At 37.5% G+C, this 72,089-nt stretch overlaps 1 protein-coding gene across 1 annotated transcript; it reads right to left on the bottom strand.

Annotated features, from left to right (window-relative positions):
• Positions 1-42,593: 42,593 nt before the first annotated feature.
• LOC127079245 (uncharacterized) lies at positions 42,594-43,596 on the bottom strand. The gene is made up of 2 exons (XM_051019653.1): positions 42,960-43,596; positions 42,594-42,817 (listed from the first exon to the last, which is right to left on the bottom strand). The coding sequence occupies exons 1-2, from the start codon at positions 43,594-43,596 to the stop codon at positions 42,594-42,596; spliced, it is 861 nt and encodes a 286-aa protein (XP_050875610.1).
• Between the last annotated feature and the right edge of the window lie 28,493 nt (positions 43,597-72,089).

Raw genomic sequence — 72,089 nt, 5'->3', positions numbered from 1 at the left:
GTAAGTCAACTTCACCTTTTGCCAAATCTCTACTCCTTTTTAGCCCCTGCACATTGGTACAAATGTGAGAACCGTATCCAATATCTAATACCCATGATGCAGAAGTAGATAAATTAATTTCAATAACAAAAATACTTGAGGTTGAAGTCTCTACTCCATTCTTCTTATCTTCCAGGTACTTTGGGCAGTTTCTCTTCCAGTGCCCGGTCTTACCGCAATGGAAGCAGGTTCCATCCTTTGCTATGCCTTTTCTAGGATTCAAAGCAGGAGCAGTGGGTTTGGATTTGGCAACTTCCTTGCCTTTCCCTTTAACACCCTGCTTGGTGGGCCTTTTGTTCTGTTTCTTTCCATTTCCAATCATTATAATGGACTTCCCTTTTGACTTCAGATTCTGCTCAACATTTCTTAACATGCCTAGCAATTCAAGAAGAGTTTTTTCCATATCATTCATGTTGAAATTAAGGACAAATTGACTGAATCTCTCTGGAAACGATTGCAAGATCAAATCAGTCGCAAGCTCCTTTCCGTGGGGAAAACCCAACCTCTCAAGGTTCTCCACATACCCAATCATCTTGAGCACATGGGTACCTACATAGGCTCCCTCATATAACTTGCCTTGAAAAAGGGCTTTTGAAACTTCAAACCTTTCATGCCTTGCATGCTTTTTATAGAGCATCTTCAGGTGTCCGGTCATATCGAACGCTGTCATGTTCTCATGTTGCTTTTGCAACTCCGAGTTCATGCTAGCTAGCATGAGGTAAGCAACTTCATTGGCATCATCGACATGCTTCTTATAAGCATATATTTCTGCCTTAGGTGCAGAACAAGGAGGTTGCTCTTTAGGAACATGTTCCTCCAAGACATACATCATTTTATCATGCTTGAGGACAATCCTCAAATTTCGATGTCAATCCAGAAAATTTGTCCCAAACAATTTTTCTTTATCAAGGATTGCCCGCAAAATGTTGTTAGAGGTGTTTGTTGTCATGGTAATCTACATGAAAAATATGAAAATATAAGTATCATTAAAATAACATATTTAATTAGGCCTTTAATTAAATATGCTCCCACTATTTTACTCAAAACAAATGACCTTCACCATTTGATTCGGAAAATCCCGTTGGAAGATTTTCTAATGGATCGATATCCACTATTCACTTTGTTTTAAGTCAGCATAGGCGGATTACACAAAACTAGGTTACTTAGGTAGGAACTCCTTCCAATTGTATCTAATACAACTCTCGAATATTTTAGTTGGGTGAATAACTCCTTATTCCGATCCATCATATGGATCATTTCCAACTCTTGCTTCTAAACGTATATAATCTTATTATAATTTGTTTAGTTAAGTTTGACCCATTGTTTTAGCAATTGTATATTACAATTATCCCATCACACCTTACTAATATAGAACATGCACCTCGCGTAGGTGAAACCTACATTATTCGATACTAGTCTTGATGAGTGTTAAAACTTGGAAAGCATAAGCTTAATATTTAATTTGAGGGAATTTGCAGTTATTTTGATCTCACCGGCTTATTTATCATATAAATCGTCTCTCACATGCATCAACATACATAGAAAAAGAAACAGTTATGGCCCCTAGCGCAATTGTTCTCCCAAGCCAATGAGAGAACCTAAGCTAACCTAATAATGATCTAAGCTTCTCCAAGTAAGATCTTCAAGGTTGTCCTCCTTTTTATATTGTATTATTCTATTTCTTCATAACATTAGATTACATAAAAGAAACTTGTTTTACATACGAGGGAGTGAGATGAGAAAAGAAGTTACATTAAGAGATTAAAAGAGAGGCACGACACGCAAACCGTATTTTAAAATCCCAAAAACAAAATAAAGAGAAACTAAGGCCATAAATGATCACCGCAAGACAATAATAATAAAAACATTATTATTACTTATTTAAATTTTTTTAATTAAATAAACCAAATTAAATTTCGGCGATTGATCACACTACGCAGAGTTAGCCGGAGGTACCACTGCCCGGTCAGCGGACGGTGGTTCCAAGCATAACACTTTCACCAGATTCATATCAAGATAAAGGAATCCTACACCTCCTTCCATACAAAGCCTCATAAAGTGATATTTTGATACTAGAGTGATAACTTTTAATATAGGTGAACTCGATCAATCGCAAGTAGTTATCCCGATTACCCCCTTGTTCCAAAACACAAGCTCTCAACAAGTCTTCCGAATATAGGATGGATTTCTTCCTGACTGTCCATCTGCGGATGGTAGGAAGAACTCAACCTAAAATTGATTCCCATTACCTCCCACAAACTCTTCAGAAACCTCGATGTGAACCTCAGATCTATTTGAAACAATACTCGAAGGAATACCATGAAGCTTCACAATCTCACTAATGTAAACCTATCTAAGCTTATGCAATAAATAACTGATCTTTATCTAAATAAAATGACCTAACTTAGTCAGTTTATCCACCACAACCCAAATCGAATCACTTCCCTTCAATATCTTTGGCAAATCCACCATAAATCAATAGAGATGTTATCCCACTTCCACTTAGGAGTACTCAATATTTGCATCAACCTAGACGGTTTCTGATGCTCGATCTTCGACTTCTGACAAGTCAAACAAGAATAACAAACTCAACATCATCATTCTTCATACATGGCCACCAAACATCTTCTTAAGATCTTGATACATCTTTGTAGCACTCAGATGAATACTCAACCCACTTCTGTGACCTTCCTCAAGAGTTCTCTTCTTAAGCTCTGGAAATTGTGGCACACATACTTTATCTCAGAATCTCATTACTCCATTCTCATCAACTATGAAATCCACTTCTTTACCTCGATTTAATAACAATGACCGGTCAATCAATCCCAAATCCGATTTTTGACCTTCTTTGATCTCTTTTAGAACACTGCTAGTCTATTTCAGGATATCCAACATCACACTCTGAGGATCCTAAATTTTCTGTGGATTATCTGAAAAGGCCATGCAGATAATGGTTTTATAAAAATATCAGCAAATTTATTTTATGCTTCCACATATTCAAAAATTAAATCACCCTTTTCAACATGATCCTTAAGGAATCATTCCTAATCTCAATAATCTTAGTGTCTCAATGTATAATTAGATTATTAATTAGACTTATAGCGCTAGTGTTATCAGACTTAATTGAAATGCAAATGCATTTTAAATCATCATCTAGTAGTTGTTACTTTATCCACAAGAATTATACACAACAATTACCAATAGCTGCATATTCGGCTTAGGAGGTAGAAAGAGAAATTCTATGTTGTTTCTAATTATGAAGAAGCCAAACAGTTTTCAAAGATGTGATGAGTATCACTAGTAGTTTTCTTATCTGATCAAAATACAAGCTATGAGGCCAATTGTTGGATAGGAATATGGGATAGACTAGATAAACGGTCTAGTTGGAATTAATAGGCCCTTTTAAAGTTTTAACCTATTTTTAAATTGAAATATCAGAGTTTTTCAAGTGCAGAAGTCTTAATCCGAAAATAGAGACCTTATGCTTTAATTGGAATTCAATCACGAATACAAATACACAATTCACAAATACATATTGGATTGATCAGATATTATCTCATAAGAGTTGCAAACTATGATTAATTGAGACTTTGTGATTCACCTGAGGTGTGTTCCTTACAAAATGACAATTGCTACAAGATTCTAACACCATCAGTCCGCATATTTTAATCAGCTCTAAAACACAAATAGGTTCCGACTCTAACAAAACCTACACTTACGTAATAAAGTGTTACTGACAGGAATTAATGATAAACTACACTAAGAAAAAAAAACATAAAGATGCAATAGCCTATGAAAATTAAATAAGAGAGAGAGAGAGAGGGGGAGAAAGAGAGAGGGAGAGAGAGAGAGAGTATAATGGGATGTATAGTGGTATGACTCTATCATACTTGCATGAGCCTACTCCACTCTCTAATGGTTATCCAATAAAAAAAATCTTCCACTATATTTTGACAAATATTACACGAGTTTGTGAAGGAAAATTGTGATCCAAAACACAACGGAAATTAAAAATTTTCCTTTAGGGATCCTTACGAATGGGCATGATCAGTGATAGAAACAGTTACCTCTTGTGGTGATTGAAACCTTTGATGCAGATCTAAGGAGTGATCACGAGCGTTGAATGGTGACAACGCCTGTACTCAATCCACAGGAATGGATTCCTTCAGTCTTAGAGTCAGCTGCTACGAATGAAGGCTTTGAGAGAGAGAGAGAGAGAGAAACGAAATTTCATCAAGGGAAATGTTTTTTCACAAGGGTTCTATTTATAGAACCACTTATGTGGGCTACAAGATAAAAATTCCACTTAATTGTGTGTAGCCCATATCTTATGGTATACCGAAAATCACCTAAGCGCGTGGTACCTTACCATATTTCGTATTCTACTTAAGTGCACCATACCTTACGATGTTCTACAATTCACTTAAGTGCACCGTACCTTACGGTGTTCCTTATTTACTCTGTCTCTCATCAATCCGTCCTTTTGTGTGTGACCCTGTAGGTGTCCGCGATATTAACAATTATATTAAATCATGTATTTAACATAATAAACAGTGAGTGATAACTAGCAACACATCACTGCTACCCAAGACACGAAAATGTCACGTGATTTGACAAATCCCTTTTTGTGATAATACTTGTGTGTACAATTACCTTTTTTCCCTTATGTCTATATTGAACACAAGGCATAGACCGTGCCATCCTTGTCCAATTCAATATTGGGCCCTTAGACATTTATCCTGTTACGCAGGATGGATAAATTCCATTCAGGTCACTCATGTCCCTTAGCATGTTACGTGGAGTACCCATCAATTATTTTTATGGTCATCTAGTTACGGACACCATTTGATCATCAATAAAGCACTCGACTATACATCTAGGGTCCATAGTGGTTTCAGGTCGAAGGGGGGTATACACCACTATCACCATGAGCATAACTTATGACACTTTGTATAACACTCTATGTAGTATTTTCATAGCGGGTTAATCTAGTATAAATATTACTCCTAATATTCATACTATGTTTAAGACTTGATAACTCCTTATCCATGATCCATGAGATGTGATCATCAGTCTATATACATAATAATCTTAATGCTTTAATGTTATTCCATTTCTCAACAAAGCTCGACTACAGATACTTTAAGAATAATGTCCTTATGTTTAATGGGATCTCATGATCAAGTCACACTTGATACATTAAACGGACTAGCTATTCTAGGGACTTTATTAAACAAACATAATAAAGAAAAAGCATTTGATAAATAATTCGATACAAGTACCAAAAGTATTGGCCTCTAGGGATTACACCAATAGTTTGTATAATCACTAATCCATAATAATGCTAAGTCTTTGTGTGTGTCAATCACTCCTGATTCCACCGATTTCTTGAGCGATGAACTATCTAAAGATTAGGAAGAACTCACACCCTGTGTAGGCTCCCAAACAACACTACCAAGGTCAGCCTGAAGAGAATAATCTCCTTCTTTTCACCGGAATTTGTCACTACCAGTCAAAATAACCACAGCCTTGCAAGCTTCCTGAAAATATTTACCAAACCGTCAAGAAATGTTAGTTTCAAGACATGTTTCCCTCAACAAAACTTCATGACCAAGATATGAATTAAAACTATAGGTTGAAGATGAAAGAAATTCAGTTTGCAAGAAATTTTAAGTTTTCAAAATGAGAGGTTGTGGATTTCAAAAAATCATAATGTTGATTATAAGATTTCTTTTTATGTTAAATGTGATGACAAAAAGAATTTATATGTGTTGGAGATTATGTACAAAAATAGGTGAAAATGGTTGTTAGATTCGGGTCAAGAGAATTTGTTGGTTTGAGTTAAATGAGCAACTATAGTGGAAAAAGATCAACAAAAAGAAAGTGACCCACTTCTTGTGATTCGAGTTAGGTTAAATTTGTTATTTGAGTCATGAAGATTCATCATTTGAGTCATGTGTAAACCTTAATTCGAATCAAATTGGTCAGAATCAAACAGGAAATGTGAAACAACTTATGGTTTGAGTCATATAGGATGTGTGATTTGAATCAAATGAGTCAGTCTCTAACACGAGGTGTCTTATTTGAATCATGTGCAACTTGTGATTCAAGTCACATTGTTGCATGATTTGAATCATGTGTAAAATATGATTCGAGTCACATACACCAAAAACATCATGGTTTCCTCTATTTGATTTGATTCGAGTCATGGATTATGAGTGACTCAAGTCATACACAACAAATCTCAATTTTTCAAGTTTTTCAAAAGAGTTTGAGATTTAAATTCCAACATAACTTGAACCAACATCAAATATGGTTCTTGTTCCATTAGTTCAACCAATTGACTTAAACATAATGATCATGCTCAACTATAAAAAAATTAATTATGCATGCTAAAAGAGTGGACTCAAAACTTAATCCAAAGATACACAAATTTGAAGGAGACTCAATAAACAATAATAAACAAAACTAAAACTTAAGAGACAAGCAAACAAATTGTATTGGGGTACTCCCCTTAAATATATCAGAGACATGCAACTTTTATAGTATTTCAAAAACAAACACATTTCTTCTTCTTTAGAAAAGTCTTCATCAATAGTCCCATCATCTTCATCTACATTGGTCTTAAAAGTGGAGGCCTTCAAAGAGTTGTTCCTCTTATCTTATCTAACTTTATCTTTCATTTTTTCATTAACTTAGCTTGCTTCAAGTCTCTTTAACTTGTGTTCATGTTCAGTAAGCTTTTTAAATATTGTAGATACATCCAAAGTTTTCTAGTCATGTGATTATTTTATGGTTATTTTTTTGGTTGTGATTAGGGCCAAATTGTGGTGAATATTTTCATGAAATAGTGGCATTTATTAACTTGATTCATTAGATTCATAAGTCAAAACCTCAACATTTGTGTAAATACTAGCTTTAGTAGTTTATCTTGTAAATATTGTGTAGTTTAATCAATTGCAACTCATTTTGTAGGTATGTTTGCATAAGAGGAGCATTGGTCATCAAAAGACAAAGAAATGGATTCAACATGTATTTTTGGATCATAAAATACCTGCAAGATGGGGTTGAGTATGGTTGAAGCGCTATCAGAAGCAGAAATCCAGAGGATTTTGCTCTGAGCGCCATTTAGGGCGGTTTAAGTTATTTGTCTGGTAGCTAAGCTCAGCGCATCAGAATGGGGCTGAGCCTGAGTGAATTTTTCAAAATTGTATAAATACTTTTCCACTTTAAATTTTTAGGCTTACACACTATTTTGGAGAGACAAACACACCAACAAAGAGACAAAAACTCATAATCAAGGAAATCGAAGCTGAATAAGCAACTATTATCGACTAAACATTAATGCATATTCATCTCTTCTCTTTTCCTTTGAATCAAGCTACCATGATGATGTGTAGCTAAATCTCTTGTATCAGGATTAAATGTAATTAATCTTATTCGTGTGTATTTCTTCTGATCATTGTTATGTGAACTATGTTGGTGTAAGCCCTAGAAGCTAATACTTTTTGTACTTATATCGAATTATTTATTAATAATAAAAGGCTTTTTCTTTATTATGTTTGTTTAATAAAGTACCTAGAATAGCTAGTTCGTTTAATGTATCAAGTGTGACTTAATCATGAGATCCCATTAAACATAATGACATTATTCTTAAAGTATCCGTAGTCGAGCTTTGTTATGAAGTGGGATAACATTAAAGCATTAAGACTATTATGTATATAGACTGATGATCACATCTCATGGATCATGGATAAGGAGTTATCAAGTCTTAAACATAAGTATGAATATTGAGAGTAATATTTATACTGGATTGACCCGCTATGAGAATACTATATAGAATGTTATGCTAAGTGTCATAAGTTATTCCCATGGTGATAACGGTGTATACCACCCTTTGATCTGAAACCACTATGTACCCTAGATGTAGAGTCGAGTACCTTATTGCTGATCAAACATTGTCCGTAACTGGATGACCATAAAGATAGTTGATGGGTACTCCACAAAGCATGTTGAGGGACATGAGTGACCTAGATGGAATTTGCCCATCCTGCGTAACTGGATAAATGTCTACGAGCCTAATATTGAACTGGACAAGGATGACACGGTCTATGCATTGTGTTCAATATATACATAAGGGTAAAAGGGTGATTGTACACATAAGTATTATCACAAAAGGATTTTTCAGATCACATGACATTTTCGTGTCTTGGGTAGCAGTGATGTGTTGCTAGATACCACTCACAGTTTATTATGTTAAATACGTGATTTAATATAATTGCCAATGCCGCGAAAACCTATAGGGTCACACACAAAAGGACGGATTGATGAGAGATAGAGTAACTAAGGAACACCGTAAGATACGGTGCACTTAAGTGAATTGTAGAACATCATAAGGTACGGTGTACTTAAGTAGAATACGAAATATGGTAAGGTACCACGTGCTTAGGTGATTTTGGCATATTATAAGATATGGGCCACATACACTTAAGTGGGCCTTTTAGCTTGCAACCCACAAAAATGGTTCTATAAATAGAACCCTTGTGCAAAAGCATTTGTGCAGTTGCAATTTCGTTTCTCTCTCTCTCTCTCTCTCTCTCTCTCTCACACACACACACACACACACACACACACACACACACACATACACACACACACACACACACACACTCTCACACACACACATACACACTCAAAGCCTTCATTCGTAACAACTAGCACTGAGATTGAAGGAATTCGTTCGTATGGAATGAGTAGAGGTGTTGTCACCATTCAACGTTCATGATCGCTCCGTAGATTTGCATCAAAGGTTTCAATCGCCACAAGAGGTAACGATTCTATCACTGATCATGCCCATTCGTAAGGATCACTAAAGGATAATTTTTTTTTTAATTCCGCTGCGTTTTGGATCGCTCTTCTCCTTTAGTGGTTTCAGAGCCACTTACGAAACCATGCATCTGATAATTGTTTATTTTCTGTATTAATACGATTAAAAGACAGAATGAATCAAAGAATAAATGAGTAATTAAATTTGGCATCATATGTGTACGATTTGGATGATTGATGTTGACTAGGCTTCAGAATCCGAGGTTAGTATATTGAAGCAGCGATACATCGATCATCCATAGGTTACGCAATTGAGATCGATCAAGTCATATATACGATATAAGTAATCCTAATGTAAAATATGGTATATATGATATACTATTTCTCTTTCGTTCATTCAAACACTTAATGGTTGTTTTCCTTTGAGCGATCAAGGGTCATTTGCTTCTTGATCCGACATTAGTATGGTGAAGGAATGACGTGTTGATCAATCATACTGAATTAACAATCGAGGTGTGTTTGACGGTCTGAAATTGGTGCATTAGGGTTCATGACGGCACAAGGGTTATACTATCAAAGAGTTATGTGATTAGGGTTGTGACTACATAATAGTTGTGCTTTAAAGTATCAAGTGTTGATGCGAAAAATGACGTCAATTTCAAATGAATTATTCACAACCCCGCAGGGGGAGCTTCCCCCTTGACCCCCGTTCGCTGATCGGTCAACGGAACCACCGTCCGCTGACCGGGTAGAGGAACCCCCGGCTAACTCTGCGTAGTGTGATTGGTCGTCGAAATTTAATTTGGTTTTAATTAATTAACAGAATTTAAATTAATAATAATAATGTGCTTATTATTATTGTCTTGTGATGATCGGTTATGGCCTTAGTTTTCCTTTATTTTGTTTTGGGATTTTAAAATATGACTTGCGTGTCGTGCCTCTCTTTTAATCTCTTAATATAACTTCTTTTCTCATCTCACTCCCTCGTATGTAAAACGAGTTTCTTTTATGTAATATAATGTTATGAAGAAAGAGAAGAATACAATATCAAAGGAGGACAACCTTGAAGATCTTGCTTGGAGAAGCTTAGATTGTTATTAGGTTAGCTTAGGTTCTCTCATTGGCTTGGGAGAACAATTGCGCTAGGGGCCATAATTGTTTCATTATGTATGTTGATGCATGTGAGAGACGATTTATATGATAAATAAGCCAGTGAGATCAGAATAATTGCAAATTCCCTCAAATTAAATATTAAGTTTATGCTTTCCAAGTATTAACACTCATCAAGACTAGTATCGAATAATGTAGATTTCGCCTACGCGAGGTGCATATTCTATATTAGTAAGGTGCGATGGGATAATTGTAATATCCAATTGCTAAAACAATGGGTCAAACTTAACTAAACAAATTATAATAAAATTATATAGGTTTAGAAGCAAGAGTTGGAATGATCCATGTGATGGATTGGAATAAGGAGTTATTCATCCAACTAAAATATTCGAGAGTTGTATTAGATACAATTGGAAGGAGTTCATACCTAAATAACCTAGTTTTATGTAATCTGCCTACGCGAACTTAAAACAAAGTGAAATGTGGATCTCGACCCACTAGAAAATCTTCCAACGGGATTTTCTGAATCAAATGGTGAGGGTCATTTGTTTTGAGTAAAATAGTGGGAGCATATTTAATTAAAGGCCTAATTAAATATGTTATTGATAATTATATTTTCATTATTTTTATATAGATTACCATGACAAGAAACACCTCTAATAACATTTTGCGATCAATCCTTAATAAGGAAAAATTGTCTGGGACAAATTTTCTGGATTGGCACCGAAATCTGAGGATTATCCTCAAACATGATAGAAAGTTGTATGTCTTGGAGAAATCTGTTCCTGAAGAGAAACCTCCTAGTTCCGCACCTAAGGCAGAAAGAGATGCTTATAAGAAGCACGTCGGTGATGTCAATGAAACTGCTTGCCTCATGCTAGCTACTATGAACTCAGAGTTGCAAAAGCAACATGAGAACATGGAAGCTGTAACACCCCTTTTTCTACCCCAAAATACTTAACATATCATCAGAGTAAATAAGCACGCATATAAACAAAAGGGCGTCAGATCGAAGTTTTCAAAAACTAAAAGCTTTCAAAAACCAAACATCATTCATCATCAATATACAATACACCTGGTCATTTAAAATAACACATTTCAATTATCATGAATATTCAAGAATATGCGTTCGCAGCGGAAAATAATGAATATCCATGCATTTCATAAAATGATCCATGTCCCATACCATGATCATCTCTCAATAATCTCCTTAAGATAAAATAAAACCATAATCAGAATATTTGGCACTATGGCCTCTCAACAGCAATTGCAAATAAGCATGTTCACAAGTAATAACATAATACTTATCCAAATAGGATACGAGTTCAATACTACTAATCTACCCCGTGTTACATGACCAGGGCATTGACTCATTACCTAGTCTTCAAACTATAATACGGAAAATCTCCGGCTAATCTCGAGTGAGCTACTGTCCACTTACTTCAGCAATACTACTCTGGAGTATCTGCACGATGCCATGTAAAGCATCATTCCAACAGAAGGGTGAGAATTCAAATCATTATGAAAAAGTATAGTAAAGCACAATGATTAAATCAACAATTAAAGGAATTCATCACACTTCATATAACCATGTAAATAATATTAACCAAACATTTATTTCACATGTTTCAAACATCCATCAAAATCAAGGAGTATAATATTAAAATCCAATACTATATTCCCAAATATACACATAACTACAATTATCACGTAATCACATATTTTGCCAAGTTATGTATCCAAACATCACCAAATTCAATTACCATATCTCATACACACCTCACAATCACATCAATACATACATTCAATTATCACATAACTCTAATGTGACTCGATGCAAGACATGTGACTCTATGCATGTGGTACCGCAATGTGAACCCAACATCTCACCGCTTTCCAATTCAATATCTAGAATCCAAGCCACTACGTCTATTTCCAATTAAGGATCAACGTCTGCTACGCCTATTTCCAATTAAGGATCAACGTCTATGTGAACCCACAGTTTCACCGCTTTCCGATTCAATATCTAGAATCCAAGCCACTACGTCTATTTCCAATTAAGGATCAACGTCTGCTACGCCTGTTTCCAATTAAGGATCAACGTCTACGTGAACCCACAGTTTCACCGCTTTCCGATTCAATATCTAGAATCCAAGCCACTACGTCTATTTCCAATTAAGGATCAACGTCTGCTACGCCTATTTCCAATTAAGGATCAACGTCTATGTGAACCCACCGTTTCACCGCTTCCACCATGAAGCCGACCATGCTGAATGAATGTACAAATACCAACACATATGCAATTAAGATCATCTCTAGCATCTTAACATTCCACATATCACCATAATTCAACTCTATGAATTATCCACCAATGGTACATATACACATTCATAACAATTACACCATTCACATAATATGCAATCAAGATCATCTCTACTATCTTAACATTCCACATATCACCATAATTCAACTCTATGAATTATCCACCAATGGTACATATACGCATTCATAACAATATATCATTCACAAATATAGGCTAATTATCAAATACGCACATATAGATTTCATTCCAAAACGAATACAGCATTTAAAATCTCAATTTTTCACTTTTCAAACAGTGTTAACCGGTTAACACATTTAGGTAACCGGTTAACGTGACACAGAATGCACTTCCTTTTCATTCCAAAACGAATACAGCATTTAAAATCTCAATTTTTCACTTTTCAAACAGTGTTAACCGGTTAACACATTTAGGTAACCGGTTAACGTGACACAGAATGCACTTCCTGGCAATTTTCAACAGTGTTAACCGGTTAACGCTCTTGGTTAATCGGTTAACGCAATACATAACACAATTTCTAACAGGTTTTTAACAGTATTAACCGGTTAACGCTTTTGGTTAACCGGTTAACGCAAAACAGAATGCTATTCCTGCGTTAACACAAAACAGAATGCAAAATTTTCTGCGTTTTTCATCGTTGGAGGACTTTCGAACCTCCGATTTCGTTTCCGTAAAAAGCCACACGTTCAGAAAATTATAAATCATACAATACTCTAAGTATATAACGTTAATTTGCAATTTTAACACAATCAAATCACCACAAATCAAGAATACTCATAAAAACCTAACAATTTCAAACAACCATACAAAATTAGGGATTTTAACCTAAACATACTTCTACCCATTGACCCAATCATACTAACCCATAATAATAAGGATTCTCCCCCTTACCTCTTCAATTTTCTGAAAACCCTAGCTTCTCTCTTGTTCTTCCCCTCTTCTCCTTACTTTTCCTCTTCTCTTTCTCTATTGCCGTCAAATGATCAAATGAATCCTACTTCTCACTCTCCTCACCTCTTATATTCTAGTATTATATTTGGGCTTAAAGCATGATACCTCTAATTTAATTAATAGGCCCAATGAGACCTAATATTTAAATATCTCTAATTAGTTCAATTAAATTAAACTAACACAATATGCACACCAAGTTAATTAATTCAATTATTCATTATATCTCATATCAACTAAATAATTAATTAACACACCAAATTAATTAATATAATCGATTATTATACTACTTAACAACCAATTAATTAATTAACACTCTAAATAAATAAAATAAAATATAATAATAATAATAATATAAGAAGCGTTCGATATGATCGAACACCTGAAGATGCTCTATCAAGAGCAAGTAAGGCATGAAAGGTTTGAAGTTTCAAAATTCCTTTTTCAAGGAAAGTTAGCTGAGAGAGCCCCTGTAGGTCCCCATGTGCTCAAGATGATTGAGTATGTGGAGAACCTTGAGAGGTTGAGTTTTCCCCTCGGAAAGAAACTTGCGACTGGTTTGATCTTGCAATCGTTTCCAGATAGATTCGGTCAATTTATCCTAAATTTCAATATGAATGATATGGACAAATCTCTTTCTGAACTGCTAACCATGTTAAGAACCCCTGAGCAGAATCTGAAATCAAAAGTGAAGTCTATTCTGATGATCAGAATTGGAAAGAGACAGAACAAAAGACCCACCAAGCAGGGTGATAAAGGGAAAGGTAAGGAAGTTGCCAAACCCAAATCCACTGCTCCTGCTTTGAAGCCTAGTGGAGGCATAGCAAAGGAAGGAACCTCCTTCCATTGCGGTAAGACCGGACACTGGAAGAGAAACTGCCCAAAGTACCTGGAAGATAAGAAGAATGGAGTAGAGACTTCAACTTCAGGTATTTTTGTTATTGAAATTAATTTATCTACTTCTGCATCATGGGTATTAGATACTGTATACAGTTCTCACATTTGTACCAATGTGCAGGGGCTAAAAAGGAGTAGAGATTTGGCAAAAGGTGAAGTTGACCTACGAGTTGGCAATGGAGCAAAGGTTGATGATTTACCTAGTGGTTTAATAATTCAATTAGAGAAATGTTATTATGTACCTGCAATTAGCAGGAACATTATTTCCGTTTCTTGTTTAGACAAGTTTGGTTTTTCATTTATAATAAAGAACAATTGTTGCTCCATTTATTTGAATGATATATTCTATGCTACTGCACAAATGAACAATGGAATATATGTCATTGATCTTGAAATGCCTATTTATAACATTAATACTAAAAGAATGAAACCTAATGAGTTAAATCCAACTTACCTTTGGCATTGTCGATTAGGCCACATAAGTGAGAAATGCATTTCCAAACTCCATAAAGATGGACTCTTGGACTCTTTTGATTATGAATCATATGAGACATGCATATCTTGTTTAATTGGAAAGATGACAAAGTCTCCATTCACAGGAAAAGGTGAAAGAGCTAATGATCTTTTGGCCGTCATACATTTTGATGTATGTGGACCACTGAACATACCAATCAGAGGAGGTTTTCAATACTTCATCACATTTACTGATGATTTCAGTAGATATGGTTATGTGTGTTTAATGAAACACAAATCAGAGTCCTTTGAAAAGCTCAAGGAATTCAAGAAGAAGTATAAAACCAACTAGGTAAGAATATTAAAACTCTTCGATCAGATCGAGGTGGTGAGTATTTAAGCCTGGAGTTTGATGACCATCTGAAAGAGTGTGGGATCCTACCCCAACTTACTCCTCCTGGAACACCCCAATGGAATGGTGTATTTGAGAGAAGAAATCGAACCTTGTTAGACATGGTCCAATCCATGATGAGTCACGCCGATCTTCCAAACTCCTTTTGGGGACATGCACTATTGACAGCAGCTTACACACTTAATCGTGTTCCATCCAAAAAGGTTGAGAAGACACCATATGAGATAGGGAGTGGTAAGAAACCATATATGTCTTACATGAAGATTTGGGGTTGCGAAGTTTATGTGAAACGAAAATTTTCAACTAAGCTTGAGCCCAAATCTGACAAATGCTTATCTGTGGGGTATCCTAAAGAAACAATAGGGTATTACTTCTACAATCCTTATGAGCGAAAAGTGTTTGTTGCTCGAACTGGAGTTTTCCTAGAAAAGGATTTTATTTCCAAAGGAATCAGTGGGAGGAAAGTAGAGCCTTAAGAAATTCAAGAATCACAAAACATTGATACACCTATGGAGGAATTAGAGCAGGAAACACAAGTAGTTGTGGAAGAGCAACCTGCTTAAGTAGAACAAGACCATCATAGGTCAAGCAGGATACGTCACCTACCTGAGAGATATGGATATCTCATAACTGACCAAGGTGATGTATTACTCATGGATCAAGATGAGCCTATGACCTACCAAGAGGCCATAGCTGGTCCCGAGTATGAGAAGTGGCTAGAAGCCATGAAATATGAAATGGATTCCATGTACACAAACCAAGTTTGGACCTTGGTTGAGCCTCTTATAGGAGTTAACCCTATAGGATGCAAGTGGGTCTTCAAAAAGAAGAATGACATGGATGGTAAGGTACATACCTATAAGGCAAGACTAGTTGCAAAAGGATATAAACAAATTCATAGGGTTGACTATGATGAAACCTTCTCACTAGTTGCAATGCTTAAATTTGTTTGGATTTTGCTTGCTATCGCTGCATATCATGATTATCAAATATGGAAGATGGATGTCAAAACTGCTTTCCTTAATGGGAATCTTCTTCAGGATATGTACATGACACAACCTGAAGGATTTGACATACCAGAAGAAGCCCAAACGATATGTAAGTTACAAAGATCAATCTATGGATTGAAGCAAGCTTCCAGAAGCTAGAATCTTCGTTTTGATGAAATAGTAAAATAATATGGATTCATCAATAACGAAGATGAGCCTTGTGTCTACAAGAAGGTTAGTGAGAGCATGATTGTTTTCCTGGTATTATATACAGATGACATATTACTCATTGGAAACGATGTCTCTACCCTGCAACAAGTAAAGTCTTGGTTGGGGAAATGCTTTTCTATGAAAGACCCAGGTGAAGCAGCCTGTATATTACGAATCAGGATCTATAGAGATAGATCATAAAAACTGCTTGGCCTAAGTCAGAGTACATACATAGACAAAGTGCTGAGACACTTTAATATGCATGATTCCAAGAAAGGATTCATACCTATGCAAAATTGCTTGTGTCTATAAAAAACACAATCCCCTTCAACTAAGGAAGAAAGGGATCGCATGAATAAGATTCCATATGCATCTGCAATAGGATCTATCATGTATGCCATGTTATGTACTCGACCAGGTGTCTTGTATGCTTTAAGTGCAACGAGTAGGTACCAATCTGATCCCGGTGATGCTCATTGGGTAGCTGTCAAGAATATCCTTAAGTATTTGAGAAGGACTAAGGACTCATTCTTGATATATGGAGGTCAAGAAAAGCTTGTTGTAATTAGATACACCAATGCTAGCTTCCAGACAGATAAGGATGACTTTAGATCGCAATCTGGTTATGTGTTTTGCTTAAATTGTGGCACTGTGAGCTGGAAAAGTTCAAAGCAAGATATAGTTGTTGATTCTACAACTGAGGCCGAGTATATTGTTGCCTCAAGTGCAGTAAAGGAAGTTGTTTGAATCAAGAAGTTCATTAGTGGACTTGGCATAATTCGTAGCATTGTGGATCCCATTGGTCTCTATTGTGATAACAGTGGTGCTATCGCACAAGCTAAGGACCCTAGATCTCACCAACGATCCAAACACATACTTAGGCGTTATCACCTCATTCGAGAGATAATAGATAGATGAGGTGTGAAAATATGCAGAGTACCTACACTTGACAATATTACTGACCCGCTGACAAAGCCTTTTGCACAGCAGAAGCATGATGGCCATACTAGATCTATGGGCATTAAGGGTATGCCTGATTGGCTCTAGTGCTAGTGGGAGATTGTTGGTGTAATCTCTAGAGGCCAATAATTCTGGTACTTGTATCGAACTATTTATTAATAATAAAAGGCTTTTTCTTTATTATGTTTGTTTAATAAAGTCCCTAGAATAGCTAGTCAGTTTAATGTATCAAGTGTGACTTAATCATGAGATCCCATTAAACATAATGACATTATTCTTAAAGTATCCGTAGTCGAGCTTTGTTGTGAAGTAGGATAACATTAAAGCATTAAGACTATTATATATATAGACTGATAATCACATCTCATGGATCATGGATAAGGAGTTATCAAGTCTTAAACATAAGTATGAATATTGAGAGTAATATTTATACTGGATTGACCTGCTATGAGAATACTATATAGAATGTTATGCTAAGTGTCATAAGTTATTCTCATGGTGATAATGGTGTAGACCACCTTTTGACCTGAAACCACTATGTACCCTAGATGTAGAGTCGAGTGTCTTATTGTTGATCAAACATTTTCCGTAACTGGATAACCATAAACACAATTGATGGGTACTCCACGAAGCATGCTGAGGGACATGAGTGACCTAGATGGAATTTTACCATCCTGCGTAACAGGACAAATGTCTACGGGCCCAGTATTGAACTAGACAAGGATGACACGGTCTATGCCTTGTGTTTAATATATACATAATGACAAAAGGGTAATTGTACACATAAGTATTATCACAAAAGGATTTGTCAGATCACATGACATTTTCGTGTCTTGGGTAGAAGTGATATGTTGCTAGATACGGCTCACTGCTTATTATGTTAAATATGTGATTTAATATAATTGCTAATGCCGCGAAAACCTACAGGGTGACACACAAAAGGATGGATTGATGAGAGATAGAGTAATTAAGGAACACCGTAAGGTACGGTGCACTTAAGTGAATTTTAGAAAATCGTAAGGTACGATGTACTTAAGTAGAATACGAAATATGGTAAGGTACCACGCGCTTAAGTGATTTTTCCATATTATAAGATATGGGCCACATACACTTAAGTAGGCTTTTTAGCTTGCAGCCCACACAAGTGGTTCTATAAATAGAACCCTTGTGCAGAAGCATTTGTGCAGTTTCAATTTTGCAACCCCAAAAAAATGAAAGTTCGATCCAAGCATGTTTCTCTAGCAAATGCTCCCCCTTAATTGATGCTCCCCCTTAATTTATGATTTAAGGAGTCTTTTGAAATCTGCATTTTGTTAGAGAGAAATAGAAAACAAAGAAATAACACAATAACAATCTCTTCTCCCCCTTTGTCATTAACAAAAAGGGTGAAATAAGTAACAATATGCAAACAACATACACCAAGCACCACATAACACAAGAATGAAACAAAAGATAATACAAACATAATATAAAATTCTGGAAGAAACAGTGGTAATCGATTACTCTAAAAAGGGTAATCGGTTACATAGATGAAAAACGCGGGAGGAAGGCAAAAACATGCAGGGTAATCGATTACCCAATTTGGAGTAACCGATTACTTTAAGAAAAAAGTGAAAAAACAGTAGCTTTGCACAACCCAAAATATGAAGGATTTTAAAAAAAAAATAAGTTTGACAAGGTAATATACATACTAATGCAATTTTAAGTGAAAATTTTATCAAAAAATTAAATTTACCTAATATAAAATCAACAAAAGGTAAAAATTTCATATACACATTTTAAAGAGAAATTTCACAAATAAAAAAAATTAAAAACTTGTGTACCTTGGCCTCATTATAATGTATAGTGAATAATTATGGAAGATTTATATATCACCTTCATCCAAAATGCCAAGTACTCTTCGAATCTTATTAAATGGTTCTTTTGTGAGTGGTTTTGTGAAAATGTCTGCTAGTTGATTATGAGTATCGATAAAGGTAACTTCGACATCGCCTTTAAGCACATGATCACGAAGGAAATGGTGTCGAATGTCTATGTGTTTGGTCCTTGAGTGCATGACATGATTCTTTGTAATATTAATTGCACTTGTGTTGTCGCATCGGAGTGGTATGCATCCAAGATCGATTCCATAGTCACTTAATTGTTGCTTTAGCCAAAGATTCTGTGCACAACAACTACCCGCTGCTATGTATTCTGCTTCAGCCGTACTAAGAGCAACACACACTTGTTTCTTACATGACCATGAGACTAATGCATTACCAAGGATGTGACATGTTCCACTAGTACTTTTTCTATCTGTTTTACAACCTGCATAATCCGCGTCAGGATAACCAATTAACTTACAAACACTACCTTTAGGATACCATAAGCCAACGTTGGTTGTTCGTTTGAGATACTTCATGATTCTTTTGACCGCCGTGAGATGTGACTCCTTTGGATTTGCTTGGAAGCGAGCACATAAGCACACGCTAAACATTATGTCAGGACGGTGTTAGACGGTGTGGCTAGTGATCGAGAGGGGGGGGGGGGGGTGAATAGATCACCTCTTTTAAAATAAACGGATAAAAAAAAATCTTATCAGAGTTATTGAAACTTAGTGGAAAATTACAGTCCCGAATCGACTTCCGTCTATTCTGAACCGCTACTAGAAAACCGGACACGCGAATTTATTGCTGGATTTGAATGAGAACGATAGAGATAATTAACACCAGAATATTATCAAATCAAATGCACTTATCACTAAATTTTGATTCCAATGAATAAAACTCAGCTGACAGTTTTGTCAAACATTTGGTGTGTATGTGATCAATGATGAACAATGGTGGAGTTTAGATAAAGAAGTTTTCTTGCCACTATTGTATCACGATATGTGCAGCCACAACACACCAACTAAAATTACAAAACTGTTGAAAACATAAAGATAGATAAGGAAAGAATACGATACGCAAAGATTTGGTAAGGAAGTTCCCCATTATCGTCCTCGCGTGTGGGTACGTCTCCCTCTCAATTTCAAATGAAATTGAGAACTGTTATTATCAATAATGCCGAATTCGTTGATGTAAGGTTACAATACAAAGACAGAAATCTAAATCCCAAGATCTTCTTCTTGTATAAAACCTCCACTTGATATGAGCTCGATCAAGAATTTCCTGCACGAAATTGCTAACAATTCACCGGTTCCACGACCTGTTTGCGAAATTACCCAATTTCCAAACCCTACGCTACAGATGAATCTGTTCTGCAAACGTGACTAACAAACTCGCAAGAACACTCCAGTTCTTGAAGGACAAACCATTTGGTTTTTCCTCGAAACCCCCTTCAACCTTCAACTCAGCTAGATCCTCGATCGTTCCACTGAACACCTCAGCTAGATCCTTGATCGTTCCACTGAACGTTATCTCGTTGATCCTTTAATCCAAAGAACAAGAATGATTATGTGTTGATGTTCTTGAAGAAAAGAGATTGAGAAGATGAAGAAGATGAAGTCTCTTTCAGGTTTCTAACTGCTCAAAACAATTGCTGCTACACCCTCCTTTGATTTGTTATCAACTGTTTTTCACTTGTGAATTCATTTTCTTCACTAAGCTGTCAAAATACTTCTTATATGTGAAACACAGAAGCTGTTAGTAGACAAAACAGAATTATGTATTGATACAAAAGATTATGCATCGATACATACTGTAGCTTTGATTAATTTTAGAGAATTAATACAAGCATGTATCGATACAAAGCTCGTATGTATTGATACATAGAACATTTTAACTAAGCATGTATCGATGCAAAGCTCGTATGTATCAATACATAGAACATTTTAAGTAAGCATGTATCGATACAAAGCTCGTATGTATCGATACATACTGAAGCAAAAACGTTTTGTGATTTAAAACAAATTTATGTATCGATGCAGATGAACATGTATCGATACATACTGATACAAAACAGCTTTTATGAGTTCTTTGAAGAAATGTATCAATGTGGATCTTTATGTATAGACACGAAACAATAGTATAAGCTAAAAACACAAATGAAACATGTAAAATAATGCACAACCAACAATTAGACAATGATCACACAATTTGCTATCATTCAAAACTTATTCAAAGTAAAGAATTTGCTCACAAACTCCCCCTTTTTGATGATGGCAAATTTTTTGCAAGATGTGTGATACTCCCCCTGAGTTTTTACATATCTGTCAACATCTGCATTTCTCCCCCTTTGTCAACATCAAAAAGAAGAAAAAACAGTTTTATCAAGGCAACATGTTGTAGCAGGACACATCAAAAATGATAAAGAAGCTAACAATCACACAGAAGGAAGCTTAAAAGTAAAGAATCACTCACAAAGAATGACAAATAAGGGCAATAACACTAGAAGTAAGCAGAAGAAAATAAGCATTTAACTAGTAGAAAGTATTTAAAAATTACATAAGCCAAGACATATAAGGTGCAACTAATCTGAAAAGAAAAAAACTCAAGCAACATGCAATGAAATACAGTGAAATGAAATGATGATGGTTTAATGCGGATTATAGCCTCCACAGGATTCCTCGTCATCTCTATCAGGATCTTTGAAGCTTGGCGGAGGCGGAGGAGGAGGCATTGCATCTGGATTATGGCCCATGAAGGTGTAGTGCCTGAACCGGTCCTGAACTTCAACACTTTTGAATCTATCCATAATACCAGGATTGGCACGACAGTCGTCCATAAAACCAGACATTTCATTGTAGAAGACTCGGTGCCACTTAACCAAGTCCGTGTGCCAAGAGTGCTGGTTATGGTACATCCGTGTATGGTCGTCATGCCACTCACGATGCTCCTTATGCCACTCACTTTGTTGTACATGCCAAGACCGTGCCTCTTCATGACGTTCTTGGTTGGAAAGCTCCATTTGTTGAAGCATTTGAGTTAGGTGCGCAGTAGGTGTTGAAGATGAAGCACCGCCGGAGAACGGAGGAACCGTTGGTTCAGGTACATAGTTGGTTGGAGACCACCTTTGTGGCACCCAATCACCCCAACCAGCATTGTCATCAGCTGCAGGCATATCTGCTTCGTTCACATCATGCATTTCTTCATCAGGTTGGTCTTCAACTACATGAATTCGTTCAGAAGGCACATCAAAATTATAGATCCTTGTTTTGGATTTCCTTTCAAAGAAATAGAAACATTGACGTTCCTTGTCCCACCGATATCCCATATGAGATAAAGTGGAAGAGTCAAACTCTTGAGCAGCAGATGGTGATATGAGAGGAACTAAAGGGATTGCAACATTCCAAAACTTAAGAATTTTCATGATTTGAGACGCATAACCAAGAGCAACATTCTTGGCACTGTTACGCACGAAAAAGAGACGCTTCACAAAGTAATTTGCCCAATTCAAGGGAACCTTATTTTGAAGAATATACAAGATATGAATGCTTGCCTTGTCTAACCTAGAATGTCCACTGTTTGCTGGACGCAGAATGTGCGAGATAATCCAATGAAGTATACGAGGAATTTTCTTAATCATACCAGACGTAACCTGTTCATCCTCACCCAGCGGTCTGTCCAATTTCAAGATAGATAGAGTAAACTCCTTCAGGTTAAAGTCAGTATCAAACTTCAAGTCATGCCAAATCTTGAAATTATGCGATGGAAGCGGAATTTGAAACACTGTTTCCCAATCACCAGCCTCAAAAGTATAGGTTCTGACACCAATAGAACACTTAAACATATATCCTTTACCAGATTGTAAGCCAACATAAAATGCACGGATAAAATCCTCATGGTAATCATCCTTTGTAGTAAAAAATGAACCAAGTTTTTGTGCATTAAGGAGTTCAACCACATCATTAAGATGCAGATGAATAGCATCATGTTTATCGAAGACATGGGGTTTCATAACTAACCTTGTCTTGAAAGAATCCTCAAACTCAGTAGCAATTGCATGATGAAGCAAATCTAAGGCATTTGGAGGAATTTCTGGTAACTGTTGAGAAGTGCCAACCGGTTCCTTTCCTTTTCCTTTTCCCTTTGCTCTAGCCGGAATGATTCTTGGAGGCATGGTGATGAAAAATTGAAGAGAAGTGAGATGAATTTAGGGTTTTGGAAAGAATGATGATGAAGGAGATTAGGGTTAGCCGCAGGTTTTGAGAGGTAGGGGAACTGCTGATACCAAGTTTGTGAAAGGATGTGATAAGAATTGCTTATGTATCGATCCATGAGTGAAATAAAATGCATTTAATCCAAAAACAATCAGTATGTGTCGATACATATGGGAATGGATCGATCCATGTCACGAGTTTTTTTGTTTTCAAAAAGGTTTATGTATCGATACAAACGACGAATGGATCGATACATACTGAACCAATTTTGACAAATGTGAAATGAAGAAGACATGAATCGATACATACATCTTTGAATCGATACATACTGATTCCAAACCAAATTTTAATTAATTTTTATGCAGTATGGTTATGCATTATGAAGTATGTCATGATAATGATGCCCAAGTATAATTCACAAATCAGATATTAATGTTCAAACAATATATGCAAAGAAATTCACATAAACGAAAATAAGGAATTTTGTTCTAACATACACAATCACATAGTTTTAAAAGAGATATAGAAAGGAGTGATATTACCTCTGTTGATGTAACCTTGTGAGGTATACATGAAATCTAAAACAAATCTCATCAACCAAGGTGAGGCATAATATAAATAAGAACAGACATGCTTAAGACAACAATGGAGAGAGATCTAAGATCCCTAATTCACGACGAATGTTGAAGAACGGTTCCGTTGACAAAGGTTTAGTGAAAATGTCAGCAAGCTGGTTTTTAGAATCAACATGCTCAAATACAACGTCTTCTTTTTCAACATGATCGCGAAGAAAGTGATGTTTAATCTCTATGTGTTTAGTGCGTGAGTGTAAAACAGGATTTTTAGTAAGGTTTATGGCACTAGTGTTGTCACATTTTATTGAAATACGTTTGAGTTGAATGTTAAAGTCCTGTAGTTGTTGCTTTAGCCACAAAATCTGAGCGCAACAACTACCGGCTGCAACGTACTCAGCCTTTGCAGTTGACAAAGCCACAGATACCTGCTTTTTGCTATGCCAACTTACCAAGGAGTTTGAAAACAAGTGACATGTACCACTCGTGCTTTTCCTATCTGATTTGCAGCCAGCAAAATCAGAATCGGAGTAACCTACTAAGCTACAATCACTTCCTTTGGAATACCAAAGCCCATATTTAGATGTTCCATGAAGATATCTAAACGCTTAACAACTTTCAGGTGTGATTCCTTAGGATTTGATTGATATCGTGCACACATACAAACACTTAACATGATGTCAAGTCTAGAAGCAGAAAGATACAGAAGAGACCCAATCATACCTCTAAACTTTTTGACATCTACACTCTTACCATGGTCATCTTTATCTAGATTTCCGTTGGTAGGCATAGGGGTGTCAATTGATTTTGAGTCGTTCATTCCAAAGCGCTTGAGTAGTTCTCTGCAGTACTTTGTTTGACATACTGTTGTACCCTCATCAAGTTGCTTTATCTGAAGACCTAGGAAGTAATTCAGCTCCCCCATAAGACTCATCTCAAATTCACCTTGCATAACCTTAGAAAATTCTTCGACCAAGTGTGTGTTAGTTGAACCAAAAATTATATCGTCTACATAAACTTGAACTAAAAGAATGTGATTTCCCTTGTGTTTAATAAAGAGAGTATTATCCACTTTACCTCTTGAATATCCATGATCAATTAGAAATTTGCTAAGCCTTTCATACCAAACCCGAGGGGCTTGTTTAAGACCATACAAAGCTCATTTTAATTTGTAAACATAATCTGGATTTTCAGCATTCTCAAAACCAGGAGGTTGTGAGACATATACCTCTTCATTTATGACACCATTTAGAAACGTACTCTTTACGTCCATTTGGTAAAGCTTAAAATTATTAGAACACGCATAGGCAAGCAAGAGACGTATAGCTTCAAGGCGAGCAACTGGAGCATAAGTTTCCTCATAGTCTATGCCCTCCTCTTGGTTATACCCTTGTGCTACTAAACGTGCCTTGTTCCTAGTTATCACTCCGTTTTCATCAAGCTTATTTCTAAAAACCCATTTAGTACCTATGATATGATGATCTCGCGGACGAGGGACAAGTTCCCAAACGTCATTTCTTTTAAATTGATTAAGCTCTTCTTGCATGGCCATTAGCCAACATTCATCAATCAAGGCCTCTTTGGCATTTTTAGGTTCTACTTGTGAAACAAAAGCGAAGTGAGAACAAAAATTACTTATCTTAGAACGAGTCATTACTCCCTTTGAAATATCTCCCAAGATGTTGTAAATAGGATGGTCTTTTGAAGATTTCCAAGCTGGTGGAAGGTCATTCACTTCAGCTGTCCTTTCTTCCTCATCTTCTTCATGACTAGCATCTTCCTCCTTCTCATGGGCAACTGTTCTGGACTGATCAGTTTTCGTAACAACTTCCTTGAGTATGTCTTTTGTAGATACACCTGCGTCATCAAAAGAAATACCTTTTCCGACACTTTTCGGATAAGACTCATCAAAAGAAACATGGACAGATTCTTCAACAGTAAGTAAACGCTTATTATATACTTTATATGCTTTACTTGATTGTGAGTATCCAAGAAAGATACCTTCATCCGCTTTTGCATCAAACTTCCCAATATTTTCCTTACCATTATTCAAAACAAAACACTTACAACCGAATACGTGAAGATCTGACAAGTTTGGCTTTCTTCCTTTTAAAAGCTCATAAGGAGTTTTATTTAAAATAGGACGAATTAAGATCCTGTTTAAAACATAACAAGCTGTGCTAACTGCATCAGCCCAAAAATATTTTGGTAATCCACCCTCATTTAGCATTGTTCTTGCCAACTCCTCTAAAACACGATTTTTACGCTCCACAATGCCATTTTGTTATGGAGTTCGAGGAGCTGAAAAGTTATGCTCAATACCATACTTGTCACAGTACTTATCAAAGTGATAGTTTTGAAATTCACCACCATGATCGCTATGAATTGTAACTATTTTGGAATTCATTTTGTTTTGGGACAGATTTGCAAAATTCTTAAAAGCAGAAAAAGTTTCATCTTTGTTGTGAAGGAATATAGTCCAAGTAAATCTAGAATAGTCATCAACGATTACAAAACCATAATAATTTCCACCTAAGCTCTTTGTTCTAGAAGGTCCAAAGAGATCCATATGGAGAAGCTCAAGGGGTCGTGAAGTTGAAATTACATTTTTAGATTTAAAAGAGACCCTCGTTTGTTTTCCCATTTGGCACGCGTCACATAGGTGGTCTTTTGAAAAAATTATTTTTGGAAGACCGACTACTAGATCCTTAGATACAACCTTATTAAGCAAATCGAAATTAACATGCGCTAAACGTCTATGCCAAAGCCAAGAATCATCATTCAAGGTAACTAGACATTTAGTACTTGTTAAAGATACATAAAAAAGGTCAAGCATATAGATATTGTTTACTCTTACACCCTTAAACACAACGTTCTGTTCAGCATGTTCAATTATGCAGCAAGTTTTTGTGAAAGAAACTTTATAACCCTTGTCACACAATTGACTTATGCTTAACAAATTGTGTTTAAGCCCCTCTACTAAATGGACATCAGAAATAGTAGTGGTAGAGGGATCACCTACACTACCTTTGCCAAGTATAGCTCCTTTGTTATTGTCTCCATAAGTAACATATCCCTTCTTCTTTACTTTGAATTCTATAAAAAGCGATATGTCACCGGTCATGTGCCTTGAGCAACCGCTGTCAAGAAACCATCTTCTATCTACGGAAGCAAGGCACTCATCCTACAATATCAAAAGAGAGAAGTTGGTACCCAATTTTCATTGGGTCCAAGTGGGTAAGTGCTAACATGGTTGCCTTTTGGCTTCCATTGATAAATACCTTTAGGAACAAGAAATCTCATAAACTTGCATTTCTCAATGGTATGGCCAGCACGACAACAATAATGACATAAACCACGATGATGTGTTTGTTTATTCTTGTTCATTAAATCCTTTGGAATAAAAGAGTATTTTGCATATGGTGGATTTAATGACTTCTTAAACAACCTAGAGTCAACGGCATAAGTAACCTTAGGTTGTAAAGCTTTTTCCAATTTGACCTTGAGAGTGTTTACCTCTTGTTGCCAAATATGACAAGCTTCATAATACCCAACTTTACTACATCCATCAATGTCAATATTTTTTGAATTTTCTGCAATACTAACTTTTAACCATTCTAAATCTTTTTCAGCTTTGTATACTTTACCTTCCAGAAATGAAAAAATTTGTTTATCAGAAGATAATCTTTTAAAAGCATCTACAACTTCGTTATGCAGTTTTTCAAAAGCTATTTTCAGTTCAAAAAAAGACATAGAAGAGAAATTATTATAATAGGCTTGTTTTACCTTTTTATCATTGATTTTCTTCTTGTGGTAGGACAGATTTTTGGTGTGAGCCATAAGGCACATATTTGCGGTTTCATCACTATCACTTGAACTTTGTGTGCTTAATGAATCACTATCACTTTCCCATGCAATGTAAGCTCTTCTTTGTTTGTTGTACCCTTTTGGTGGAGCTTTTCCTTGATCCTTATACTTCATAGGACAATTTGTTTTATAATGTCCAGATTTACCACAATTAAAACAAGATCCTTTTCCTCTACTCTTCTTATTCTCTTCCTGTTTTAAATCTGTAGATTGTCTTCGAAACTTCATGAGGTTTTTGTCGGAATGCTTGACTCCATTCTTTCGAATGAATCTATTATATCTCCTTACAAAAAGTCCCATTTCCTCATCATCTGAATCTTTGTCACTACTAGAATCATTGTCACTTCGCTCTTTTCGTGAGGACTTAGAGCTAGAGGCCACAAGAGCTATTGGCTTCTTCTCTCCCTCTTTGTCTCTCTTCTTCTCCTTTTCCTTCTTACTTTTGTTCTCACACTTTTCAAGATTTTCTAATGCTTGCTGATGTTCTTCCAGCTTTCCAAACAGAGTTGTAATCGTAAGTGTCGTTAGATTGTTGGCTTCCTTAATAGCTGTTACTTTAGGTTGCCATTCCCTGCTAAGACATCTCAGAATTTTATTAGTAGCTATTTCATTGGAAACAGGTTTTCCAAGTGCATTCAAGCGACTAGTGAGATGAGTAAATCTCTTTTGCATGTCGGAGATAGATTCTCCTTGTTTCATGCGAACGAGCTCAAACTCTTGATTGAGTGTGTTAATGCGGGACTGTTTTACTTCAGTAGTACCCTCATGGGCAACTTTTAAAGCATCCCACATTTCTTTAGCTGTCGTGCAATGGGATACCCGATAATACTCATCAACACCAAGTGCTGAAATTAGCATATTTCGAGCTCTCCAATCACTCGACCACGTTTTTTCATCTTTCTCATTCCAATCACCTTTTGGTTTAGGAACTATGGCGCCATCCGCATTTGTCATATTAATTTGAAAAGGACCATTTTCAATGGCAGCCCATACTAGCCTATCAACATAATTTATATGAATTCGCATGCAGTCTTTCCAGTAGCCGTAATTTTCACCGTTGAAAATCGGCGCTCTATTATACGCCCCCTTTGGTTCAGAATCCATATCGTTACAGGCAGCCACAGAACACCAGCGAACCGGCGCTCTGATACCACTTGTTAGAAGGTGTGGCTAGTGATCGAGAGGGGGGGGGGGGTGAATAGATCACCTCTTTTAAAATAAACGGATAAAAAAAAATCTTATCAGAGTTATTGAAACTTAGTGGAAAATTACAGTCCCGAATCGACTTCCGTCTATTCTGAACCGCTACTAGAAAACCGGACACGCGAATTTATTGCTGGATTTGAATGAGAACGATAGAGATGATTGACACCACAATATTATCAAATCAAATGCACTTATCACTAAATTCTGATTCCAATGAATAAAACTCAGTTGACAATTTTGTCAAACATTTGGTGTGTATGTGATCAATGATGAACAATGGTGGAGTTTAGATAAAGAAGTTTTCTTGCCACTATTGTATCACGATATGTGCAGCCACAACACACCAACTGAAATCAAAAAACTGTTGAAAACATAAAGATAGATAAGGAAAGAATACGATACGCAGAGATTTGGTAAGGAAGTTCCCCACTGTCGTCCTCGCGTGTGGGTACGTCTCCCTCTCAATTTCAAATGAAATTGAGAACTGTTATTATCAATAATGCCGAATTCGTTGATGCAAGGTTACAATACAAAGACAGAAATCTAAATCCCAAGATCTTCTTCTTGTATAAAACCTCCACTTAATCTGAGCTCGATCAAGAATTTCCTGCACGAAATTGCTAACAATTCACCGGTTCCACGACCTGTTTGCGAAATTACCCAATTTCCAAACCCTACGCTACAGATGAATCTATTCTGCAAACGTGACTAACAAGCCCGCAAGAACACTCCAGTTCTTGAAGGACAAACCATTTGGTTTTTCCTCGAAACCCCCTTCAACCTTCAACTCAGCTAGATCCTCGATCGTTCCACTGAACACCTCAGCTAGATCCTTGATCGTTCCACTGAACGTTATCTCGTTGATCCTTTAATCCAAAGAACAAGAATGATTATGTGTTGATGTTCTTGAAGAAAAGAGATTGAGAAGATGAAGAAGATGATGTCTCTTTCAGGTTTCTAACTGCTCAAAACAATTGCTGCTACACCCTCCTTTGATTTGTGTTCAACTGTTTTTCACTTGTGAATTCATTTTCTTCACTAAGCTGTCAAAATACTTCTTATATGTGAAAGACAGAAGCTGTTAGTAGACAAAACAGAATTATGTATTGATACAAAAGATTATGCATCGATACATACTGTAGCTTTGATTAATTTTAGAGAATTAATACAAGCATGTATCGATACAAAGCTCGTATGTATCGATACATAGAACATTTTAACTAAGCATGTATCGATGCAAAACTCGTATGTATCGATACATAGAACATTTTAAGTAAGCATGTATCGATACAAAGCTCGTATGTATCGATACATACTGAAGCAAAAATGTTTTGTGATTTAAAACAAATTTATGTATCGATGCAGATGAACATGTATCGATACATACTGATACAAAACAGTTTTTATGAGTTCTTTGAAGAAATGTATCAATGTGGATCTTTATGTATAGACACGAAACAATAGTATAGGCTAAAAACACAAATGAAACATGTAAAATAATGCACAACCAACAATTAGACAATGATCACACAATTTGCTATCATTCAAAACTTATTCAAAGTAAAGAATTTGCTCACAGACGGCTTGCCGTCAAATATAATAAAGAACCAATCATACCTCGATACTTCGTAATATCAATTGACACACCCGATTCGTCTTGATCAACATAGGTTCCGGAGCCCATTGGTGTTGACATTGCTTTTCAACCATCCATTTCAAATCAAGTTTGTTCTTAAACACCCATCTTGTTCCACTGATGTGCTTACCACTTGGTCTAGAAACAAGTTCCCAAACTTGATTTCTCTCGAATTGGTTTAATTCTTCTTGCATAGAAACAATCCATTGATCATCTCCTAGAGCTTCATCAATTTTAGAGGGTTCTATTTGTGAAACAAACGCCATGTTTAAGCATGCATCCTTGAGATTCAATCTTGTAGCAACACCTTGACCAATGTCACCAATTACTTTGTCAATAGGATGATCTTTATGAGTCCTTCATTCCTTAGGTAGATCATTTTCATTTAACTCTTGTTGAATCGGTTCTTCTTGATTCTTGTTTGAAGTATCTTCTTTAGGAATTTCTACAAAATCATCATCATCATCACAAACAACAATTTCCTCTTTCGAGGGGTTAGATTCGTCAAACTTAACATGCATAGACTCTTCTATATTTAAAGTTCTTTATTATAAATTCTATATGCTTTACTTGTAAGAGAATAACCAAGAAAAATACCTTCATCCTATTTTTCGTCGAACTTACCAAGGTTGTCTTTGTCATTGTTAAGGACAAAGCACTTGCATCCAAAGATATGAAAGAAAGCAATGTTGGGTTTCCTTCCTTTGAAGAGATCATATGGAGTCTTCTTTAGGATAGGTCTTATGTTAACTCTATTACTTACAAAACATGTTGTGCTAACCGCATCCGCCCAAAAATACTTAGGAAGATTTGAGTCGCTAAGCATTATTCTTGCAAGTTCCACCAATGACCTATTCTTTCTTTCAACTACTCCATTTTGTTGAGGAGTCCTTGGAGCCGAGAAGTTGTGAAATATTCCTTGATCTTCACAAAAGTCTTCAAAGGAAGTATTTTGGAATTCTCCACCATGATCGCTTCTTATGGAGGCAATTGTTAATGATTTCTCATTTTGAATTTGCTTTGCATACTTCTTGAATGCTTTACATGCATCACTTTTCTACACTAAAAAGAATGTCCAAGTATATCTAGAATAATCATCAACAATAACTAAATCATATAAGTTACCTCTGAAGCTTCTTATTCTTGATGGACCAAATAAGTCCATATGTAACAATTGTAGTGGCCTAGAAGTGGACACCACATTCTTGGATGTGAAAGTTGATTTAGTTTGCTTCCCCTTTTGACAAGCATCGCAAAGTCTATCTTTGATGAATTTTATCTTTGGCAATCCAATGACAAGGTCGTATTTTACTAACTTATTCAAGTGCTCCATGTGAATGTGAACAAATCTCTTATGCCATAACCATGAGTCGTTGTTATTTGCCACAAGACACTTAACCTTCAAAGAGACATCATCAAGGGAAATCATGAAAATATTATTAATTCTCTTACCTATAAGAATTACCTCTTGTGTGGCTTCATCTTTAATTAAACATTCATCTTTTGTGAACCTTATTTTGAATCCTTTGTCACAAAGTTGGCTTATGCTTAAGAGGTTGCGCTTTAGTCCTTCGACATATAGCACATCTTCGATGGATATAAAATTTGGTGCACCTACTTTTCCTATGCCAAGAATTCTTCCTTTGTTGTTATCTCCATAAGTAACATAATCCTTGGCCTTAAGCATTAGATCTGAAAATTTGTGCACATCACCAGTCATATGCTTGGAGCACCCACTATCCAAATACCAAATATTTGATGTGGCCTTCAAGCATACCTCTTCTTCATCATCGGAATGATGAGAAGCCATTAGCGCCAAGTTTGCACATTCCTCGCTATTCGATCCGGATGAAGAACTAATTTCATTGTCCTCCCATGCAACATATGCCATTTTGTTCTTGAAATCCTTCTTGCTCTTGACTCCGCCTTTCTTTGAAAGTTTAGGACATTCCGGCTTTATGTGGCCTTGCTTTCCACATTCGTAGCATGTTATATCTTGCGTAGATGTGGTGGTCTCCTTTTTCCTGAAATGTCTATTCTTTTTAGCGTTAAAGGATTTATCATTTTTGTTAAAGAACTTACCAAGCCTTTTAACAAGGAGCATGAAATTCTCATCTTCCTCTAATGCGTCATCATCTTTATCTTCTTTTGAGTCTACCTTCAAGGCAATTCCTGTAGATTTCTTTTCTTGACTTTCATGTTTCTCAAGCCTACCAAGTTCTAACTCATGTTCTTGAAGTTTGCCAAAGAGTGATGTGGACGTCATTATTATAAGACTTTTCTTTTCGGAGATATCCGTCACCTTTGGTTGCCATTCTCGAGTCAATGATCTTAGTACTTTAAGATTGAGATCGTCATTTGTAAATGTTTTTCCGAGAGCAATCAAGTGGTTAGTCAAGTGAACAAATCTCTTCTGTAGCGCCACGATGGATTATTTGGGCAACATTCTAAACATCTCATATTCTTGACTTAATGTATTCAACCTTGATCTCTTTACTTCGGCGGTGCCTTCATGTGTCTCCACTAAGGTGTCCCATATTTGTTTCGCCGATTTGCATTGGGATATGCGGAAGAACTCGTCCATGATTAAAGCACTTTGAAGAATGTTTATTGCTTTCTTTTCATTTAATATTTTTTTCTTATCATCTTCATCATACGAACTCTTTATCTTTGGAGTACCAATGCCATTGACCACACTCATAGGATTATGCGAACCATCTTCAACGGCTTCCCATATGCCTTATCCTTGGGCTTCTAGATGTGCCTTCATGCGGATCTTCCAAAAATCAAAATATTCTCCAGAGAAAAGTGGTGGTTTTTTACTACTTCCGCCGTCTTTGAAAACCGGATTCGTGCTTCCGGAAGCCATGCGGATCTTTTAGGAACAAGTTACCTATAACCTGCTCTGATACCAATTGTAAGTTTAAGGAGTGCCTTAGAGGGGGGGTGAATGGGGCACTTAGACGATTTTCCGGATTTTTTTATGGTTTATTGATTTTTACTTTCTTGAGATGCTTATGTGATGAAAAGCGGTAAAGTGCAGAAAGTAAAGAACACCACGATGTATAGTGGTTCCCCTCACAGATCGAGAGTACTCCACTCCCCTTTCAAAACGAAAGAGAATTCACTATAATGTTATATTCCTAGACAAGACACCTTAAGGCATTTCTATCTAATTCTAACACACCAAGAACAATCCTCTTGTATTTACAATGTTTAAAGTCCAATCGAGACTCAAATTCTCACAAAAGGACCTCTTGCATCCACACACCGGATAACAAGGTTAAAACCTTATAAACTTATTCTTAACAATCCTAAAAATAAGTTGTAATCAAGAGATACAATTCTGAATTTTTGTAGAAGATAAAATAGTTGAAAATTTGAAGTATATCAATTTATCAATTGATCTTCTCCTTTGTAACACTTAATTCTTACAATAATTATAGAAGTGCTCTTTGTATGGAATGAAACTATTATGCTTAAAAATAAGGTTTATGCAAGGTTTCGCTCTTAAGAAAATTTGGAAGAACACTTAAAAAATGTTTGAAAGAATATGAGTAATTGATTTGAAATATTTGCAAGGAGGTGAATTTGAAATCTGAAAAAAATAATGTATATATGTTGTCTAAACACCTCCTCAAATGGATGCAATTACCCAAAGGATTCCATGGTTCATGGTAAAGAAAATAGAAAAGTTTCCATGAAGAGATGCACTGATTTTTGCCTCTAGTCTAGTGGTAATCGATTACCTTAATATGGGTAATCGGTTACTTGCCTCCAACATGCAAAAGTATTTGAATTTTTCATAGAGTAATCGATTACCTTAAAATGGATAATCGATTACTTCATCCCAGATTTGAAAAATAGCTTAAAAAATGAAGTGTTATGATTTCTTTGATGCATAAAATTACTTCCAAGATTATGGCATGAATGAGACATGTTTTAAACACTTGTATAATCATCTAGAGGTCAAGTGTTATACCTATTCATTTGAAATACGAATCTTCATGAGTTTCGTCGAGACTTGATCATTTAGTTGAAAACTTCCTTCATGAGCTTGAATCTTGATCAATCTTTTTTGTTAATCAGTCTTAGACTTGTAGAGAAGTTTGTCGTCATCAAAACATTTGAGAAGTCATGTCTTCACAAGTAAATGGGAAAGGGGGGGGGGGACGAGACAAACACACATATCAGACTTATCGGGAAAATAGCAAGTGTACTATTTTGCCGATGTAGTAATAAGAGGGATGTTTCCCAAAGACCGATCTCGAGGATTGTGCAGTAATATATGCGTGAACAGTCACTCAATTGAACAAAAGTAATAGTTTGAGTTTTGTGAAATTCGTTGTAAGGAAAATTAAAACAAATAAATATTTTCACAGATTATAATAATATTCCAAGGATGGTATGTGAAAATCTCTTGTAATGACCCTTGAGTGTATATCTCCTTAATAATGATAATTGTTTCAATTACCGGATCTTAACATTGTTTCCCCCTAAGACCTCGAAGGGAAACCTTTGGTATTCGATCTAACCTCTGAGTCCTTAGGTTATTATGATGAAACCAAGTCGTTTTAGTTTAATAAGAACAACCTGGTAACCATAGGGTATCCCTAGTCCTAGGTGATATCTACTATGGTTTCACTATTTTAAAACCATAACAATTGCAATCCTGCTAATCGTTAACCATTCATCAATCTTAATTTTTATGATAAAGAAAGCATTATGCAAATTACACAGTGAAATTGATAACAAATAACATATATTAAGGAAATTCTAACATCAGAATCATTACATGATCAATTCAGGGACCCCCCTGGCATTGGGGGGTTTAGCCTCTCATATTATTCAAATAAGATACAAGATAAAATTGAGACATTACAAAAAGTTCGGAATTCCGTTGATCTTCAATCGCGTCTGCTCTTGAAGGATCTCCGTTCTTCTTCGCTTTCCATTGCTTCAATCTTGATCGTCTCTAATTTTTTATCGTGAAAAAGTTCCTTTCTCCATATTCAAATCTCCCCTAAATAGTTTCTGATGACAATTTTTATCTAGCAGAAGTTCAGAATGCCCTCCGAGATAAGCCGTGCCAAAAATAACAAAAAATTGGAAAATCAAGTGTCCAAGCCAACACTGGCCGTGTCAGGCAACACGACAGGCCGTGTTGGGTTTCTGGTGTAAACAGGCTTGACACACCCCTTCAAGGAGGCTCACATGGGCACCCGTGTCAACTTCCTATTCTCCTCTTCCAAGTATCTTCTCCTGATATGACTCGTGTTAGGCAACACGGGTGGCGTGTCAGGGCTATTGTACTGTCAAATTTTCTTCTTCCGACGGGCTCAGAACATCCGATTTGCTTGTCTATCCCTCCGGTACTCTTGCTTACACCTGAAACCAATAGAACTACCACAAAGGGACATAAAATGGAGTATAATGATGCAAATAACATGTGATCAACAACTAGAAACAATAATGCAAAACATCTAAATTACCAAACAAAAAAATAAAATAAGTAGACTAATATGTTATCGACTTTGCACAAAGGTGTCGAATGAGTGTCAGAAAACAAGTAGAATTGGAGGCTGATCACAACCCCAAACTTATCTCATTGCTTGTCCTCAAGTGATGCTCGAGACATCAGGACGGTCACCCCCAAATCGCGATCCACAATACTACTACGATCTTTCGCGATCTCCTGTTCACTTTTCAATCACAGTTTTACTCTTTCCCGATTTCCGACTTCAGCCACACTTTCACCTTGACACATCTTTTGGCCTGTAGCTTTTCACACTCTCACCAAATCTCTCGGGATCAAAGTGTTTGCACTCAAGAAAAACAGAGTATGCACAGTCAACTCTTAGGTTTGAAATACAGATACCTTCATAACAAGAAACACACAACAGACACTATTCGAGGACTTTTTGGGTTGTAGTGGCGCTAGGGTGTAAGGTGGTGAGTCAAAACCAAAAAAGGAATACTAGGGGTTCAGGCTCAGATTTTGTGTTGTTACCCTCGTAAATGTTGTTCAATCTAAAAATCGGGGGTATTTCTTTTGGACACCGTTCTTGTTGAGATTCATTGGCTCATATATTTTCTTTTATTGCTTTTTTGAGCATTCTTTTTGCCAACCTTAATACTTCTAGATAAGTGCTTCATGATCTTTTTTCGCTTTTTTTCTTTGACTTTTCTCATCTTTTTGCACTTATCTATAATTCATCGGTGTCCTCAACATTTTGATGAAACCCCAAACTTAGGCTTTTCCGCAGCTTCGGGGTAAACAACACTTATCTAAGCAATATGTGGTAGTGTATGTCCTTATGTTTATATACAGTGGTTAAATAGCAAACAAAAGGAAATATGGCTCAAATTTGGTAAACGAAGGGTAATAATGGTGGGTTGGCTGGAAAGGATCAGGGTTAAAATAAAAACAATGCCTTAGTGTGTACAATGTGTTATGAAATTTCAGTATCTCTAATGCAAACCCAGAGAGACAGAGACATACCTGAATATTTCTCATGATGACAAGTGTTTGGCTTTTTGTAGTCCTCACCATGTTTTGTCTAGCCTGCAAGCTTCCAAGATATCTCTCAGTGTGATATAGCTTCGTCTTCACTTCAGTTACAGAGTATCCCTAAGAAGTCCAGTGACATAGAGTCGCATCTGATTGTTCGGTCAGTAGCATCAACTTTCGGGGGTTTCCATAAGAGAAAGTAGAGGAGTGTGTCTTCCATCCAATCGCTCAAAGTTTCATCATTCATCCAACACGAATGTCCTTTATTTGTAACATATAGAATACCACACAACTTAATTAAAAAAATTGAAAAATACCAAGCACAAAAACAACAAAAACAACAACTAATAACCCTCCCCCCATACACACACACACTTGAACTAAACATTTTCCGTAATGTTTAATCCAAGATACATAGGGACTCACACAGGTTCAGTGTGGTGGCGGAAATTGCATCATCGCGTGCATCTCCTCCATAAGAGTCCCTTGACGAGCTTGCTCTAATCCTTGGTGTGTTTGCTCCGCTCGGAGGTCGTCAATTTTAGTTTGCATCCACGACCATCGGTCCGGTGTCACATATGACGACCCGACACCTGGGTGCATGGAGTCCTCTGGTAGAGCAATAAATTGCTCCTGATCCTGCATCTCTTCCTGTACTTCTTCCTCTAGTGTGTCACCTACAGCAAATGTGTCATCATTGTGCTCATCCATATCATCTTAGACGACACTCTCATATAGCCAATTGCCCGTGTTGGAAATGCTAATTCATGCAGGGTCAGGAAAAACCATAATAAACTGACCCGAACTTATTAAGGAATAATAATCATAAATTTGTGAAATCATACCTTGCTGGACCAATGCATTCATGTCCAATTTATGCTTACCTGCCACCGGCGTATCATTAAGTGCAGCAGGGTCATATCCGAAATGGTGGGTAATCTGTGTGATTATGTCCCCTATGGAGATTCCCCATTGGGCTTCTCTCCCCATGCGGCCCAGATAATCCACAGCAAATGCTACAACGCTCACAGCTACCCGGTTTGCCATGGCAAACAAAAAGAAGAGTTCCCTTTGGGTGGCTACACCTGTGCTATCACCCCTACCAAAAAGTGTGAAAGCCAGCACCTTTTAGGCATACCTGAAATAGGGATTTTGAATGGCAAATGCCTTCTCACCTTTAGTCGCATAGTCTGATCATCCCGTAATGGCCAACCAGAAAGTCTTAACATCAAAATTATCCGGTACGACTCCGGGGCCATAAAGGGGTAAGCGAAGAATTTCACCCAGCTGCTCCATTGTCAACTCGTGGTCGACATTGTATAACCTTAAAGACATTGTTTCTCCAAAGTACATCGTTGTACCTGTCCAACCTTTTTTCAACTTGAACTCAATTGTGCTGAAGAATTCTAAAGTGATGCGCTCATAGGTTGGCACTTCACAATGCACAAACTCAAGCATTCCGAGGATATGGAACATCTTATCCAATTCTTCCGAAAAACCTAATTGAAATGAAGTATCGGAGCAAAGGTACCTTGTCTGAGTGATTTTCCGTTTGACGTGAGATGCGTACCTCTGTTCATGCTATGAGTTGTCAAAGATGATATCATGTAAATTCGGATGACGGATGGTCCTATTCCGTGGACGGGATGATTCCGCATCTGTTTGCTTCCCTTTGGAAATTCGCTTCGGTGACATTTTTTATTCATGCAACAAAATTTATCACCCCAAAAAAATTATGGAAATGGAAAATGATTACCGTAGCCTTGTAGAGGATGGAGAGTAGAGCAACTTTTGTGAAGGATGTCGGCAATTTGGACAGAGTAAGGTGCTAAAGTTGGGAGCTTTAAGGTGGTGTGGTTGTGGAGGAAGGTTAAGAACAAATGAGGAAGGAGAGGGATGATGTGAAAATGAGAGAGAGAGAGAGAGAGAGAGAGAGAGTGAAAGAAAATCAGATTTTATAGGTAGATTAAGGTTAAAATGTGTTTTAGTGGTGGAAAATCCGGGTGGGGTCCATAAAATCACAAAAAGACAAATTTTGAAAAATATGGTCGTTGGGCCTAACACAGGCCGCGTCAGCTGACGCGGGTGGTCGTGTCAGGCCACTTTAATTCGTTGGTTCCTCCAGTAGAGCTGACACAGGCCGTGTCAGATGACACGGGTGACCGTGTCAGTCTACTGTAAAATTCTGCTTTTCCATTGCTTGCCTGACACGGGCACCCGTGTCAGGGCCCTGTTTTCCAAAAAATTCTTATTTTTCCACTGTTTTTGGTTATTACCCTATTCTCTGGTATCCAACAATCTTTTATGAGTTTAACTCAACCCTTATCTTATGCACTATGCGATGTAACTGTGAACCTACGAATAAACCTATAAACACACCAAACATGTAAATAGTTAGAATAAAACCGCGTGGGTTGCCTCCCACGAAGCGTTGTGTTTAACATCGCATGGCTCGACAGTCGTCTCCCTCATCCTTGGAGACGAACAGTATCGATCATACCACTTTCCTGTCCCTTATAGTAATGTTTCAACCTTTGTCCGTTTACCTTGAAGGTATCCCCATTATTTTGGATTTTTCAGTTTGATCCATGGGGAAACACTTTGTGAACCACAAACGGACCCGACCACTTGGATTTCAACTTTCCTGGAAAAAGCTTTAATCTGGAGTTGAACAAGAGCACCATCTGTCCCTCGATAAACTCCTTTCTCTACAGCTTCTGATCGTGCCATTTCTTTGTCTTTTCTTTGTATAACTTGGCGTTCTCATATGCTTGATTCCGAAACTCCTCTAACTCATGGAGCTTAAGGATTCGGGACTCACCTGCTTTAGCCAGATCATAGTTCAAGCATTTGGATGCCCAAAATGCTTTGTGCTCCAACTCTAATGGCAAGTGACAAGCTTTACCATAAACCAACTGATACAGAGACATACCTATGGGCATTTTGAAAGCCGTTTTGTACGCCCATAGTGCATTTTCTAATTTTAATGCCCAATCTTTCCTAGATTCCCAAATAGTCTTTTCCAATATTTGCTTTATCTGCCTGTTGGACACTTCGACCTGGCCACTCGTTTGAGGGTGATTCGGAGTGGCGATCTTGTGTTTAACATTACACTTCTTTAGCAGATTCTCCATCAGTTTGTTCAAAAAGTGAGTGCCTTCATCGCTAATAAGTGCTCTTGGCACCCCGAATCTCGAAAAGATATTGTTCTTAAGAAATGTCCCCACCACTTTAGCGTCATTGGTGGGTAATGCCACAACTTCCACCCACTTTGATACATAGTCAACTGCTACCAAGATGTAATTTTTCCCACAAGATGATGGAAATGGCCCCATGAAGTCTATTCCCCAGACATCAAACAATTCAACCTCCAGCATAGCATTTTGCGGCATTTTATTTCTATTAGAAATATTCCCCATTGTTTGACATTTGTCGCATTCTTTGATGATGTCTTGAGCATCTTTGAACAATGTGGGCCAATATAGGCCTGATTGAAGAACTTTGGCCGATGTTCGGTCACCACTAAAATGTCCTCCATAGTCTGAATCATGACAAGCTCTAAGTACATCCCTTTGCTCCTCCTCTAGGACACATATTCTGACCATCCCATCCACTCCTCTTTTGTATAGGAATGGGTCATCCCACAAGTAAAACCTGCAGTCATGAACAAACTTTTTATTTTTGGTAGAATCAAAATTGTTGGGGATTACACCCCTCACCAAATAATTCGCGTAGTCTACGAACCACGGGATACCGATAACAGCGAGGATGTGTTTATCAGCGAACTCATCCTTTATCGGTCTCTTTTCTTCTATTTCTTCAATAGATGACATATGGGATAGATGATCTGCCACAATGTTTTCATATCCTCTTTTGTCTCAGATCTCTACATCAAATTCTTAGAGGAGTAAGATCCACCTGAGAAGTCTTGGCTTAGAGTCTTGCTTAACAAACAAATATTTTAAAGCAGCATGGTCCGTATACATTACAACCTTTGATCCTAACAAATATTGCATGAACTTGTCAAAAGTGTAAACCACGGCCAACAACTCTTTTTCTGTTGTTGCGTAGTTCATCTGTGTCGGGTTCAACACATGACTAACATAGTAAATGAAATGTAATAACTTCTCTCATCGTTGTCCTAAGACCGCCCCTACAGCAATATCACTAGCATCACACATGATCTCAAATGGAAGAGACCAATCGGGGGCAATAATAATGGGTGCTGAAATCAGTTTGCTCTTCAATGTATCAAAGGCCATGGTGCATTTTCTGTTGAATAGAAACGCCTTATCTTTAACCAATAGAGTGGTCAACGGTTTTGCAATTTTTGAGAAATCTCTTATGAACCTGCAGTAAAAACCTGCGTGTTCTAAGAAACTTCTAATACCCTTCTCATTTACCGGGGGAGGGAGTTTAGATATCACTTCCACTTTAGCTTGGTCAACTTCAATTCCCTTGTAGGAAATTTGGTGACCCAACACTATCCCCTCACGCACCATGAAGTGACATTTCTCCCAGTTCAGAATTAAATTCATTTTCTGGCACCTGTCTAAAACAAGAGAGAGATTAGTTAAACAGTTATCAAATGAGGATCCAAAGACCGAGAAGTCATCCATGAAGACTTCCATATGCTTTTCGAGCATGTCAACAAAAATGGAAGTCATGCATCGTTGGAAGGTGGTTGGAACATTACACAACCCGAATGGCATTCTTCGGTAAGCAAAAACACCATACGGGCATGTGCATGTTGTCTTTTCTTGGTCTTCCGGCGCTACAACGATCTGATTATACTCGGAGTATCCATCTAGAAAATAGTAGTAATCATGCCCGGCTAACCTCTCCAACATTTGGTCAATAAATGGCAAAGGGAAATGGTCCTTCCTAGTTGTTGTGTTCAACCTTCTGTAGTCAATACAAACGCGTCACCCGGTTATTGTCCGCATGGGAATTAACTCATTTTTTTCATTCCTTATTACGGTGGTCCCCCCTTTTTTAGGGATAACACGCATTGGGCTCACCCACGGACTGTCAGAAATAGGATATATAAGACTTGCATCTAACAATTTCACCACTTCTTTCCGAACTACTTCCTTCATTGCAGGATTGAGTCTTCTCTGCGGTTGGACTACCGGCTTGTGGTCGTCTTCCATGAGAATTTTATGCATGCACACAGTAGGGCTAATAACCTTCAAATCTTCAATTTCTCATCCAATAGCATTTGTGTACCTTTTCAAGACTTGGATGAGCTTTTCCTCTTGGATATTCTGAAGGCTTGAGTTTATGATAGTAGGACATTTTCCTTTTGGTTCTAGAAAGACATATTTAAGATTGTCAGGTATTTGTTTCAACTCTGTTCCCTTCTTTGGTTCTTCATTCTCCTCACTAGATTGAGGTATGCGTAAATCCTCCCACCGGTGTGGTCGAGATCCTTTCCACGGGGGATGTGCATCTAATAAGGCTAGCACTTCAGATTCCCCGTTGTCCATTTATTTATCAGAATCGAAAATGGACAAACTCAACACTCTTTCCAAAGGTTACTGAGGTGCATTCAAAGGACTATCATATGTCATCACCTGATCCAGAACCTCTATAGTATAACTGGTACAAATATCATCCTTGTACCTCATGGTGTTTTGAACATCGATTTTCAATTCCTCATCATAAACCTTCAATGTCATTGTTCCTTCTTCTATGTTTATCAAGCACCGTCCCGTTTCCAAAAAGGGTCTCCCCAAAATGAGGGGGATCTCTTCATCTTCTGGAATTTCAAGAATTACAAAATCCACCAAAAATAAACTTATCAATCTTCACCAGAACATCTTCAACAATGCCATACGGTTTCTTGATCGAATGATCGGCAAATTAGAGTGTCATCCTAGTATCTTGCACAACCCCTATACCAAGCTTCTTGTAAATGGGTAATGGCATGAGACTCACACTAACTCCCAGATCAATAAGAGCTTTGTTGAACGACCTATGTCCATTAGTACATGGGATGGTGACAACTCCTCGATCTTTCTTCTTTATCGGAATCTTCATACCCTGCAAAATAGTACTACAAGTTTCGGTTAGAATAATCGGGTTAGTGTCGGTGGTACGCCTCTTTGAAATGATATCCTTCATGAACTTGGCATAAGTAGGCATTTTTTCAAGTGCCTCCAATAAAGGAATGTTAATCTCCAGCTTCTTGAACAACTCTAAGAATTTTTCAAAGTTTTTCTCATGTTGTCCTTTTTTCTTGTTTCTAGTGGGGAAGGGAAGCTTAACAACTGGCTTGGGCTCAGTGACTGTTTCTTTTACAACAGGTTTCGGTGCTACCACTTCTTCCCTAACAACTTCATTTTCTTTGATCTCAAGGTCCACTCCGATCAATTGGTCTTCCTCTTCATCCACTTGCTCGACAACTTCATCTGATTTACCATTTCTTGTTGTCACCGTGCTCACATTATTATGCTCTCTAGGATTTGTCACGATTGCACTGGGTAGGGCACCTTGTGCTTGAGAACTCGAAGCTAGTTGCTGAGCGATTTGACCCATTTGGACTTCAAGATTCTTTATAGATGTTGTGGTGTTTTTCTGATTGTTCCAGGTTTCTTCTTGAAATTGAACATTATGAGCTGCCATTCTTTCAATAGAAATTTCCCAATCAACTTTCTTAGGGGCATGTTGTTGTTGTTGTTGATATTGAGTTTGGTACTGACCATGTTGAGGAGCGGTTCCTTTTTGGTATTTCCATGAGAAGTTGGGATGATTCTTCCAACCCGGATTGTATGTGTTGGAGTAAGGATTATTCTTCTTCAAAAATTTGATTTCCTCCACTTGTTATGGAGTTGCAAAACAATAAACAGTTTGGTGCGAACCACTACAAATTTCACAGCAGACAGTAGGAACCGGTTGGACCTGCGCCACCTGTTGGGTACCTATATTCATCGCCTTCAGCTTCTTATCAACTTCAGCAGCTATAGTATCTTCAATACAAATTTTATTAGTTTCCAGCTTTAAATTTATAACCCCTTATGGTTTGCTTTGACACCTATCGTACAACTTCATGTGCTCATTAGCAGCAATAACTTCAATGATCTTCTTGATACCGGTGGCTGTTGAAAAATTTGTGGAACCACCAGCTGCAGTATCAATCAACTGTTTGGTCTTTATTTTAAGACCATTCACAAAGATATGCATTTGTTCAGTTGCATCCATATTATGAGTTGGGCAGGCTATCAGGACTCTCTTGAATCTCTTGTAGGCGTCTCCTAAAGTTTCCCCATCCTTTTGCTTAAAATTCATAATTTCATACCTCTTCCGCAGAAATACCAATGCTGGAAAATACTCATTCAGGAAGGCTTTTTCCATTTCTTCCCAAGATGTGATGCTACCGGCAGGTAAAGAATAAAACCATTCTTCAGCTTCTTCCGCTAAGGTAAACGGGAACATTTTCAACTTCTTGGCTTCTTCAGTGTGACCATCAATTTTCGGAGTGTTGCTCATGGTCAGAAACCTCTGCAAATGCTTGTTTGCATCTTCATTCACTTTTCCAGTAAAATGCTTCCTTTCAAGCTGATTAATGGTACTCGAGTGCAACTGGAAATTAGCCACGTTCACTGGTTGGTTGACAATAGTTAATCTGTCGGTTTGTGATAAGATACAAGATAAAATTGAGACATTACAAAAAGTTCGGAATTCCGTTGATCTTCAATCGCGTCCGCTCTTGAAGGATCTCCGTTCTTATTCGCTTTCCACTACTTCAATCTTGATTCTAATTTTTGATCGTGAAAAAGTTCCTTTCTCCATATTCAAATCTCCCTTAAATAGTTCCTGATGACAATTTTTATCTAGCAAAAGTCCAAAATACCCTCCGGGATAAGTCGTGCCAAAAACAGCAAAAAAATTTGGAAAATCAAGTGTCCAAGCCAACACTGGTCGTGTCAGGCAACACGGCAGGCCGTGTTAGGCTTCTGGTGTAAACAGGCTTGACGCGCCCCTTCAGGGAAGCTGACACGGACACCCGTGTCAGCTCCCTGTTTTCCTTTTCCAAGTATCTTCTCCTGACACATCCCGTGTTGGGCAACACGGGTGGCCGTGTTAGGGCTACTATACTGTCAAATTTTCTTCTTCTAAGGGGCCCAGAACGTCCGATTTTCCTGTTTATCCCTCTGGTACTCTTGCTTACACCTGAAACCAATAGAACTACCACAAAGGGACATAAAATGGAGTATAATGATGCAACTAACATTTGATAGACAACTGGAAACAACAATGCAAAATATCTAAATTAACAAACAAAACAATAAAATAAGTAGACTAATGTGTTACCAACTTCGTACAAAGGTGCCAAATGAGTGTCAGAAAATAAGTAGAATTGGAGGCTGATCACAGACACTTTAACCATTCATTTTAGGCTCTCCTGGATTGAAAATAAAGAAATCAACCTTTTATTGTTTTTTAGCAAGACCATTAGACGCCCACCATGGGCCTCCATAAAACTTACCCAAGCCATACAAAATCATAAATAAAAACATTAATACTTCATATGGGCGATGCCAGGATCATCTCTCAGTCGAAGCGACCCACCCCTGCCACCAGACATGGTTCAATTGCTTGCAATGGTGGAAGCACTTCACCAACAAAATGAGATGCAAAAGAGAAAATGCTGACCAAGGAAGAAGGATCCATGCATAAGAAATAATACTTTAAGTCGGGACCCAGAGATCGACCAATAGCAAGATCATCCCAGCGACCGTTTGAAAAAGAGCAGGAGTACACGCCACTAAATGCTAGGCATGAAGATATCCTAAAATAAGTTTATCACCTCAAGCTACTTCCCATACCCATATGACCAAAAGGGGTCTAAGCTGTGGTGGGGAAAGATGGTAATGCATGGTGCACATACCACCGAATCCGAGGACACCGTACATGAAATTGTCATCAACTAAAAAAAGAAATTGAGGCCTTAATTCAAAGATGTTAATTGTTGTCCTATGTTAAGGACGTCGGAGTGCATTCAAGAAAAATGAATCCTTCCTGAGAAGACATTAGCTCAGCTAACCCTATGCTGGAAAAAGGAAAGAGCATAGATGAAGTACACATGACTCGTCACACATCAAACACCATTGCTGGAGGATTTGCAGGAGGAGGAGAAACTAGTCCGACTAGAAAAAGATATGCCCGAACAATGATGTACGCCAGGCAGGAGTCCCCTTTGGAAGAGAGAGACAAACATGCCACCATCACCTTATCAAAAAAGGACGCCGAAGGAGTGTTACCCTATGAAGATGACCGGATGGTGGTCAAAGTGAAAATCCAAAACTGGAACATGAAAGGATTTCTAATCAACCCGAGAAGTTTGGCAGATGTTCTGTACTGGGATGCATTCAAGGGAATAAACTTTTATATCACCGAGTTGTTTCCCAATCAAGGTTCATTAGTTGGATTCTCAGGGGAACCGGTGCAGGTACTGGGACACTGGCCCATGATGACTACTTTTGGTAATGGGGAAAATGCAAAAACTGTTTTGGTGAGGTACTTAATTAACAACGATGCCTCTCCCTACAATGTTATTATGGGAAGACCCTCCCTAAATGCTTTGGAGGAAATGTTTTCCACTATGTACCTCACACTAAAATACCCTCTAAAATATGGTAGAGTAGGAATAATAAAAGGTGATTAGGGGATATCAAGGAAATGTTTTAAGGATAGTCTGAAGCTTAAAAAGAAAAGTCACACTGATGATTCAATCAACGATGATCAAGTAAAATTGAACCTAGTCGACATCGACCCAAGGGAGGATCCAATAGAGGATAGTCTTACACCTACAGAGGATTTAAAGACAATACAAATTGGTGCTCAATCATCGTAAACAACTTATATCGACTCTAGTTTATCCCTTGATGAAGAAGACAAGATCATCATAATATTAAAGTAGAATGTGGATCAATTCACATGGGAGTCGTCTGATATGCCCAATATTGATCCTAACATAGTTTGTCACCATATAGCACTGGATCCAGCCATCAAACCAATAACACTAAGAAATCGGAAGGAAGGCGTAGAAAAGAGAAAGGTTATAAAAGATGAATTCAGAAAGCTTATAAAGGTCAACTTTATTAAGGAGATATGATACCCAACTTGGTTAGCTAACATAGTTGTGGTAAATATGAAACCAGGGAAATGACTCACATAAGAGAATTTGCAGCTAAACAAAGAATTGCTCAGAGGTTCAATATCAAAGTGAGGCAAAGAGGATTTCACGAGGGTGACTTATTGGTAAAAAAAGTGATTGGTCCCACGAGGAAAGGCATATTGGCTCCGAATTAGCAAGGACCATATCGTGTTCGTCAGAGGTTAAATGAAGGAGCTTATAAATTAGAAAGTTTAGAGGGTGTTGAAATACCTAGGACTTGGAATGTAACTAGTCTTCAATTTTATCTCAGTTAGACTATGTAATAAATATATTGAATAAAAATTATGGGGATACATTATTTTCCCTTACAATGGCGAGGGTTTTTAATGAGGCACCCATAGTTAGAATAAATGTCTTTATAAAGAAAATCCTAGGACGTGTTCTAGGAAAAAGTCCAAGAAACTTGAAGCCTCTAGCATAATTGGCTTCGGTCGGGTAACGTTTAATAAAACATCTGGTCTAACTAAAGTCCAAGAAACTTGAAGCCTCTGGCATAATTGGCTTCGACCAGGTAACATTCAAAAAACCTCTGGCCTAACTGAAGTCTAATCAACTTAAAGTATTTGGCATAATCATCTTAGGTCGGGTAACGTTTAATAAAACCTCTGGCCTAACTGAAGTCCAAGCAACTTGAAGCCTCTGGCATAATCGGATTTGGCCGAGTAACACTTACTAAAACCTCTAGCCTAACTGAAGTCCAAGTAACTTGAAGTCTATGGCATAATCGACTTCAGTTGGGTAACATTTACTAAAACCTCTAACCTAACTGAAGTCCAAGTAACTTAAAGCCTCTGGTATAATCGGCTTTGGTCGAGTAATGTTTAATGAGAGCCTTTGGTCTTCATTTAAACAATAAACCCATGGGGCTTTAAACATCGTGTAAAATTTTCACGCTTATGAATTCAAACGGTAATGATAGATTTATCACTGATAGAACATCCGATTTATCTTAATCTCCCAGACATTATGGTCAAGATAAGATAATTATGCCGACCTACGAGGTCAGACATAAATTTGTAACTCAAATAATAAGACAAACAAAATAAGTGAAGTCAAAGGGAATGCATAGAAGAACAAAGGAATAATGTCATCATAAAGCCTTTAAAAGGCTTAATTATTCAGTAGGAAAGCAAAGTATTGTTCAAAAAAGGTACAAGGTGCACATCATCAGTGATGTCCAAAAAAAAACTTAAAGTAAATTCAAATTGCATACTTGTTCGTCTGAGCCTCGTATGTCGGATTATCATCTCTCACGCCACTCGAGTCTTCTGCTTCAGACGAAGCTTCGTCCATATTGACTAGCTTCTCGTCCATTATAATTTTAAAGAAATCCATCTTTGACACATCCAGGTCTGGTGTGATGCATAGAGATTGGGCTTTGGCCCTCTCAAAACCTTCGTCACCGACGGAAAGAAAATACACTTGGATACCTTGCAGCGATTTCTTTAAAGTCTTGTTGAGATTCCGAGATTTTTGTGCTTCTTGAGTTAGGCCAGCTTTAGCTGCCTCCAGCTTTGAGCACTTAGTTACCATGGTTTCGTTCTACTTAGTTATTTCTAATAATTGAGATTCTAATAGCTCCTTTTATTTTTTCATCTCAGAGAGTTGTTTGGTCAATTCCTCTACTTGAGTAGTTTGGGTTTTCAAGTCATCCCTTGACTGGTTCATCTTTTTGTTAAGGAGAATCTCATTCTGCTCATGCGCGCCGCTTGGATAGGTAAAGGGTTGTCTGACCAGTAGATCAGAAAACAATGGTTCCCATCTAAATCATACATAACCTGGGGATATCTTGTCACACTTTTAACTCGAAGGAATTTGTCTTTAATCCCTTATAGCTAGTAGTGTAAGCCTGCAAAAAGCTCTTTCCCAGAATTCCACTAAGGGAAACCCAACTTCCTCTCTTTGTACCCTTTAAGTCGAAGAAGAAGAATATACCTAATGTCGGAACTATGTCTATGGTGTTGCAAACAATCTCAAAAGCTTTAATAAAACCTCATCTATTAGGGCGTAATTGTGAGGGAATTATGTTTAGAGTTTTGAGAAGGTCACATTCGAAGTCGGTAAATGGAAAGTGGACTTTAAAGTCTTCAATTACTCCTGAATAAAAATAAAAGTATTTATCCGACACTTTTTTGGGGTGAATAGTGCACACATTTTCACTAATTATAGAAGGCTCTAAAATTATATCCTCTTCATTTCGAGTAGAAGAGACTAAAGTAGTGGAACAAAGCTTCGAGATATAGCTTTCATCGACAATATTGCGGTTGTAGCTCAAAACCTCTTTGTCTATCAAATATCATGTTGCTTCTATCTAAATATCCGAAAAACCTGAGGAGGAAGACTCCAAATCAACGTTACTAGTGGGTGAAGGGATTTCGTCGTAAATTTCTCTAATAATTCGGTCAAAATCCTCTATATTCAAATAACTATCACATTCTCGCACACATGCATTCTAAATCCTATTCCTATCACTAGGAGTAAGAATGATTAAATATGAGGACATAATAATAACAAATAAAAACGAAATAGATAAGTAATGATACCTGATGTTTAAAAGAAGGAAGATTAGTTGGTAGACGCTCATGGAGGAAGATATTTGAATAAAAGTTAAACCTTTAAAAAGAAATAGAGTTCTAACGGTCAAGAATTTGTATCAAAAGGTAAATGATAAATTGGGAGTTCCCATAAAAGTCATTATGATGAGGAGAGAAAAAACGTTGTCATCATTAAAAAGTATTTGGTGAAAACCGAGTATCACAGCATAGGAAGGTCGAGGAAGGCTTCAACTCTAAGTAGAACAGGAGTTTTTGGGTTTGTCTTGTTCGAACACTTCGATCATTCAGATCTCATGCTCAGTGGGCTTATGTACATCTCAAAAAATTAGTTTGACCAACCGAGGTATGAGATCGATGAAGCCTATATGATTACATGAGTTATTTGAGGCCGAGTTAGCATGACAACCGAGTATGGTGGGATTAACATACTGGATAGTCGAGTTGCCACCGACTAATCAGAATCTGGATAAGGTATCAGAATAAGCAAGACAAAGCCAACCTTCTATAAAGTCGGAAATGATTCGGTTGTTGTAAGTTGGATCCGAGGATAAATCTAAGATACCATCTGAAGGGTCATAAGAAACGGTTACAAGATGATACATTATGGCAAGGGAGTTATAATTAGTAAAGAGGCGGATATTACATGGAAATTATAAGGACGGAAGATGTTATTGATAAAAGTATTTATAAAGAATATAGAGAATCAAGCAAGTGGGGAGAGGAGGAGATGGAAACCTACAAATAGGAGGATGTTTGGAGAGTAAAGGGGAGGATAAAACAAGACAAAAACGCATAACAAACACTATAACCATTCATTTTAGGCACTCATTGATTAAAAACAGGGAAGTCAACCTTTATTTGTTTTTTTAGCAAGAACAAGTTCTTTCCACACAACAGATTTGTGGAGGCCAAAACCTCAATCGTTGTATTTTCTCAAGGCCCAAGTGAATCACTTTATGAAGCATGGGAGCCATACAAGTCAATGTTGAGAAGATGTACCAACCATAGTTTTTATGAGCTTACTCAAATAAATATCTTCCTCAATGGACTTCAACCGCAACCAAAACTTCTTTTGGATGAAACTGCAAATGGATCTTTAATGTCTAAGAGTAAAGAGGATGCAATTTCTATTATTGATAGAATAGTAATCAATGATCACCAAGTTCAGCATAATAGAGTCCATTCACAAAAGAAAGCTGGAATAGTTGAATTGGGAATACATTATTCAATTTTGGCATATAACAAACTATTAACTCAAACAGTGGAAGAACTTAGGAAACAAATGCCCAAGCTTCCGCGAAAGCTCAAAGAAATGAAAGAAGTCCCGAACAAACATCAACAGGTTTCATAATGTGAACTTTGCAATGTAGATCATCCCAAAGGTTATTATCCTCCGACAAATGAAGAGGTGAATTATACGGGGAATCAAAATCAATATCAACATAGGCAAGCACCATATCAAGGTAATACTGGTTATTAACAAAGAGGGGACAATGCACATTATGGCCAAGGGTGAAAACCATAAGCAGGATCATCTAATAGATAAAATCCTTATCATAATTATAATTATAATTTGCAGCCACAAGATATAAATTCAAAGATTAAGGACACTATAAATCAGTTTATTCAAATGTCTATAGAAAATCCAAAGAGCACTAATGAAGCCATTAAGAACCTTGAAAATCAAGTTGGTTAAATAACTAAGCAATTGGTTGATCAACAATGAGGGACATTACTATGCACACTCAAGCTAATATGAAGGAATATTTCAAATTCATTCTAACTTTGTATGGCAAAGAAGCTGGAAGAGGCATTGGTGATAATATTGTTAAAAAGCAAGATGTGATAGAAAAATAAGAAGGAGAGTGTGAAGAAGGTCAGGGGGACGTAGAACAAGAAAATAAAAAGGAAGAATTAGTTGAAAATAAAAAAATTGAAAAAGAAGATTTAGAAAAGAAAAAGAGTGATGAAAAGAAGACAAAAGCTAAAAAAGTTTAATAGGAGAAAGGGAAAATGAATAGTTTTCAAGTAAAACACCTACCTTATCCGCATGCTCCTACCAAGAAAGACAATGTGAGGCATTATGCAAGGTTTTTAGATATATTTAGTTGGTTGTAGGTAAATATTCCATTTTCTGAAGCTCTTCAACAAATGTCAACTTATGCTAAGTTCAGGAAGGATATTCTCACGAAGAAAATAAGTTATACGGATCAAGATGATATAAACTTAGACGTTAGTTATAGTTCCATCATTCAAAGAACTATCCCACAGAAATAAATAGACCTTGGGAGAGTTACGTTGCTTGTCACTATAGGGAATGTAAACATAGAAAAATCATTAGTAGATTTGGGTTCAGGCATAAACTTGATTATGTTTTCCGTGGTTTGAAGGTTAGGTAACATTGAAGTTAAACATACAAAGATGACACTTCAGTTGGCTGACAAATCTATCACCCGTCTATCAGGAATAACTGAAGATGTTTTAGTTAAGGTGGACAAGTTCTTATTTCCAATTGATTTTGTTGTGATGGATATTGAAGAGGATAATGATGCACCTTTAATTTTAGGTCATCCGTTCATGAAAACCACCATAATGATGATATATATTGATGAAGGTTTGTGTCCAATTGTGTTTAAATCTTTTTGAAGCCAAGAAACACTCAAAAGACAAGGGAGATTTTTTTAGGATGGATGTTACTGACGAAGCCATCATGGATGTACGAAGACAATTGAATTTATCCACTCATTTAGAGAAATCTTTAATTAATGTACTTCAAGCTCTTAATGCAGATGAACAAAAAGAAATTGAAGAATGCTTGAGAGAACTTTAGTCCTTAGAAGAAATTCATCCTCTTGAAGCTAAAGTTGAAGAATTTAAAGATGAACCAAAGAAAGATAACACTAAACTTGAATTGAAGATGCTACCCTCACACTTGAAGTATGTGTTCCTTGAAGAAAGTGGTAACAAACCAATCGTTATCAGCAGTTCATTATCTGACAAGGAAGAAAAGAAATTGATACATTTTTTAAAGTCAAATCAAAAGGAAATAGGTTGGGTGATATCTAATATGAAAAGAATCAGTCCATCCTATTGTATGCAAAAGATCATGATGGAAGAGAATTACAAACTGGTAGCTCAACCACAGCGTCACTTGAATCATACCATAAAAGAGGTGGTGAGGAAGGAAGTATTGAAATTATATGAGGTCGACATAATTTATCCTATTTAAGATAGTGCCTGGGTGAGCCCAGTCCAAGTGGTTCCCAACAAAGGAGGAATGATGGTGACTACTAATGACAAAAATGAGTTGATCCCGATAAGAACTGTAACGGGATGGAGAATGTGCATAGATTACCAAAGGCTTAATCAAGCCACTATAAAATATCATTTTCCTTTACCGTTTATGGATCAAATGCTTGAAAGATTTTCATGTCAAGAATTTTATTATTTCTTGGATGGTTATTCAGGATACAATCAGATTACCATCGACCCAGAAGATCATGAGAAGATAACTTTTATATGTCCTTTTAGCATTTTTTTTCTTATAGAAGGATGTACTTCAGATTTATGTAACGCACCAGTAACTTTTCAACGATGCAGGCAAACCATGTTTCCTAATATAATTGAGAAATTCATTGAAGTCTTCGTGGATTACTTCTCTGTATTTGGTCCTTCTTTTGATTTGTGCTTGAAAATTTTGGACATCGTACTAGAGCGGTGTGTGGAGACTAATCGGGTTTTGAACTAGGAGAAATATAATTTTATGGTTATTGAAGGCATGGTACTTGGCCGTAAAATCTCTTCCAGAGGCATTGAAGTTGATAGAGAAAAGGTTGAATTGATTGAAAAGCTTCCACCACCATTAAATGTCAAAGGAATCAGAAGCTTTTTAGGATATGCAGGTATCTATAGGAGATTCATCAAGGACTTATCCAAAATTGCCAAACCGCTAAGCAACCCTCTTAACAAAGATAATTATTTTAATTTTGTTAATTCATGTTTAATTGCTTTTCAATACTTAAAAGAAAAATTGACAACTGCACCCATAATCACAACGCCTAATTGGAAACTTGATTTTGAACTTATGCGTGACACAAGTAATTATGTGGTAGGTGCAGTTCTTGGTTAGAGAATGAATAAAAAATTTCATGTTATACGCTATGCAAGAAAAGTCTTAAATGGGGCTCAAATTAATTATGCTACTATAGGAAAAGAATTACTTTCTATAGTATATGCTTTGGAAAAATTTAGATCTTGTCTCATTCTTTCAAAGCTTGTTGTGTATACTGACCATGCAGCTATAAAATACTTGCTTATCAAGCCTGACTCTAAGCAAAGACTCATTATATGGATTATTTTGTTACAAGAATTTGATCTTAAGATTCGTGACAAAAAAGGAGTAGAAAATTTGGCAGTAAATCATTTGACGAGGTTGGTAAACGATGAGATTACCAAGCAGGAAAGTGAAGCCATGAAGGAATTCTCCAATGAAAAATTACTCATAATACAAGAGAGGTCGTGGTTGGCAGATTTGGCAACTCACAAAGCCACCGGTCTGGTACCTGAGGATTTGACTTGGTAACAGAAAAAGAAATTCCTTTGTGGTTCAAATTATTATGTTTGGGATGAGCTTATTTGTTCAAAATAGGAGAAAATAATATTTTGAGAAGGTGTGTTACTACAGAAGAGGTGAGAAGCATATTATAGCATTGTCATAATTCGCCATATGGTGGTCATTACAACTGGCAAATGACTGGAACAAAAGTTTTACATTCAGGATTTTACTGGCCTTCTTTGTTCAAAGATGCACATGAGCATGCCCAAAATTGTGATAGTTGTCAAAGGACCGGAGGAATGAGTAAACAAAATAAAATGCCTTTGCAAATCATGCTTGAAGTTGAATCCTTTGATTGTTGGGGCATAGATTTTGTTGGTCTATTTCCTGCATCAATTTCTAATGAATACATGTTCGTAGCAGTGGATTATGTTTCAAAATAGGTAGAAGTGATTGCATATCAAAAGGAAGATGGAAAAAAATAATCAAAATTCTTAAGAAAAACATTTTTACTCATTTTGGTACTCCAACGATTTTAATCAGTGATAAAGGGTCGCATTTTATCAATTCTCAATTAGAAAAATCCCTTGAGCACTATGGTGTCAAGAACAAAGTAGCATCACCCTACCATCCACAAAAAAATGGGCAAGCTGATGTTTACAACATGGATATCAATAAAATCTTGGAGAAAACTATTTCAGCTTCAAGAAAAGATTGGTCTCTAAATTTTGATGAAGCTTTGTAAGAATATTTTATTGCTTATAAGATTGGTCTTACAACTTTCCAGATGGTCTATGGTAAAGCATACCACCTTTCTATAGAGTTGGTGCATAAAGCATTATGGGCATTAAAGTTTTTGAATTTTGATCTGAAACTAGCCGGGGAAAAGAGAAAGTTGCAGTTGGATGAATTGGATGAGTTGAGACTCCAAGCTTATAACTCTTACAAACTCTACAACCAAAAATATAAGAAATACCATGACAATAAAATACTTACGAAAGACTTCAAACCTGGACAAATGGTGTTATTGTTCAATTCTCTACTCAAGCTGTTTATGGGCAAATTGAAGTCCAAATGGTTGGAACCATCCAAATCAAGGATGCGAAGCATTATAGTGCAGTTATGTTAAAAGATTCAGTTTCAAAATAAAGTTGTATTGTTAATGGTCAAAGATTTAAGCTTTACCTTGGTGGTGAAATTGATCGGTTCACTAGAACAGTTCCACTGGCCAATTCTTAAAGTCATCGGAAAAATGTCGAGCTAAAGACATAAAACAAGCGTTTGTTGGGAGGCAACCCAATTATGTAAGTATTTAATATCTTTGTATTTATTAGTTTAGGCATTAAAGAGTGAAAGTGGATGGAAAGCATGAGAAAATTTGGCATTTTGAAAATTCTAGGCAGCAGAGTTGGCGCTGAGCGCAACCTGTGGGTGTTGAGCACGCCCTACTATACCAGTAAAAAAATTATTTTACTCAGTCCACTATTCCACTTTCACCCCGGTCCAATTACTACATTTTTGACCCATTTGACTTGGTCCAACGTGCAAAATCACATTTCCTCATTCTTTCTCCCTTACCAAATCGTAGCCTCCATTCTCCCAAACCATAAACCCTTGTTTATTGCAATTTCTTCCCCATTTTCTCTGCATCTTCGTTGTGTGCATCAACCAACAGGTATGTTTTTATCATTTTCATAATCTATCAGAGTATGTAAATATGATATTGTTAAGTTCGTCTTGTTCAACCATTGAATAATTTATTTTTCCCTTTTTCTTGTTAGTTCATGATAAAATTAGTTTTGTGTGTTGACATAATGAGAAAACTGATGGACTAGTGATTAAAGTTGAACATTTTGTTATTTAGGTCAAAGCTAGGGCAGAGTTGTCTATGCAGAAAGCTGCTTAGAAGCACTTTTTGCGCTCAACGTAGCAAGTGACACTCAGCTTCCGTTTTGCTTCCCAGTTTCTTTTGTTTGGATTTCCTGTTGTATTTTATTATGTAATGATCCCAATAGGATTGTAGGAGGAAGTTTAATTGATATTTAGATGTCGCTAAAGTGGTTTGAGCTAAGTTTGTTTTCTTTTGTATGCATGGCTCCAAAGAAAATCACAACTTCCAAGAAACAAAAGTTTGTTGTGGGCACATCCTCTGTACCCATACACAAACCCATGAACTATAACATAGACACGTTTTTAGGGCCAGAACAAGAAGACATGTACGTCGAGCTTTCCAACGGAAGTATTTGGATGGAACACACATTCAGAATAGATCCAGAGGGTGATTTCAGAAACTGTGCTAAGATCAATACATAGAGGAATCGGAAAACTTTGGTCAATCCTTTCTCAAAACTTAGCTATGAAATCATTCGAGAGTTCTATGCAAATTTTATCCCCATCAAAGGCCAACCTTACTCTTTTACCACCATGGTCATAGGGAAATATGTTTCTTTTAGTTATGATGCTATTAACACATACCTTAGCGTTCCTCTTGCTTTGGAGGAAGGTGAGCTTGATGAATATGCAAAGCGACTTGCTCGAAGATGTTGGAATATCAATCTAGTTTCTGATACACGTGTGTTAAGTGGAAAGCCTTATGAGACAAGTGCTTCAGGTGCCCTTAAGAATTTCCTGAGAAAGAATTTGAATAATAAGCCTCAAGCGATGATGACATTGGTCCTTCTCAACATAATGCCAAAAACTCATACATCTTCGCTTCCTCTGAACACTGCTTACCTTTTGTACTACATTTTGGATGATATGCAGATGAATGTTGCAAGGATCATTTCTAATGAGATTAAGATGACTGCTGAAAGTGGTCATAGATTAGGAAGAAGAAATCCTTGCACTGTGGATTTTCCAGGACTTATCATGGGGTTGTGCATGAGTGCCTGAATGATGATTCCATCTCAAGCTCATGATACAATCAGTGGTGTTGTGTATGACCATTATATTCAGAGATACTATTTAGAAAAGGATATAGGACAAGGAAGCACTCCAGCCCCTCCTCTGTAGTAGCTAGGATTTTATGATTGGGATTCGAGACTCCGGGCAACTTTCACTCATACTTTGGATCAAAATGAGTCTAACCATTTAGCACATATTTATCTTCACGATTCCATGTACAGGTTGTAACTACAAATGGGAAAACCTCAACAGGTTAATCTTCAGTTGAAGACTCGAGTGAATTCCAAAATTTTATTGATTATCCTGGGGTCAGGCCATTTGTTCAGGAGGAGGCAACTGATGCAGATGATAATGATGATGATGATGAAAATGAGGAGGATCAGGACATGGGTGATGATTATGTTTAGGAGATATTTGACTGTAAAGCTCACCAATACTTACTGAAACCTACAAGTTTTCAGTCATTTATTTATTTATTTATTTTTAGTATTTTTATACTTTATCTTTGTTTTGTTTAGAAGTTTTGTTGTTCTTTGTTAACTTGTTTTGGTATATCCTTGTTTGGATGTGAAACTTTGGGTGGAATTTCATGTCACCATAACTTTTTGGTTGTGGTTTTTCGTAATTAAGTTGAATTTTATTCAAATTGTTTCAAGTAGATAGTATAGTAGCTTAGTTCAATTTCAAATTGTTAAGTTTTAGCAAACTTTTGAGTTTGTTCCAAAAGCTTGTCTTTGAATAGCTTGAAGAAGCCGTGAGTGATTAATTCAAATTTGAAATTTTCAACAAGCAAATGCTTTGGTAATGATAAAAGCTTGAAAGGATGGTACAATGTAAAGGTACACGTTTATTGCTTACTAGAGCATAACTGTTAGATACCCAAAAGTGCTTATTTGAGCTATCAAATATGGGCATCTTTCACTCCATTTCCTTGCTAAAGTGTTCGAAACCACCTTTGTTTTAGATGAATTGCAATACAATGATAAACGATCTTGGTACCTTTGATTTGTGTGTTATTGTGCAGGAATTAGGCATGAAATAATAGAAAATGAAGCCACAAGAAAGTTGGCAAAGGGACCAAAAAAGGATGCATTCATCAGCTTGCTCGCTAGGCGAGGGCTGTGGCGAAGAGCTCGCTAGGCGAGCACCCAGCGAGAACCCAGCGAAGAGCTCCAGTATTTTACAGTAGCAAACATCAACAAACTCGCTAGGCGAGCAGCCAGCGAAGGGTGTAGCGAACACGTCCAGACTTGGTCAAAAGCGCAGCCATCACTCACTCGCTAGGCGAGCCATTAGCTAGCTCCCAGCGAGCAATTCCAGTAGCAAAACCTCCTAAGCTCGCTGGAGCGAAGGGTGAAGCGTGGGCTTCGCCCAGCGAAGGTTTTGTTCGCCTAGCGAACATGCCAATCTGGCAAAGGATATTTCTTTGGGCGCAGGTGCCTCATTTTGGGGCTCGCTAGGCGAGCCATTCTGCTTGCCTAGCGAGCATGACAGCTCAGTAGCAGCACTATAAGTAGCAGGGGCTACTTTTTGGAACCATACCTTACACCTCCATACTTTTGTACTCTTGAGATATTTTTCCAGCATTGCTCTAGAGATACTTTGTGACCTAGAAATCATTTCTCTTCATCTCTTAACAATCTTTCACAAAAAGAAGGTGGATTCCCATCCAATCTCGATTATTCGACTCGGATGTTGATCAACCTTCTTCCGAAACTTGTTGACCAAGCTACCATGAAAATGAGTAGCTAAGTTCTTCATTTTGCCAAGGTTAGATGTAGATGGTCATAAGCTTTGTATGTATATGAGATGATCTTCATTTGTAAACTCTTTAATGATGAATATATGGTGAAAACTTTGTTTTATTGAAAACTCTTTGTGTTGGTTTATGATCGAGAGATGTTTACCAACTCTTTACCTAGGTTTTCATCCAATCTTGTTTGTTAGCTAGAGATAGTAATGAATGATTTTGTTCACCATAAGGTTGAACCAAAAAGTTGTCATTTTGATAGATTGTGTTAGAGATAAACAATGGATCAAAATGGGAAAACTCACAATGTGTGTTACAGATAAACACATTGGGAGGACTTTGTGAAATAGTTTATCATCTAAAGGAGTTTATAAGTTTTGTTGATCGAACATATACATGTAAAGTGATCGTCGAACCCTAACTTTGGCAATATTTCTCAAATAGAAAAACCAAATCTTTTACCGCATTTTATCACACTTTTATGCAAGATACCGTGACTAAAACCAAAACCCCATTGTTACCTTAAGCTAAGAATTAAAACAACTGTCGAAAGGCGGTGATATCTCATAATCCCTGTGGAGACGATAACAAAAACCCGACACTTAAAAATACAATCAACAAAATGGCGCCGTTGCCGGGGATTGCGAATTGATATTGCGAGCATCGCAATAGTTGCTTAATTTTTAGCTTTCGAATTTTTGACTTGTGCTTGTAATTTGTTTGGTTTAGTGTGCAACTTTTGTTTTATGCGAGGGCAGATTCCTGTGGACGAACTTCTTTTTGATCCTGAGATCGAAAGAACCGCAAGGAGACTGAATAGCAGAACGAGACGAAGGAGGCAACAGGCTAGACAACGACAAGAACAAGGAGAAAGTTCTTCTACCACACATCCACCACCGTTCATACCTATCATGGAACCACCACCACCGCCCATTTCCACTCCATGTGTAAACAGTCCAAGGAATACTGCTCAGTTTGCCAACCACACGGGAAGGCAAGCCGAGATGAAAACGGGAACTCTTAATTTACTATATGGAAGTTCATTCACCGGAATGGACCATGAAGATCCCTTTGCTTTTCTCACCAAATTTTACGAGATAGCATTGGCGGCCGGAGTTGATCAAGCTCAAGAGCTACCGTTGTTCAAAAGATTATTTCCCCACGCTTTGCTCGGCAAAGCAAAAGATTGGTACTTAGATCAAACACCTGCCGTCATGACAGATTGGAACGTGTTGGAAGAGAAGTTCATCGAAAGATTTTTCTCCCACAACCGGTTCATGGAATCCAAGACGGCCATCTCAGTGTTTTCACAAGGAACCAACGAATCATTAAATGAGGCGTGGGAAAGATTCAAATCCATGCTTCGGAAGTGTAAAGGGTATGGTTTTGATGAATTGACTCAAATCCATATTTTCAAAAATGGACTTCAACCAAATTGCAAGACTTTGTTGGATGCTACCTCGGGTGGTTCTTTATTGTCTAAAAACGCCGAAGAAGCTACAGATATCATAAATCGACTGGCTCTAAATAATCTCCAAAGTCAAAGTAGAGGCAACTCTTTGAAGAAGTCGGGAGTGCTTGAACTTGGGGCGAACGATGCCATTCTTGCCCAAAAAAAACTCATTTCACAACAAGTGGAACTCTTAACGCAGCAAATAAAAGAGTTGAGAGAACCTTCAAAAGCTAAACAAATAGCTTTTTGTGAGCTTTGCAAAGGTGAGCATGACACCGGATTTTGTCCACCTCCCGGGTTCGAAGAAGTAAACTACATGGCGAACCAACGAGACTACCAACCGAGACAACAACAACAACAACAACCTTATCAACCACATCCTCAAAATCAACAACAACACTTCCAAGGGAATCAAGGGTTCCAACCTAGGAGTAACTATTACCATAACCAAGGTTATGGGGGTGGTTCTTCTAGCCGTCAAAACCCTCCCCAAAGTCCTTATCAACCTCAACAACCGCCGGTCGTAACTTCAAAGTTAGAAGAGACATTGACACAATTTATGCAAATGTCAATGGCTAATCAAAAGAGCAACGATGCGGCAATCAAAAATCTCGAGACTCAAGTTGGACAACTTGCTAAGCAACTAGCAGAACAACAACCCGGTCAATCTTTTTCGGCGAACACGCAAACAAATCCTAAGGAGCATTGTAAAGCGATCACGACGAGAAGTGGGAGGGAGTTGATTAGTGAGAATAAAAAAAGAGATGAGAGTGAACAAAGAGAGGAAAAGAAGAAAAATAAGGAGGAAATATTGGAGGACAATATTGATGGTGAAGTGGGGGAGTGGAGTGAGGAAGAAGTTGAAAAGAACAAAAAGAATGGTGAAGTTGAAAAGAAAGAAAGTGTGGAAATTGAGAAAAATAAGAGTGATGAAGTAATGGGGGAGGAAGTGAAAAAGCCAAGAGCAAGAAGTTCTAGAGTTGCTAAAGGAAAGGAGGTAGTAAGCGCTACTCCAATCCAAAACCTTCCTTATCCACATGCTCCATCTAAAAGGGAGAATGAACGGCATTATGCCCGGTTCATGGATATTTTCAAACAACTGCAAATCAACATTCCGTTTGCCGAAGCATTGGAGCAAATGCCCAAGTATGCCAAATTCATGAAAGACATACTTACAAAAAAATGGAGGTATACGGAACCGGAGACCATTGTCCTAGATGTGAGCTGTAGTACAATCATTCAAAGGACGCTTCCGAAAAAAGAGGTTGATCTGGGACGAGTTACTTTGCCGGTTAAAATTGGTGATATCTATGTCGGAAAAGGACTAATTGATTTGGGGTCAAGCATTAATCTTATACCATTGTCTATTGTAAAGAGGCTTGGCAACATTGAAATTAAGTCCATCCGGATGACTTTGCAATTGGCCGATAAGTCGACTACCCATCCTCATGGCGTAGCCCAAGATGTTTTGGTTAAAGTCGACAAATTCTTTTTCCCGGTCGATTTTATTGTTATTGATATGGAAGAGGATGATGATGCTCCGCTCATTCTGGGCCGACCGTTCATGAAAACCGTGCGCATGATGATAGACGTTGATGACGGTTTGATGAAGGTGAGAGTCCAAAATGAAGAAGTTACTTTCGATCTATTCGAAGCAATGAAGCATTCAAAAGATAGAAGTGATAGCTTTCGCATCGATGTGATCGAAGAGGCAATTTTGGAGGTTTCTAAGCATATTCATGAGATATCTCCTATGGAGTTAGCTCTTGATGACTCATTTGAAGTTTTCACAGTTGAAGAAGAGCAAGCTCTTGATGAATGCTTAAGGGAACTTGATAGTGTAAACGAACTACAACCGTGGGAAGTTGAGGAGGAAGACTTGAAGAAGGAGGTTAATGACGAAAAAGTGCCTATTGAATTGAAAATGTTACCTTCTACTTTGAAGTATGTATTCCTAGATGAGACCGAAGCAAAGTCGGTCATCATAAGCAACCTTTTGTCAAATGATGAAGAAGCCCGTTTGATCAATGTGCTAAAAAAAATCAAGAAGCCATGGGTTGGACTCTTTCCGATCTCAAAGGAATTAGTCCTTCCTATTGCATGCACAAGATCTTAATGGAGGAGGATTTTAAGCCGGTAGCTCAACCACAACGCCGCTTAAATCCTACTATGAAGGAAGTTTTTAGAAAGGAAGTTGTCAAGTTGTTGGATGCGGGAATGATTTACCCGATTTCGGATAGTCCATGGGTTAGTCCTGTGCATGTGGTTCCGAAGAAAGGTGGAATTACCGTGATCCGAAATGACAAGGATGAGTTGATCCCTACTAAAGTTGCAACGGGGTGGCGAATGTGTATTGATTATAGGCGGTTGAATACCGCAACTCGAAAAGATCATTTTCCACTCCCGTTCATGGATCAAATGCTCGAAAGACTCTCGGGGCAACAATACTATTGTTTCTTGGATGGCTATTCCGGGTATAACTAAATTGCGGTTGACCCGGCCGATCATGAAAAGACGGCTTTCACATGTCCGTTTGGAATTTTCGCATACCGAAAAATGCCCTTTGGGTTGTGCAATGCACCGGCGACTTTCCAAAGATGTGTGCAAGCCATTTTTGCCGACCTTATTGAGAAAACAATGGAAGTCTTCATGGATGACTTCTCGGTATTTGGTGGTTCCTTTAGTTTATGCTTGGCAAACTTGAAAACGGTGCTTGAAAGATGTGTGAAGACCAATCTTGTGCTCAATTGGGAGAAGTGCCACTTCATGGTGACCGAGGGGATAGTGCTTGGCCATAAAGTCTCTTCAAGAGGGCTTGAAGTTGATCGTGCTAAGGTTGAAGTGATTGAAAAGTTACCTCCTCCGGTGAATGTGAAGGGAATCCAAAGCTTTTTGGGGCACGCCAGGTTCTATCGGTGCTTTATCAAAGACTTCTCAAAGGTAGCTAAGCCTTTGAGTAATTTTCTAGCTAAGGACCAGGTATTTCTCTTAACCGATGAATGTTTGCAAGCTTTTGAGACTTTGAAAGAAAAATTGGTTACCGCTCCAATTATAGTCGCTCCAAATTGGAATTTAAATTTTGAGCTAATGTGTGATGCGAGCGACTATGCAATCGGAGCGGTATTAGGCCAAAGAAAAGAGAAAAATTTTCATGCAATACATTACGCAAGTAAAGTTCTTAATGAGGCTCAAATTAACTATGCCACCACTGAAAAAGAATTACTTGCGATAGTGTATGCGCTTGAAAAGTTTAGGTCTTATCTTATAGGGTCTAAAGTCATAGTGTATACCGACCACTCGGCGATTAAATATTTGCTCACCAAACCGGATTCGAAGCAAAGGCTCATCCGTTGGATCCTCTTGTTTCAAGAATTTGATGTTGAAATCAAAGACATGAAAGGATCGGAAAATTTGGTGGCGGATCATTTATCTCGCTTAGTTAATGTGGAGGTTACCGCTTCAGAGAAGGAAATCCGGGAAGAGTTTCCTGATGAAAAACTTTTCAAAATTCAAGTTAGGCCGTGGTTTGCAGACTTTGCGAACCACAAGGCTAGTGGTTTTGTGCCTCCCGACCTAACTTCGAACCAAAAAAGGAAGTTTCTTTCGGATGCCAAGTATTACGTATGGGATGACCCGTACTTGTTTACGTTGGGTAGTGATAACCTTTTAAGGAGATGTGTTACTGGCGATGAAGCGCAGAGCATCCTTTGGAATTGTCATAACTCGCCTTACGGCGGACACTATAATGGGGTGAGAACGGCCACTAAAATCCTTCAGCCAGGATTTTATTGGCCCGCTATTTTCAAAGACACACATACCCATGCGCAAAGTTGTGATAGTTGCCAGAGAAGCGGTGGGATTGGTAAGAGAGACGAGATGCCTCTCCAAAACATCCAAGAGGTCGAAGTATTTGATTGTTGGGGCATCGATTTTGTAGGACCATTCCCACCCTCTTATGGTAACGAGTATATGCTTGTCGCAGTTGATTACGTTTCTAAGTGGGTTGAGGCGATTGCCTCACCTCGGGCGGATGCGAAAGCGGTAATAAATTTTTTGAAGAAAAACATATTTTCCCGTTTCGGAACCCCCCGAGTGTTGATAAGTGACGGAGGGTCACACTTTTGTAATGCACCGTTGGAAAGCATTTTAAAACATTACGGTGTATCACACAGAGTGGCAACACCGTATCACCCACAGGCGAATGGTCAAGCCGAGGTCTCTAATCGTGAGATTAAGAGAATTCTCGAAAAAACTGTGTCAAATTCGAAAAAAGAGTGGTCACAAAAATTGGATGAAGCGTTATGGGCATACCGTACCGCCTTTAAAGCTCCAATTGGGCTCACTCCGTTTCAATTGGTGTTTGGTAAAACTTGCCATTTACCGGTCGAATTAGAGCACAAAGCCTTGTGGGCTCTGAAATTTTTAAATTTTGAAAAGGATTTGGCCGGTGAGAAAAGGAAGGTGCAACTGCTCGAGTTGGAAGAGATGCGCAATGCCGCATATCACTCAAGTTGGTTGTACAAAGAGAAGGTAAAAAAATATCATGACAAAAATCTTCGAAAGAAAGAATTTGTGCCCGGACAGTTAGTCCTATTGTTCAATTCCAGGTTGAAGTTATTCCCCAGAAAGTTGAAATCAAAATGGTCCGGGCCATTTCGGGTCAAAGAAGTTAAGGAGTACGGAGCTATTGTCATTGAGGACATGGAAAAGAAGGAGAGTTGGACCGTTAATGGCCAACGTTTGAAGGTTTATCTCGGCGGTCATGTGGATCACGAGAGCTGTGCTATTTCTTTGGATGCTCCTCTGTGAGCATCGAACCGTCGAGCTTATCCGACGTTAAACAAGCGCTTGTTGGGAGGCACCCTAACATTGTAAGTATTTACAGTTTTTCTGTGGTGTCGTATTGGGATTCCAATTGTTAAACCTTGTTGAATGTCCCAGGAATGCTATTTTTGAAAAAGCAAATGCTGTCATGCTCGCTAGGCGAAGCAGTAGCGAGCGGATTCGCTAGCTGCTCGCTAGGCGAAGCAGCAGCGAGCGCTGCGTGGCAGAACTCATTTAATTCTCAGCAGGCCACTCTTTTGGGCCCAACTACCATTTTTCTTTTTATAACTCTGAACTGCAGAACTCACACACGCTTTCACTTTGCATCTCACTCACAACCCCACCTGTTACATTGCAACCATCATTGTCCATTCTAACTTCTACAGATCTCAAACCAGGTTTGCTCCTTCTCGTTACTTTATGCTTGCACATTGTAAATTTCTGAAGTATATGTCATTTAGGGTGAATTTGGGGGAATGAGTGCATTAGGTTTTGCATGTGGGTGTAGATTTGCATGTACCTTAGAACGATGCCTTTCTTGATAAATCATATTGTTCTGAAATAGATACCATGAGACCTTGGGTTTTGCTGAAATTTCAGTGTAAACATTGCAGAACCCAAAAACCCGTAAGATTCGCTAGCAACTCGCTAGGCGAATCAGTGGCGAGCATTCGCTGCCACTTCGCTAGGCGAACCTGTAGCGAAGCTTCGCTAGGTTCTCGCTAGGCGAAGCAGCAGCGACCATGACAGTAGTTGGAATTCTGGTTTTTCTTTCTAATCTGTTTTGTGTTTGTGTTGTTTCCTCTCTATGTCTTTGCAGATGGAATCCAGGTCCGGAGCTTCGAAAAAGAGAAAGGGCAGGAACACTTCCCGTCCCGTACCAATACAATTCGACACCGACAAATTTGTCGGGCCAAAGCAAGAAGCAAGATATGTTGCTTTGGAAAAGCGAAAGATTTTGCCGGAAAAGAGATTTATAATCAACCCTGAAGGCACGAACCGTACATTCGCCGGGTTGATTAACAGCAAAAAGTGGGACCGGTTAATATCCCCCCTGGAGCATTACGACATCGCAACAGTGCGTGAGTTCTACGCGAACGCACTGCCGAATGACGACGAGCCATTCACATGGACGTCTAGAGTGTCCGGCCGTCCTGTTGCGTTCGATCGGGATGCAATTAACCGTGTCCTGGGTGAACCGCTCCATCTGGGAGCCAATGAGAGAGACACCTACCACCAAGATTTAAGGCTTCACCGGGATACCGATTCGATTTGTGTTGCCCTGCTTTTGGAAGGGAAATCAGTTGAGCTGAACCCATCTGGGGTTCCGATGAGATACCATAGGGAGGACATGATTCCCTTGGCTCAACTGATCCTTTTGTTGGTTCTTACAAACATCAAACCCAAGTCGCATACTTCTACCGTGCCGATCCCAGTGGCACACTTGGTACACATCATCCTCACGAATATCCAGATTGATGTGGCGAGGATTATTGCTTTGGAGTTGAAGTCCGTGATTGAAAGCGGGCTAAAGTCGGGGGCACGAGTGAATTGTCCCCTGGCTTTCCCTTGTCTAATCATGGCTTTGTGCCAACAAGCGAGGGTGAGGCTACCCTCCAAGGGTCAAGTAAGGATCCCGCCGGCCATTGATGACCGATACGTGGCCAAGTACTGCAAACCGAAGAATGTAAGAAGTAGTTCAGTTGCTGAGGTTATCGGGGCTTCTGATGGTCCTGATACTTTTACTCTAGGATCCGATCCTTTCCAGCAGGCTGTCTGCAACTACAATTGGGATTGGATGGCGGCAACTCAGTGCGCCATGCTCGATATGCACGATTCTATGCAGCTGTTACATTTGCAGATGCGCGACCCCTCCGGTGAGCATTATATGATGTCACATGAGCAGTTTCTGCAGCACGCTAGCTGGCCTGTGGACAAGCCTGTGTTTGGAGAGGGGGCGGGTGCTGGTGCAGCTGGTGCTTCTTCTGGTGCTGCTGCTGATGATGATGATGATGATGAGGCTACCGGTTCTGAAGCCGGTAGTGATGAGGGTTATGAGTCCTTGGAGGGCTAAGTTTATTTTATTTTTCATATTATGTTTTATTTCTATTGTATTTTCAGATTTGTGTATTTTGATTTTGGTTATGTACTTTTGGGGTGTTTTGTCCCCCATGAACAATTTTAAATTTTGAAGTAATGTTTTTATTTATATTTTAAATTTCATTTGTTTTAATAAATTTTTGGTTGGTTGAGTGTCAAACCTTCTAGATTGGTTGTTCCTCAAAGAAGTATCCAATGAAGGTGCATCCGAGCTTGGATGGCAATGATAAAAATAAACAAGTGAATAATGCTAAGGTACATGGTTACCTCCGGCTAGAATTTTAGAATGCATTAAGAACTTTACTCTTTTTTGTAATTGAATATTGTCTTTTTGCAACATAATTGAATAAATGTTTCATCTAGGACTTAAAACCACAAATTGTGAGGAAACCTCCATTTGTACACTTAAATGCTGGATTCTAATAAGCTTTGTTGATTCATTTGATTCATGCTTTGTCTTTTATTATTGTGAATATGTGGAAGCAATTAGAAATGATCAAGGCACTTGTTTTCTATCGAGCACAACCAGTTCCAAATACAACTTACCTGTGAGCAGAGAGAGTATTCGTTAACCCCTTTGAGCTTAAACAGTTGAATCTCAGCTTGAAATAAAGCGAGATTTCAAAAATCTTTTTTTCTTGAAACCCGGAAAATTTTGATAATTGTTCTTTTGCCGTAAAAAGTCAAGAGCATTCACTTAGGGTGAGTAAGAAATAAGTTGGGGAGAACGAAAATGAGAATCGGTAAGTGCCACAACTCTTGAAAAATTGAGCAAGCATAAAAAAATAAAAAAAATAAAATATATATATATATATATATATATATATATATATATATATATATATATATATATATATATATATATATATAAAATATAGAAAAGAGAAACATCTGTTTTGTAAATATGATGTGAAAGAAAAAAAAAATAGAGAAAATGAAAATGAATGCTTGCTTGGAAGAAAAATAGTGAAAAACAAAAATTGAGTTGTGAAATAAGAGTTGTGAAGGTTTCAAATGAGAAACAAATGGAACGAAGTTGAGATGTGTGAATAATGTACAATGAATGTCTCTTTTGCATCGACAATTTCGTTTTCAATAGCCTTAGAAATGACCCTTGTTTGTTAACCTAACCAAGTTTCAACCGAAAAGTCCTTAGTGATCTTCGTGCTTCCACATTACCATTTATAATTGTTAGACATTGTATGAATTGAATTGATTTCTTCATTGTTTGTTGGAGAGTGAGATTATTCTCGCGGTTGCAAACGCGTAATTTCTTCAATCCTTATTCGAAGAGGAGAGATAGGGTGATTCATTCAAGATAATATTATTGTGGATAGATACATATTTCGCATTGCTACTAAGTTTTAGTTCTTGTGTATTATTTTATTCTAACCGTTGGAAGTTTGTATCTGCTGATTCGCTTGTGTTTGAGCCGTTTTATCCGATTTCGGAGAAACCTTTTTCTTAATGCAAATCCTCTTGTCCTTCAAGAGGCATACTTTGCTTGAGGACAAGCAAGAATCTAGTTGGGGAGAGTTGTTAGATACCCAAAAGTGCTTATTTGAGCTATCAAATATGGGCATCTTTCATTCCATTTCCTTTCTAAAGTGTTCGAAACCACCTTTGTTTTAGATGAATTGCAATACAATGATAAACGATCTTGGTACCTTTGATTTGTGTGTTATTGTGCAGGAATTAGGCATGAAATAATAGAAAATAAAGCCACAAGAAAGTTGGCAAAGGGACCAAAAAAGGATGCATTCATCAGCTTGCTCGCTAGGCGAGGGATGTGGCGAAGAGCTCGCTATGCGAGCACCCAGCGAGAACCCAGCGAAGAGCTCCAGTATTTTACAGTAGCAAACATCAACAAACTCGCTAGGCGAGCAGCCAGCGAAGGGTGTAGCGAACACGTCCAGACTTGGTCAAAAGCGCAGCCAGCACTCACTCGCTAGGCGAGCCATTAGCGAGCTCCCAGCGAGCAATTCCAGTAGCAAAACCTCCTAAGCTCGCTGGAGCGAAGGGTGAAGCGTGGGCTTCTCCTAGCGAAGGTTTTGTTCGCCTAGCGAACATGCCAATCTGGCAAAGGATATTTCTTTGGGCGCAGGTGCCTCAGGTGCCTCATTTTGGGGCTCGCTAGGCGAGCCATTCTGCTCGCCTAGCGAGCATGACAGCTCAGTAGCAACACTATAAGTAGCAGGGGCTACTTTTTGGAACCATACCTTACACCTCCATACTTTTGTACTTTTGAGATATTTTTCCAGCATTGCTCTAGAGATACTTTGTGACCTAGAAATCATTTCTCTTCATCTCTTACCAATCTTTCACAAAAAGAAGGTGGATTCCCATCCAATCTCGATTATTCGACTCGGATGTTGATCAACCTTCTTCCGAGACTTGTTGACCAAGCTACCATTAAAATGAGTAGCTAAGTTCTTCATTTTGTCAAGGTTAGATGTAGATGGTCATAAGCTTTGTGTGTATATGAGATGATCTTCATTTGTAAACTCTTTAATGATGAATATATGGTGAAAACTTTGTTTTATTGAAAACTCTTTGTGTTGGTTTATGATCGAGAGATGTTTACCAACTCTTTACCTAGGTTTTCATCCAATCTTGTTTGTTAGCTAGAGATAGTAATGAATGATTTTGTTCACCATAAGGTTGAACCAAAAAGTTGTCATTTTGATAGATTGTGTTAGAGATAAACAATGGATCAAAATGGGAAAACTCACAATGTGTGTTAGAGATAAACACATTTCAAGGACTTTGTGAAATAGTTTATCATCTAAAGGAGTTTATAAGTTTTGTTGATCGAACATATACATGCAAAGTGATCGTCGAACCCTAACTTTGGCAATATTTCTCAAATAGAAAAACCAAATCTTTTACCGCATTTTATCACACTTTTATGCAAGATACCGTGACTAAAACCAAAACCCCATTGTTACCTTAAGCTAAGAATTAAAACAACTGTCGAAAGACGGTGATATCTCACAATCCCTGTGGAGACGATAACAAAAACCCGACACTTAAAAATACAATCAACAATAACATGAATATGAAGCTTGTAATTTGTACAAACATCATTCCATACATTCTTTTGCACTACATATTTCATGATTGAATATTTAGATCAAAACCTAAATGTGAGGAAACTTTTCATTGTTTACTATATGCACATGAGACCAACAGTTCTTTGTTTTAACTCGTTTGACTTATATTTTATTCCGCAATTGTGTTGAATTGGATGAAAGCATAAAAGAGGTCAAGGAAATTTATTTTATTTTGAGCACAAACACTTGACCAAAAGTGACTTACATTGTGAGTGAGCGAGAATTCATTAACCCCTTTAAGCCTTAGTGTCAGAATCTATATCAATTTTAAACTGTGAAATTTTCCCTTTGCATTTAAAACATGAGTTTATCATTGATTTTTGAATAGATTGTGGAATTTTTTTCTTGAAACACTTGAACCATAAACCTTCATTTTTTGGTTGAAATTTTGTCCCTTGCATTAGAAAATATGGTAGAATTCATGTTACAATGATGATTATATTCAAGTTAGGGAGAAAAAGCTGGGTTGCTTAGAATTTCAAAAAGAAAGAAAATAAAAAAAGAAAGAGATTTATGAAGAAGAAAAAAAAAGAGTGGAAAAGGTTTGAAAGAAAAAGTGGCAAACATGAATTGTGCCAACCAATTTGAATCAAAGGTGTCACGTTCATACAAAGAGAAGTGATAAATGAAGTTGTGAATGGTTAAGAGTTAGAAAAGTGAATGCTCTTCTAGATTTTGACAACTTTGTTTATAATACTTTTAGATATAATCCTTCTTTGTTAACCAAGTCACATTACAATCCTTGAAATTCCTTTGTGATTTGTGCTTTTATGATTTCAATGTGATTTTCCTGGATTAATGCGTAAGTTAATTAAGATGTTAGAAAGATTGTTAGGTGTGATTCAAGTCCCTCATATTTTCCGTTATCCATTGATGAAGAAGCGTGCTAGGTGTGATTCATAATTGAACATGTGTTGCCTTGAAATGTATGACATGAGTTTTGTGTTTAGAACTTATTTCATGATCATGGTTTGATTCTAGGATAGTGGTAAGCATCACCTTACTTATCCTTTCAAAATTTTGAACCGTGCATTTTTCATCCTTTCTAAAAAATTGTTTGATCATGAAAAGTCTTGGAAGTTGCTCTTGTTTCTTTAGGTTTGTAAGACTTTTGTTTAAGGACAAACAAATTTCTAAATTGTGGAGAATTGATATGGGCTAAATTCTGGTGAATATTTGCATGAAATAGTGGCCCTTATTAACTTGATTCATTAGATTCATAAGTCAAAACCTCAACTTTTGTGTAAATACTAGCTTTTGTAGTTTATCTTGTAAATATTGTCTAGTTTAATTAATTACAACTCATTTTGTATGTATGTTTACATAGGAGGAGCATTGGTCATCAAAAGACAAAGGAATGACTTCAACGTGTATTTTTGGATCATAGCAGACCTACAAGATGGGGCTGAGTGCGATTGAAGCTCCATTAGAAGCAGAAATCTAGAGGAGTCTGCGTTGAGTGTCATATACTTGCGTTGAGCGTCATTTAGGGCGGTTTAAGTTTTTTGTCTGGTAGCTGCGCTCAGCGCAACCGAATGGGGCTGAGCGCGAGTGACTTTTTCAGACTTGTATAAATACTTTTCCACTTCATATTTT

Source organism: Lathyrus oleraceus, chromosome 5 (genome assembly GCF_024323335.1).
Source record: "Lathyrus oleraceus cultivar Zhongwan6 chromosome 5, CAAS_Psat_ZW6_1.0, whole genome shotgun sequence".
Taxonomy (NCBI): Eukaryota; Viridiplantae; Streptophyta; class Magnoliopsida; order Fabales; family Fabaceae; genus Lathyrus; species Lathyrus oleraceus.
Note: the sequence above shows the minus strand (reverse complement) of the source record. Positions and strands in the feature narration are given on the sequence as shown.

What these genes read in the sequence shown, in the direction of transcription:
- LOC127079245 (XM_051019653.1), bottom strand. Translation starts at nt 43,596, where the DNA reads ATGGGTCAAATCGCTCAGCAACTAGCTTCGAGTTCTCAAGCACAAGGT. An exon ending in ACCCATTTACAAGAAGCTTG is followed by an intron (nt 42,818 to 42,959) that starts GTATAGGGGTTG and finishes TTGAAATTCCAG; the next exon opens with AAGATGAAGAGATCCCCCTC.